Consider the following 72089-nt stretch of genomic DNA (forward strand, 5'->3'; position numbering starts at 1 on the left):
GGGCTCTGGGGCAGTTTGGACTCCAGAACCAGGGTCGTGGGCTTGACCTGAGCCCACTGAGGGCTTAAGGAGCGGAACTTGAGGTGATGAGAGAATTCTACTCTTTATACCCTCCTGTCTCCCTCCCCGACTGGACCGTTTCCCCTTCCTGCAATGCATTTTGGTCTGTCTTCCCCACTAGACTGTCAACTCCTTGAGGGAAGGGATCGTGTCCTATCTACTCTTGTATTGTACTCTAACAAGCACCCAGCATAGTGCTCTGCACAGACTGTGCTCAATAAATTTCCCCAATTGATTGACATCCCTGGGTAGCCTAGGACCCTAAACTGGTAGCCCTAATTCTGACCAAAAGCAATTCAGTGAGCTGTGGGTAAAATAATTTCTTTTTTAAGTTAGACTCTCAATCCAGCTGTTCCAAACTAAGCAGGCCACCTTAAGAATGCTCCAAATCAAACAGCATTTTAAAATGCCTTACAAGTAAGTCATTGATCAAGCACACAATTAATTGTCACCAGTTCTAATTAATTCACACGACTCTTTTTTTTCTTTAACCTTCAGCTTGAAAGAGAGGTTATCTGCTCGAATCCAGACCCTTACAGGATCCCGTTTGGGTTTGGAAAATGAGGCAGAATGATTATCATAATAAGGAAACACGCGCCGCTGAAATACTTAGATATAGAGACTATTAAGGAAGTAAAATGTCCTTATGATCACATGTGTCCCTTAGCCTTCCTGGTATTCATTCATTCAGTCGTATTTATAGAGCACTTACTGTGTGCAGAGCACTATACTAAGTGCTTGGGAAGTACAAGTTGGCAACATATAGAGATGGTCCCTACCCAACAACGGGCTCACAGTCTAGAAGGGGGAGACAGACAACAAAACAAAACAGGTGGACAGGTGTGCCACCCAGGGACTCCAATCTCTCCCCACTCCAGGCCTTAGTGTTTAACATAGTGTGAAGCACATAGTAAATGCTAAAAAAATACTATGGTTCACTAACTGAATGGATGTGAGAGATGAGAGTGAGGAATCAAGGATAGCCCCAATGTTGCAGACTTCAGAAAGTGGGGGGATAGTGGTATTGTCGGTTGTAATGGGAAAGTTGGGTGGAGTAGAGGATTTAGAAGGAAAGATAAGTACTTCCGTCAAAAGAGAACTTGTCAAAATCTCACAGCTGTTTTTGCAGTGGTTTGCTAGAATGGGCAAAGACTGATATTTTTGGCAGCATTTTGGGAAACTGAAATAGGTGAGGACTGCAGAGTAAATCCATTTCACAGATAAGGAGACTGAGGACCATGGTTAAATCAATAATTGAAAGTCATGTAGTGAGATAGCAGAATTGGGCTGAGATTTCAACTCTTGAATTTCCAAGTTGTGAATTGGAACCTCTGACTTCTAAAAGCTTGCAATTAGATGCTCCAACCTGACATCTGAGGCAGAGCTAGAGCCCGGCCCCAGGACACAAACCTGGGCGTGAAGCCAAGTGGGATTAGGTCTCTCCTGTCTCTCCCTACTTCAGTCTATACTTCACGCTGCTGCCCGAATCATCTTTGTGCAGAAATGCTCTGGGCATGTTACTCCCCTCCTCAAAAATCTCCAGTGGCTACCAGTCAACCTACGCATCAGGCAGAAACTCCCCCTGGCCTGGAATGCCCTTCCTCTGCACATCCACCAAGCTAGCTCTCTTCCTCCCTTCAAAGCCCTACTGAGAGCTCACCTCCTCCAGGAGGCCTTCCCACACTGAGCCCCCACCTTCCTCTCCCCCTTATCCCCCCACCCTACCTCCTTCCCTTCCCCACAGCACCTGTATATGTTTGTACAGATTTATTACCCTATTTATTTTACTTTACATATTTACTATTCTATTTATTTTGTTTATGATGTGCATCTAGCTCTACTTCTATTTATTCTGATGACTTGACACCTGTTCACATGTTTTGTTTTGTTGTCTGTCTCCCCCTTATAGACTGTGAGCCCGTTGTTGGGTAGGGACCGTCTCAATATGTTGCCAACTTGTACTTCCCAAGTGCTTAGTACATTGCTCTGCACACAGTCAGTAAGCGCTCAATAAATACGATTGAATGAATGAATGAATGAGGTAACCCCTGAAGGCTCCTTACAGCTGCCTGTCCTGCTGCCTAACCCGCTCTACAGAGTTGGGGAGCCAGGGGAGGAGGGCAGCCAGTGGAGAAAGGCAAACTGCATCTTAAAAGGAGCTGAAGAGGGAAGTAGAAAGGGATAAAACCCAACCACAGGCATGCAGTGCTTTTGACCTTAAGTTATTGGGTGCTGATGAGGGAGGTGGGAAGGGATAAAACCCAAGGGCAGGCATATAAATGCTACTTACCTATAGTTCTTCAACTCCTCCTTAAACCAAACCTGCTGGAGGTATCTGCTGATGGCCATTTAAAGCTATTGCCCCCTTTTCAGTGCTGTTCCAGCCACAGTGGCTAATTTTTCCGGGCCTGGGTAGGCTGGGCTGGGCAGACCCCTGATTGGGGTGGGTCCCCAGAATGTGGTTAATGCAAAGCTTTAGGGCAAGACCCTTTCTACCTCAGAATGACCTTGTCTCCAGATTACCAAAAATGAAAGATTCGACTGCAGCCAGGAGGGTAGCTCAGAGTTCATTTTTCTTCCTTAAAAGACTTTGTGGCACATCTCTTGGGATCAGAGCTCAAGTTGGACTTAAACTTGCTGGTAGCAGCTTTTCAAGTTTGGGCATGTTAGAAGCATTCTATCCATCATATTTGTTGTTGTATGTATTACTGTATTGCTAGTATTGCATGCCTACTGTGTGTAGAGTACTGTACTAGGAGTACAAGAGTTATAAGATGCAGTAACTGCTCTCAGGGTGTCTACAGTTTAGTGGGGTAGACAGACACTAAAATAATTTTCAGAAATCAGAAGTAAAGGGGAAAAAGGAGCGGGGTAAGGGCTTACCTAGATGGTAGGTAAGTCAACAGATGAACAAGTGTTATGGATGCATGAGTGTTTATTGGCACAGGAGTGCTGAGGTGAGAGAAAAAGGATATGATCTGTGGAGAAAAAATAACAATTGGGGAAGGCTGCCTGGAGAAGCGTGATTTCAGAAGGGTTTTGAATATGGGAGAGTTGTGGACTGGCAGGCCAAGAGTTTAGTACAGTGCATTGCATTAGCCAGTGCTCAATAGTCAGCCAGTTAATCATATTTATGGAGCGCTTACTGTGTGCAGAGCACTCTACTAAGTGCTTGGGAGAGTACAATACAACAGAATTGGTAGGGCCATGGGTTATAGCTCTAATTGGGATTTCTGGGTTAGCTACGTGTATGGGTGTAAAAAAAAAAAGTAAGAAATTCAATTTGAATATTTAGTGCCCTCATGACGATTCTGGAAAGCAGCTAACAAAGGGTCCAGTTGGCAGAGTAAAGTACCATAGAACCTGTTCACTTTCATGAGAACAGATTTCTCTTACGGCAGTGTGAGTCAGGAACTAGAGAAGGAAATTCACATCCTCTGAAGAAATAGCTGCTGTAGTCTGACTTACTGTACCTCCTCTTACTGTACCTCATCTGTAGAATGGGGATTAAGACTGTGAGCCCCAGGTGGGACAACCTGATCACCTTGTATCCTCCCCAGCGCTTAGAACAGTGCTTTGCAAATAGTAAGTGCTTAATAAATGCCATCATTATTATTATTATTATTATTATTATTATTACTGAGGGAAGACATGTTATTTCCAATCCCCAACTTACTCTCTTGCTTCTTCCTCCCACAGAAAGGTCAGCTCTCTAAGAATACAAAAGAAATGGCCCTGAGCATCTAATTTCTCAGTCCAAGGAGGGTAAGTCTGGATTCCCATCATTTTATTCTACATATGACTTTGAAATCCCTGGGGGCTTTCCCCACCACTGAAGAGATAATAGGTTTTCTTCCAAAAACTACCTGGGAAAGGCAGGTACCAGTTGCTTAGCTTGCTGTCTTCTTTCTGCCTGGTTTATTCTGCTATAGCTTTGCTCTAGCCCCAAGGTGGAAAAAGACTAGAGAGATCGGATACTACCTCATCAGTGACCAGGCAAGTCACTGAATAATTACTCCATTTTTACAGATTGAAATTTTAAATGTTCACGTTGTAGCTACATCTTAGGCATTCCAAACCATAACACCATGAACCTATTCCAAAGAAAAGAACCAGTGCATGCTTTGTTTTGTAACTTTGTTTGTTGAAGGTGATTTGGGTGATAGAGGCTGCACAGCTCAGAGAATCTCTGGGGCCCAAGATCGCCTGCTGTTCCCCCCCCCCATAAAAATACCCAGGAAATACTGTAGTTTTCAAAGGGTGCAGACGCATGTGCTTTTGTCCAGAGGGTTACTGACCTAAAAAAAAAATTGAAGGTGGGACATTTTCCCAGTAATTGTCATAGCAGAAATCCCCCGGAAAAGAGGTTTAGAATAGATGGAAGAGGAAGGTTAACAATTAATATCAAAAAAGCACTTTATTTGCCTTAAAAATGGAGGTATACAGTTACCAGGTACATTTTTTTTTTGCATAGCTCAGGCTAAATACAATTCGGTTTTGAAAAGGCACCACTTGTAAGATCAGACTTCCTAAAATCTTCATTTTATTCATAAGAAAAGTTCACTGTACAAATGGGAAGGAATAAATATTTTTATTGTCTTGTTGGCTAGGCCTAGGGCATCCCTGAGGCCCATCTTGCACATAAAATAGGAGGCAGAAGAAGATAATCCTTGTAAAACATTTTGGAAGGAAAGGACAAAGCAACAGTCTAAAGTATTGCACTAGGACATTATGGAAAGTACTCAACAATGAGACTTAGCGTTAATAGCTAGATTCCAGCCACTTATCCGAAAAGGTCAATATGTTCTCTTCTCCTACCAGCTGCCAGGGACTCTGACCTTTTTCCATCCTTTTCCCTGCCCGGCTCACTGCAGGTGGAGAATGGCATTTCAGTGCCAGCGACAGACAGGGCCTTCCTGATGTAAAACTCTCCAACCTCAAAAATGACAAGGGGGCACAGAATCCATCTTTCAGGCAGGTGGGCTGCTTCATCTGCTTTTTTTCTCCATCAAATTTTAATCTATTCCGGGAATCTGTCCATTTTAACCCTCGTTTCTTCAGCTGGTTAGAGTCTCTCTTTGGTAGACGTATTCAGTGGAGGCAATGTTTAACACATCCAGGGCAAGGATTTTCTTAAAAGAGATGCTGAAAGGTAAAATCAAGTCAAAGCACAGACTAGGGTTCCTGCTCCTCCTTCCAACTGGCAGCATGTGAATAAAAATAGGGACATTTTTCATTTTAATCATTTAAAAAATGCTGATCACTTTCCCAATGTTATTATAGCCAAGCTGAAGCCAATACACCATTTGACTGAACTCTAGCTGACTGCTAACCATCTACATTGAAATCAACGTGGCAGTAAACGGGGGGAAAAAAATGGACATTGATCCTTCCAAACACACTGTGTACTGATTTATTTAAAAGAACTCAGGTACTGTTCAAAACTATAAGAACACACGGTGGATTGTCTTCTTTCTCCCTTAATCTCTTCAAGCCAAATTATCTGCCCTACATAGCATTTTGTATGCAAAACCCAATTTAGGATGATCGAGTTTATAGATTGGCAAAACAGAAGTTAAAAATGTACAAGCAAGTAACTTACCCTGAGCACATGAATATCTAGGAGTTAACTTGCATTTTAAGGTACAATTACTCGAGATGGACAAAGAGAATCTAAAACTGAGGCTGTCAGATGTATTGTCATGAATAATTCAATTTAAAAGTGAACTGGAGAGGGCAGAACGATCCAGTACTAAACTAAGCATTTGAAAGATAAAGATTTTGGCTGACACAGTACCACAAAATATGCTTTTGTGACCTCAAAGCAGGTGATCTGGAGGGATTTAATTTGAACTTGTTTTAGAAGACAGAGGTACATCTTTCACATCACTGTAGGGCTTGTCCATAATTTCAATGCAGTTACTGAAAAGCCAGAAACAAATTTCTCCCTCTGCCACGTAGTACAGAAATGCAATGAACGAAATACAAAGCTGACAACCAGCTAGATACAAAATATCCTGAGAACAGGATTAAATTGACATGTTTAGTACGTACAATTCAATTAAAAACCACTCAATTTTGTTGCACCTCAAAATGATGCTTTACTTCTACAATTCAGCCTTAAAAACCTGTTAGGGACCGTATCCCACCAGTCGCACCAAAACTGAATCAAGAGGAAAATGTCATCCGTCATTATGACCACTTGCATTTCTGTCTTGAAAAAAGTGCATTATAGTTCTATTAGTATGTATAAAAAGGGTAAAGCCACGGAAAGGGCAAAAACTGGGTCTTGAGAAATTGCCTGCTCTGCCGGGAGTCCATGAGCTACGGGAAGGCGGGCTGGATCATCAATATGCTATTTTCCAGTGCGTGGGCTGCTCGCAGTTTTTCTCTTTGTCTCCACAAAACCTGTTGTATGTAGTTTTAGGATCCAATCCTAGTATTTCCCTTTCCTCATGAATCCGAAAGGAAAATGTTGAAACTGAGGTGCCTATAAAGTATCTGCAAGAAATATGCAAAATTAGTTACAAGACTTGTAATAGCACTAGGCCAAGGTCAGAATGTTTCTTTTCAAAAATACATACTATGAACAGGCAGTGTTCATCAACTCCTTCAAATTTACCTCTCAACCAAGAAAGCTACGTAAAGATGTGATTAAAACTCAGGTAACCAAAACCTGGGGCAGGAGACGTCAGAATCAATTCTGAACAAGTAGATGGCTTGTTTGGGACAATATGCAAATTATCTTTTTGGAAACAGGAGCTTTTTGCTTCAGGTAGAAATTAAGCAGGCACCTGGCATGTGCACAGATCCACTGATCGATGATTGCTATTCCTCCGTCTTTGTAGAGTTCAAGGTCCTCCCAAGTAGGTTCAAACCTCACCATTTCAGGCAGCAATTTTTTTAATTCTTCAAATTCTGGAAAATAGAAGTACCAGTAGTAATAATAACGACAATGGCATCTATTAAGCACTTATGAGCCAAGCGCTGATAGGTATAATATAAGCAGACAGTTTGTAAGTAGAAATCCATTGGAAAGAGATAATATTTAATCTATTGTAGCCCCCATTAAATTGATAAATTTGGTCCAATGAAAGCAAATGGAGCAGGAACTACTGAGCTTCACATCACATTTACTTACGGAGGTGAAGAACTAATGGGAAAACAACCATCACAAATAAAACTGCTTTTGGCAGGGCTGGTGATTCCCTCTTCCAAGCTTCAAGGTGTTAAAAGCCCAGTTCTGAAGTAAAGGATGAGAAAGGGACAAACGGCAGATTCTAGAGCCACTTACCCTCTACGACGGCATCTGTTGCTAGAAAAACTCTCTCCAGTTTGTGAATTTTCATGAGACTCCGGATTTTCTTCACTGCTCCTTTCAGGCTGGGTACATCCTCCCTATGCCCCCAGACAAAGTCTTTTCTCCGGAGGTGCACTCCGAGGTAAGGCCCACCTAGGGCAGTGCCCAGCTTTACCTGGCAAAGAACAACCACAACAGGCTTCAGTTGAAATAACCCCAATACTCCTAATTCACACGTCTTCACTTCTTGGTTTGGATATACCACGATCTCAGAATTAGAGAACCTTCTTCCCACAGTATTTGTTTATGAAAGGAAGACAGAAGAAAGGACTGTGTGCATGTCAGAGGTGCCTCTGCCCCAGTCTTTGAGAACTGTACCCACAGAGCATTTTGCACCTGTGTCCTTTCACTGTATGAAATTACAGACAGTGTGCTGGGAGTAATTGGACAGTCCCTTGAAGCAGCGTGGCTCAGTGGAAAGAGCAAGGGCTTGGGAGTCAGAGGTCATGGGTTCTAATCGCGGCTCCGCCACTTGTCAGCTGTGTGACTTTGGGCAAGTCACTTAACTTCTCTGGGCCTCAGTTCCCTCATCTGTAAAATGGGGATTGAGGCTGTGAGCCCCACGTGGGACAACCTTAATTACCTTGTATCCCCTTCCAGCGCTTAGAACAGTGCTTGGCACATAGTAAGCACTTGACAAATACCAAAATTATTATTATTATTATTACCGATAACAAAGAATTTCATATTGAAAATTTGCCTCTCGTGATGCTATCTTGCACCTTACCCCCTGAGCATCTTATTAATTCCCATTAATGCAATGGTCACTGCTCTGCCTCAACTTCCCTGTAACAGGATGTTCCTCAAGACTGACAAATGAGCTTCAGCCCTTAGATCTTGGGCCTGAGAACTTGGATGAAGGAATTGACTGTGCTGATGGAAATAGGTGGGCAGATGTGCAGCACACTGCCATGAGCATTCAGAGGGTTGTTTTTTTTCTCCATGTGCCGGATCCATTTATGGCCTAAGTGACCTCGGTATAAGTCAATACTGTGATTTAGTACCATAACCCTGCAGGGAGCTACCTTGGCAGTAAGAGGAACGGTATTTATTAAACATACTACGTGCTGAGAACGAAGTTGTGGGAGAAAATTAAAGGGGATCCCTGACCTTTGGGGTAGCTGCTGTAGACTTGAGCACCTGTCACTGCCAGCTCTTTTCCAAGGTTGCAGCTGGGTAGGGCAGCTTCACAGTATGCTCTGAGGTGGTTCTTTGGTCAGAAACCATTCCCCCCGGCCCGATGGCACAGCTCCAGCAAGCAGAATTGGGACTACAGACCTGTTCTTTCCACTGGCCCATGAGCAAGGCTAGTATATAAAAATGTGGCATGCTCCATCAAATGAGTTGCGATGAAATAAAAATTAGAGTTGAAATAGGCTGTTCTTTTCTTGTACTCTACAACCCCAAACCACCTGCTCTAAGACCAAGCAAATCTCTTAAAGCCTGAAGCTTCCAAATAGAAAAATAATTCACCCTCCATTCACCCTTACTTTATCTTTGTATCACTTCTTGCTTCTACTCCCAGTGCTCTGCTCTTTCAGCAAAACTGCTTTTGGGAAAAAAGTAGGGAGTAGAAGCAAGGAAGGAAACAATAAGGCAACCTCTGCCTGTTTATCCACACCCCATTTAGACTGAAACACCTCACCTATAAAATCGGAATTATATTACCTGCCCTTCCCTATCTCACAGGGATGTGATGAGGAGAAGCAGTGTGGCTCAGAGGAAAAGAGCCCGGGCTTTGGAGTCAGAGGTCATGGGTTCGAATCCCGGCTCGGCCAATTGTCAGCTGTGTGACTTTGGGCAAGTCACTTAAATACAACTGAATGAACTTAGCTTCTCTGTGCCTCAGTTACCTCATCTGAAAAATGGGGGTTAAGACTGTGAGCCCCCCGTGGGACAACCTGATCACCTTGTAACCTCCCCAGTGCTTAGAACAGTGCTGTGCACATAGTAAGCGCTTAATAAATGATGCCATCATCATTATTATTATTATTATAAACTAAGTGATATGAAAGAAAGAACTCTGGAAAAATAAAAGCATTCTACAAAAAACACAGTATTAGTATTCTCCCTAGTAACCTCAATTACATTCTCCCAAGTGTTTAGTACAGTACTTTATACACAGTAGATGCTCAAATACTATTGGTAAATGTTTAAACGGGCATTTACGTAACATCAAATTAATCTGCCAGTTTCCTCTTCAATTTAAAAATTACAGTAAAATATGCAGGTTTTTCTATAAATTGAAAAAGCAAAATCACAAGTGATTTACCTTCATCTTTGTCCAGTCTTCATGGTAGCTGGTCTTGTCACTTCCATCTGTGGAGTTAAGGTATTTGATCCTAAACTCATCCCCCACCACACGCAGATGCTTAGCAAACACCATACTCCGACGGGTCTGTGGAATAAAGAGATCTCACAGGCCAAAGTCTCTTTGTCCAGCACCCAAGCGTGCTTATTACAAACAGTTGCCAAATCTCTAAAGAATCATTTGCTACTTAATCCAACATCTGAATTACTAAGTATTATTTACTCAACTCCTTTCATCTGCCTCTACTCCCCCTTCCACCTGTGCTCTTCTTTCTGAATTGGTTTCTTTTCACTTCTAAGCTCGTTACAGGCAGGGAACGTGTCTGCTAATTCTGTTGTACTGTGTACTCTTCTAAGCCCTTAGAACAGGGCTCTGCACACAGTAAGCGCTCAATAAACGTGACTGCTTGATTGATATCTCCTCTAGAAACCTTCCCTGTCCCTTATCAGTCCTCCCTATGAGGAAAAACAAGTAAGACAGTTGTAAGAAAAGAAAGAGCATGGAACCATCCACATTTTAAAGACTTATTAACAGACTTTAGTAGGAAGAGCAAGATATTGGAAAATTCCAAATCCAATCTCAGTCCACATAGTTATGAGTCCTGGGATAAATTCCTTATTGTTTCTGTACCTCAGTTTCATCCTCTATGAAAAGGAGGACCTAGCAGGCCATTTAGAAGAATGATACAGATTATAAAACTCTTCACAAAGCGGTACAGAAGAAGTCATCCTGGGAATGACCCATAGTCCATCCGGTTTTCAGTCTTTAACAGTGGCAGTTGGGAGGACTAGTGTGATGGCTGTTTCTTTGCATTTATCTTCATGTACGGGGCTACAGATATCGTAACCTCTACCTGACACTGGTGATCCTAGTCCCATACTCTCTCAGGAAAGGCTGCAGCCCCTAATAGTCTCCAGGAGAGTGGCAGGGGGCTGTATTTATGTGACACCTGAGTCTTTAGAGCAGACGAGGAAGGAGTGGAGGTAGGGGTAATGTTTGGTATTCTCAGATAGGGATCGGGAGACTGAGGTACTTTTTTTTGAATTCGCAGCAGCAGTAATTCAGGAGTGCAGTTGGCTTCAGCAAGCCAGAGCGGTTACCCCGAGACCCTGAATAGGCAGGACTGTTTCATTTGTTTGAATTGTTTCTGAAATGTCTCATTCTCTATCACTCCCCCACGTATCTGCCAATGGCTAGCGTTTATCACAGTTCTCCGGACACGTGTACTCTCCCAAGTGCTTAGTAGAGTGCTCTGTACATAGTAAGCACTCTATAATACGATTGAATGAATGAACCCATGTCTTCCATGCTCAGGTCCCCAAAGCAGTTAGTTACCTGAGCTACTTGACCCCTAAATCTGACATGCAAGAACCAGTTACCTCAATCAGTGAATCAGTGGTATTTATTGAGCACATACTGGGTGCAGGTTAATGTACTACGTGCTTGGGAGAGTACAATCCAATTAGAGTGGGCAGACATGATCCCTATGCCATATTGCTGCAGTATGACATTTTTACAGCTGACACTTAACTGTTGGGGATGTCAAAAGGCTAAATTCCATATTTCTCCATTGTGTTTAAAGCTTGACCATAAAAGAAAATAAAAAGTACTTTTCAAAGTAAATAACTTTTGGCTTAAAGTACGTACTGTTTTCTACCAACAAAAAAAGAAATACAAGCTTTAACACCCCAAATGTAAAATGTACAGCTTGTAAAATGTGTTTGTCAATAAAGCAGGTCAAGAAGTATATCTCAGAATCAACATGAGCCTGGCTCTTAGTAAAATGTTCACTGACATCAGGAAAGCTGAAATTTAGGGCACTAAGATGTTATATGAAGTTCCTGCACCTCAACCAGTAGAAAAGAAAACCATTATCCCAAAAATGAATTCACGCTACAACAGTTTTTGCCCAACTTTTGTAATATTAAAACATTTCAGTTTTATATAAGTATTCTGTATCTGGGGATCACAGGATTCAAAACCCCTCTTTTTGGCACAAAAATATTTCTATGCTAGGATAAAATCTACTCAATAACAGTGCATATAATTGGATCAGAAGTCTCCCTGAATTTATATATATACACAAGATAAGAAATAAAACAAATCATTATTTAACCAGTTTTTGTTAATTTGCATTGCTTTGAGTTTAAGTTTTTCTCAGGAAAGGGTTAGAATTTTAGGAAATGACTATTAATAACAAAACTATGCATCGTAAAGGATTCTTAGAACTTGGAAAAACACTGTTGGGAGCCGTCAGGGGATAAGAAGCACTTTCATCTGCTACTGCTTCAGTGACAATACAGCTGGGAGACTGCCACCTGCTCTCCTGCTAATCAGTTAGTGATATTTATTGAGCGCTTACTGTGTCAGAGCACTGTACTAAGCACTTGGGAGAGTACAACAGAACTGGTAGACATGTTCTCTGCCCACATGACATTACTGCCATGCTGTTTTAAAGTGCCTTTTTGGAGAGCTCTTATGGTAACGATTCCCACACAAGAGCAATGCCCTTTTGGATGAAAAATGTGCCCTTTTCATAATGCGTTTTCTGATTTTAAAATGTGCCCTCTAGAAAATACTTGGCACATACACAATATTAACACAAAAAAACAAGACAAAAGCCGTTAGAGCTTTTTCTGACCAGATGTCTGCAGTCACATTATCATGAGGCCAACACCCACACTGACATGATCTGGAGGTCAACAAGTTAGGTCAAAGAAAAGCCCAAATTAGTGCTAAAGAGAAGGGCCCTAGGCTTCTGAATATGAGAGAGGGTAGCAAGAACGGCTTCAACAATTTCCACAGCTGAAACAGTGGAGAGAAACAGGAAAAGGCTTAGGTCCTCTTGTCATTGTATTTTGTCACATTTCAAGACATGGCAACTAGGCGTTTATCTTCTTTGTGGATAGGATTGCCTTTTCCTCCAGCCTAAATACCATGGCATTAAAGGGACCCCCTTTAAAGGCATTAAATACCGTTAAATACCATGGCATTAAAGGGACCCTGAAGGGACCCTCTCTTGTCCCTCTGGAGATGGGGAGGGGGCAGAAAAGAGAAGGAGTTGGCACCACCTAAAGTGTAAGCCACAGGAACTTCCTGCTCCTGGCTGCAGCAGCAGTTCTGGGAAGCTTCATTTTCACCTTGGAGTCAAGGGACTTCCTTGCCCAGAAATAGGTGAGTGGCTCTTAAACCCGATCAAGCTAATCCTGACTAGCAAATAATTATCCTCTGTGACCAAGAACTTAATGCATGTGTGGCTGCGAAGGGTGATGTGTGAACCACAACCCCTTTGACACGGGCATGCAGCTGCGTGACTGCTTGCACTTGCTAGCTGCAATGCCTACTGCTCCTTTACAATTTTCCTCTGCCTCACAATCTTTCTGATGGCCCTGCTTTAAGAGCAAGCTCATTACTGAATGCCATGTTCCAGCTGATTGGTCTGCCCAAAAATGTCCTGAAAACCCACTGCTCTGATGTACTGTTGGAGGTTGTGCTTTATTATATCTTTAAATTCTTGCATTTGCCTTACCTTCTTGGGTTGGGGGTGAGGTCTCATCATTTCACACTGAATGGTAAATGATTATCAACTACTGCTTTCACATGTCCTCTCCAACAAGGTTGTGTTGTCAGAGTTAAAGGAACCTCACCTTCAACAAAGTTGTGTTGCTTTGATGTGGACTGACTAATTGCATTGACAGGGGTGGTTCTTCCCTTATGAAGTTACGTATGGCATTAAAAGAGATGGATAAAAGATGTCTCATCCATCTGTAATAACTCCAGGTCTCCCAACTCTATAGATGGTTGGATGCTAACAATTTGGGATATTAATGTTACGTGCTATATCAATCTTACAGTTCCTGCTAACCTTCATTCATCCTTCACTTTAAATCTCTCAGTAGAGTCATATGACTTTGGCCAGTGTGGCAAAGGAGCAGAATTCAGTAGCATTCTTTAACTGTGTTTCTTATGGTAAATCATTGGTTGTATGACGTTCCCTCTGTCGCTGAAATCTCTCAAATGTTCTTCAGGTTTACGGTCAGTTCAGAGGGCTGTGTTGATTCTGCAAAACAGTTCATACTCATTTGGATGTCATGTTGTGTGCTTTCAGAGTGTCGCAGTGCTGTTTGGAAGCACTTCTCTGGAGGGTGTTCTAGCGACTGCTTCCAAATACCTTGAAGCATTCTCACCCATGGGATGTGTGGGATAGGTTGAAGAAGGTTGGAACTCTTAGCCAAGCTTTTAGAGCTGGCCATGGAGTCCTGGATCTTTTGGACTTTGGAAACCTTGATCGATTCACCCAACTCTCCCAATCAGAGCTGGCCATGGAGTCCTGGATCTTTTGGACTTTGGAAACCTTGATCAGTTCACCCAACTCTCCCAATCATCTCAGGAAAGACTGTGCTCCCAGAAGTCTGGGAGAGAATGACAAGGGGCTGAAAATATGCACCATCTAAGGATAGTAGGCAATCATGACGCCCTGACTTGTTTTTTAACGGTTTGAGCTATGTTTTCTTCATTTATACTCCGGGACTGTTTTGGACTTTTTTGGAGTTAGAGAGTTATACTTTTCCTATGGATATTTCCCTTCCTAGTAGTAGATTGTAAGTTCTTGGTTTGCTCCACTGCCTAATCTCATTTGGCACAATGTAGGGCTTTTGCTCTTAAGTAACTGTGGTGAGGAGGATGGTGGAAGACGTCAGGTGAGGTACCTTCAACTGTGACAATCAACTACACATCAAGGAACTCTAGGGTGCTGTGAATTTCTCGGGACCAGCAAATTTGCTTAGAGTTTTCCAGACCCCAGATCTTAAGAAGGGCATTACCGTTTGCGATCGGCTGCAAATTCAATATGGTTGTCAAAGTTTTCCCCTAAACACACCTTTGATTCAGTTTGGATAGGTTAATGGATTTGCAGCAGGAGAATGCCTACTGAGGCTATATCTCTCGACTGGTGGAAGAGATATAACTACTAACTACTGTTTCATCCTTTCTTAATAGCTAAGAATGTTCTCCCAGGAATGACTACAGAAGTTTGAATGTGGGTAGTCAATAGCTTGGGAACTAGAGGATCAGCAAGACAACTCACGAGCCTTCCGAAACAGACTGATTTTTTAAAAAAAGACAACTACTTAATCTGTTCACAAGGCAGTGAGCCAGAAAAACCACCCAGTGAGAGAGACTAGTCTAATTTTTGAATGCATTAAACAGAATTTTCAATCTCAGGTGATGTCTGACACCAAACATAAGTGCAGGAAATTATTTTGTTCTCCAGAAAAAAGGCTTGGGTGTATGTGTATGCATAGATGCCGTTTGTTTTCCGTATGAGGGGAGCCTTGGAATGACACCTTTACTCATTAGGTCTCTGGGAAAATCCTGGTTTGCTAAAAATTGTGTTGCTTTAAGTAACACTTTCCAAGAACACATCTCCAACTTCTAGAAAGGTAATCCTGTAGAGAGGTCTCAAGTGCTTTACTTGTACTTCTCCTACATCCAAACCTATAGAGAACAAAATTCCTATCTGCTGTGCTGTGCTCTAAATCACATTGAGACCTATTAATGAATTTCTTCATCACTGTTTCATAAGGACTCTACAGAATCATTAGAAGTGGAAAGCAGTGAGGGGCCACGATCATTTTGGTAATCTGTTTTGTTGCCCCTTGCCACTTTCCTGAAAGTACTGAAGATGATGGCAACTCTGAAACCAAAGGACATTTTTTCAGTATTCTGTATGGTAGATTAATGCCTGGGCTGATGTCTTGGAGGTATTTCCCCAATTCTCTCCTGCTCGGACTATAGTTACTTTCTCAAGTTACAATAAAGGCCATGTCTTTGCAGGTAAACAAGTTTCCATCTTTTAGGGCTTCCTGGTGGAATCTCCCCCTTTAGACTATAAGCTAATTGTGGGCAAGGACTGAGTTTGTTTATTGTTATACTGTACTCTCTCAAGCACCAATACAGTACTTTGCAAACAGTAAATACTCAATAAATAAGATAGAATGAATGAATGAGAGAATGAAATAGGCATTGAGGCCTGCAGAAAGTAATTTTATCATGTCTTTACAATTCACTTCTAGCTTGTGACCGACCACTTGAGAATTCCAATTAAAGGACTTTCTCTCTTGGCAATAAGCTCCAGAAACAATAAGCTTCAGAAAGGACTGTGGGATCACCTTCTCTCTGCAGCATCATATATTGGATGCTCAAATCTTCCACGAGCCCTATGGCAGTTAATAAAATGATACTGTCACTGATCTAGGCCCTTGTCATATCCCAGTTTGACTACTGCATCATTCTCCTCATGAGCCCACTGTTGGGTAGGGACTGTCTCTATATGTTGCCAACTTGTACTTCCCAAGCGCTTAGTACAGTGCTCTGCACACAGTAAGCGCTCAATAAGTACGATTGATTGATTGATTGATTGATTGATTGATCACCAGGGTTCCAGTCTCTACTTCACTATGCTGCCTGGTTTGCTTTTTTAAAACATCCCACTTTCCAAACCTCAAGAATCTCTAATGGCCATCCATTTGTCTCCACTTCAACCAAAAATTCCTGATCACTGGTTTTATGGCACTCAATCAGCTCTGTCCCTCCTGCTTACTCATTTTCCCTGCCCCTTACACCATGGTTCATAATCCTTGGTTGTCTCGGGCTAACGTGCTCACTGGACATCGTTCTTGTTTCTTCCTCCGCTGACTAATCGCTCACTCCTGGCCTCTGGTCTGGAACTTTCTCCCACTTTGGATGACAGACCAATGCTCTCCCATTCTTATCTGTTCTAAGATCCAGGAGGCCTTTCCCAAATCATCTCTATCTTCCCACCAAGAATCCCCCAAACGCCACCTTGACCCTTTCATGCCATTGAAGCCCTTGCTACTGAAGGCCCAGTAGCACTTTTGGGCATAGTTTATATGCCTTCTTAGTATCACCTAGTTAAGTATCGGTCTCCCCCACTAGCCTTCAATCTCTTTAAGGGCAGTGATCACGCCTTGTCATTTGTTGCCTTCCGAGTTTTCAGTTAATGCTCCATAGAGAGCAGACGCTCAATAAATGCTATTAATGATGATGGTGATGATAGACACCACCTAAAAATGCCTTAATAAGGATGTTTTTAAGCGCTCACTAGCACTTTGTTAAGCACTGGACATTAACAGAAAAAGTCCCTGTTCCCCAGGGACTCACAGTCTAAGAGGGCGAAAGAGCAGGCATTTTTTCTCCTTTTCATGCCTTCTCTAACAATTGCCATCAGATATAGTCACTTTTACCCATTATCTTTTCTGGTCCCTCCTATTCAAATGTGATGAACAGCTACTGTGACAAAGACCTATATCTCAATAGGAGCACAAACAAAGCAGTTATCAGACTGAAATTTACATTGCATAGTCAGCACAGGAACTGTGGCTGGTGTTAAAACAAATGACTTTGGGGCCGTTTTTAAAATACACAACTGTTTTCTGAAATTCTAGTTAGAGAAAAGATAACCAGAAAATACTCACATCCCAGTAATCTTTCCCTCCATAGTGGTCATGAAGTAGGTTTTCAGCTCTGTCTAACATCACTGACCTATTAAAAATGTTAAAAAGGGGAATTATTTTTTTTTACAAAAAATCAGTAAAATTCATATTTTTGCCTTTTTCTTCACAGAAAAATAAAAGTGGCCTACATCATACAAAGCAAACATTAGTAAGCTACCTCCCAAATGAAAAATCATACATTTGGTATGGATACTAACTCTTTCTTGGAGCCAGGTACCGCTCATTAATTATTGCTTCTTCAACACACAAAATCCTCTCATCCCCTGAAATGCCTGCCTCACGGCCAAGAAAAAGCTTTCTTATCCAGTAGGTCTGACTTCCTAAGCCAGATTCTCTTGGGGTCGAAAATATTTGCGGGCATTGGTTTTAAGTGTGGCACCTTTAGAAACTATATTAACTCCTTCAGGCCACTGGGGTTCTATTTCATGGTCACTATCTGGTCAAATTATTTAACAACTAACAGGCAGTGCATAGTTTTGGAGCATTAGTAAATTTTCTGTTCCACTGCCCATTAGGTTAAACAACTATTAAATGATACAGATAGCTGGGAACATATTTCTTGCTCCAAAAACTGATATGACAATTGCAATACTACTGTTTATGAATTTGAGAACTTACAAATTGTCCCAGCTACAAAGAGCTGCAAATCCCTACGTTTTCAATAGAATTATGCCACTAAGACAGTGAATCTACATGAAAAATGCCCAAGCAACTAATGAAACGTGTGAACATATTTCTCTTAATAGCATTTAGATGGAGACATTTTCCATTTTTCAAAGATGCACAGCTTTGGCAAAAATACGATGAACTTTGTTTAGAATATTGATTTGGAGCAATGAGGCCTTTGCTTTATAACCTACCAAGGTACGGCACAAATGGTTTCTCATTTTCTGGCTGCAGGATGAGATGGAAGGGATTTCTGTATTGTTATCTCACCCTCAGGAGGATTCCCCATTGGTGAACTTATTCTGAAGATGCTTAAGGATGCTCTCTTGTAATTAATTTTTTTCCACTGTCTATGGTGTTGACATTAATAATAATCCAACAGCTTGACCCTCATGGAATGCAGTATTGTAAAATAAGACTGAACTATGAACATAACTTTCCTCTGTTACAAAAAAAGTTATTAGTTTGGTCTAATAAGCAGAGCTAATTATAAGTATCAAAACTCAAAGATAGTAAGTCAGTGTTTTGAACCTCAAATGCTAAAGTCAAAGAAACAATTTTATGGGTATGATATTCAGGTCCTGCTGAGATGCACAACCTAGTGGAAAGAGCACAGACCTGGAAGTGAAAGGATCTGAGTTCTAATATTGGCTGCGCCACTTGTCTGCTGTGTGACCTTGGGCAAGTCACTTCATTTCTCTGTGCCTCAGTTCCCTCATCTGTAAAATGAGGAATAAGACTGTGAGCCTCATGTGGGACAGGAACTGTGTCCAACCTGATTAGCTTATATCGACTCCAGTGTTTAGTACAGTACCTGGCACGAAATAAGCACTTACCAAATATTGAAAAAGTCCACTGAAATTCATTTTAACACTTGTATAAGCAAATCCAGGAATCAATCAATCATATGTAATGAGTGCTAATTGCGTGCAAAGCACTATACTAAGCGCTTGGGAGAGTACAACAGAGCAGAGTTAGTAGATATGTTCCCTGCCCAGAATGGGTACACTGTCTAGAGGGGGGAGACAGACATTACTACAAAAAAACCCAAAATACACCAATATATGTTTCTGAGGAGTAGGGAGACATGGACGGAACAGTTTTGTAGGAAAATGATCTGAGCAGGAGAATGAAGTATGCGGTGAAATGGGGAGAGGCAGGAGGCAAAGCGGTCAGTAAGGAGGCTAATGCAGCATCCAAGGGCAGGATAGGATAAGGGCTTGGATTAATGGGGTATTAGTCTGGATGGAGAAAAAAGGGTGGATTTTAAGAATGTGGTGAAGGATGAACTGATAGGATTTGGTGATAGAGTGAATAAGTGGATTGTATCAGAGAGCTGAGCAGAGGCTAACGCTACAGTTATGGGCTTGTGGTGCTTTCCGGTGGAAATACCCTGGACTTCCAAGGATAGCTAAAAAGAATGCTTAGGCAGCAATAAAATGATCAATGGAGAGCTTGATTGATTCTTAACACAAAGTGTGCTATTTTAGACTCATCCTCATTAAAGGAGCACGGCCTATTGGATAGCGCGTACTTATCTGCCATGTGACCTTGGGCAAGTCACCTAACTTCTCTGAACCTCTGTTGCCTCATCTGTAAAACGGGGATTAAGACTGTGAGCCCCGTGTGGGACATGGATTGTGTCCAAACTGGTTAGGTTGTCCCTACCCCAGTGCATGGTACAGTGCTTAGCACATAGTAAGAGCTTACATACTATTTTTTTAAAAGAGCACCTCTTGGATGTAGGGTTGGGTTTAAGCTAGTGTTCTCCTCCAGAGAGGTTAGGGTTGATTAAAATTTTATAAGCTGGTGGGTTGTTTTTTCCCCAGAAACTACGTGGTAGGCTGATTAGTTAAAGGCAATGAGAAATCTTGCTTTTGGTTGAGCTTTGACTTTCACACAATGATCCTGGTTTGGTAGAGCTAGAAATGTTAAACTCTGCTAATATCTCTATTCAGCAGACGTTAACACCCTTAACCAAAGCCTGCCCAAACGATAGCAGCATTATCCCTCAAATCAAGTTAGTCCTTTCTTCACTGGCGAAGAAACCTGTCTTATTTATTATGTAATACAGAAAAAAAAACTTTAGTTTTATAATCTTTGCAAATTGAAAAATATTAAAGTTGAGATTTGCGGCGAACTTATCCAGAACTGTATTCTTCAATAACCCTAACAACCTTTTAGTGTTTGAGCATTATGTCTGTCCAACTAGGCCATATGGCATACTGATCAGGAAATATACAATTGCTTATTATTGTAGCTGCTGCATCTGCAATTCCCTCACGCATTAATTGAAACATTTAAGGATACAGAAATGGCAAGTTCTTATATTAGCACTGTGCTGAACACAGAAGCAAAGTGTGCCACTAAGTGATTCATTTATTGGCTTTCCTATTACAGCTCCCCTGTCTTGGGCCTTCATAGTTAATAATAAACTGGTAAAGCTTTGACATTTAATGGTGAACATTACGCCCAATTCAGCACACAGGTAATTTGCAAAAAGAATTCAGGCTACTCCATTAACTTTAGGAATAGAAATGAACGTTTCAAGTAGAATGGGCAAGAAGCCTAACTACACATTTTATATTCTTAAAGGGGCCTCTACCACTTTCTGATCCAAAATCACGGAACATCCTTCTTGGATCTCTTAATATTTAGTACATATTTGAGCATGTGCTACTAACTGGGAACCTTTGCTGGGTCAGTCAGCTCAGAGTTTTACAGATGAATCCTACAAATTAGTATAGTGGTGGGATATATAGGAAAGTGACTGAATAAACTAATGAAAGGATTCACTGTTAAAATAACTTTTGAATATATTGCATTAGCTGATGTCTAGTAAGCATGTTCTGTCAAATCTCATGCTATTGATGTGGTTAAAAAGGGGTGCAATCAGGGCACGTAAATCCTGCAATCTAACCAGGTATCTACAAGTGTGGCAATAATCTCATACAATTAGAGATTTCTTCCATTATGGGTTCCTTTTATTATTGCTTTCCTTGATCCAAGCCAGTGGAATGTGTAGAAATATGCTCATGTTATGACGCTCTGGAAGCTCGGCGTGCCTTTCTGATGCTTCCAATGCAAACATCATGGGGCTCTCAGAGGCACACCTTTAGCAATAGAGCTCTAGCCTTTTTCGGTTAAATAGTATACACCAAGGCCAGAAACTAAGTAAGCCAGAAGGAGCTTCCAGGGCCAGCAGAAGGGTCACCTAAGTAAGGTGATGAATTTAGGGGGAGTTCAAAGCAGGATAGGAAAGGAAGGCGGAAAGAGGGGGCACAAAGAGAGAGAAGCAAACTGGGAGCAGAGAAGAAAGGGAGAGAAATAGCGGGGCTTGGGGGAAAAAAAGAAAGGGAGAGTGAGTCATCTGCTTATCTACTTGTGGGTTACATGTTAGTGCCGCCGCACTCCATTTCTTGAAGCCTCCGTCGTAGCTAGAACCATCAATTTACTTATTCATTTATGTGGTTATATTAATGCCTGTCTACCCCTCTAGGCGGTAAGCTCACTGTGGGCAGGGACTGTGTCTGTTACACTGTTGTACTGTCCTCTCCCAAGTGTTTGGTACAGTGCACAGAGTAAATGCTCAACAAATACAACTGACTGACTGACTGACTGACATCGCACTGGCCTGTCAGAAACAGCCCAGGTAGGGCTAGTGGTAGTAATGCCAGCAGTAGTAGTGATAAGAGCTGTGTGACTTTGGGCAAGTCACTTAACTTCTCTGTGCCTCAGATGCCTCGTCTGTAAAATGGGGATTAAGACTGTGAGTCCTTCTTGGGACAACCTGATTACCTTGAATCTCCCCCAGTGCTTAGAACAGTGCTTGGCACATAGTAAGCGCTTGACAAATACCATCATTATTATTATTATTATTATTAATAGCAGCAGCACATATTTAGCGTGCACTCTCCAGCCATGATGGGGAGGGTTGCCGCTGCTGGCTATATCCATCCCTCTCAACCCTCGTCTCGGGGGGTCAGATACCTTCCTGCCACCAGAACTAAGAGCAAGACTCTAAAGGGCAGGGCCAAATACCCCAAAACTGTGACCATCCGGCTTGATGTGGGATGCCTGGGCACCCAGTCCGAAAGAAAGCAGTGAGCTGAATTATGAGATGACAAAGCGCGCAGAGAGAATGACAAACAAGGTTTCAAAGACGAGCTGTTCTTCCCCCTCCATATAACGCGAGATCCACTGTTTACCCTAGCTAACCGGGAGTAATGGCTACACATCTGAACAGGGCAAAGGCAAAAATCTAGTAAGTGTATCTTTCAACTTCAGTATATTTCACTTTGGTGTAAAAGTTAATCAAGGATGTGTAAACGTTAATCACAAAAAGCAAATCTTACTTAAAACTGTTCTGGCATTATATTTGAACTGGAGGCATATATTTAACTGCTACTTAAAGGATGACTGATTTGAAAGGGTGAGGTTTCTTATGGAAACTTTATGGCTTGCTTTTAAATTTGCATATTATTCACCTTACACTAAAAGTTTTAATAGCTAATTTTTAATTTAGAAAAAAAAACAAGACCTGAAGCATTCTTGCTATCTTTGCTGAGAGTTTTTTATTCACCACATTGATATTTCAAAGATGTCCATTTGTGTAATTCAGAGAGGGAACAGGAAACCCACTCTTCATTCTTAGTGCTCTTGATGAACAATGAACCATCATAAATGAGTCCCTCATTTTTTTCTGATGCATTTTGAGTATTTAAGTACTTAATCCATTTTAGAATTTTAAAAATACAGCCAGTTCTTCAATAATGCAAGGGATCTGTTCTTGAAAAACCCTGTTTACATGAAAATTCATGGTGCGGTATGAATGATATCACCTTCATAGCCAATTCTTCAGAAAGAAATCAATGGCCTTCTCTCCAAACACAAATCGCTGGAAGAACATCCCTTATTCCCTCAACAGTGTTCTATCCAAAATGCACAGGCTAAAACATGTGTCATGGGAAAACTGACTAATAATTCTTATGTTCATTTTTTTAATGGTACTTGTTAAGCACTTCCTATGTGCCAAGCACTGTTCTAAGCACTGTTCATGAGAAAATAGGATCTGATTTCATAACTTTCCCAACAATTTCACTTTTCAACAACACAAATTCTGACTTGCAGCTCACATGTTTATAGTGTATACATATTTTGACAGAAAAAAAAAACCAGGGATTCTGGGGACACAATTCAATAGCTTTTACGCCAGCTTCCAAACCCGATACATGTTCTGATAATCAAAGCAAACACATATGGATGCATTTTACCGTGCTGAAGTATTTTTCAAAAGGACTGGAGCCATGACGGAAGCTGATCCTTGGACTGAGAGACAAGAGACCTTTAAGCCCCGCGTTTCCTCATAACCCCAGAACCATCCTCTGCAAAAATACAAAGAATACTTCCTGTTGGTTTGAGGTGTTTATTAGCAGGGACAATGTGTAATAAAAATCACCCAGATTTACACAGTCATCCCTCAATCTTGAAATGCAGCTGCATGCCACTACAAAATCTGACCTCTCAATTCACTTTAATCATTACACTTTATTGAAATGACAATCAGAAATTTCACCTCATTTCCCAGTCATAAACATAAAAACGAGGTTTCATTGAAAACTGTCCCATTAATCCGGCATTTAAATAAAATGTGAGCAGGACAGGACACCACTACTGAAAGGACACAAGAGAGGAAGGTAGCGTTCACCAAGACACAAAAACTATTCCAAGAATCCTCCCCCACTGTGAGCTGTATTCAGTAGTTTTGACATTTACAGCATGAGCGAAAATATGCACCACCCAGAGCTATCTAAATAATGGGGCATTTTTGAGGAATCAAACTGCCACCTTTTGGGGATATTAAAATGCACATTCTGTTCTGTTTGTAGTACAACTGAAAACTTGTGGGAAATTGCTTAAATTTTATTTTATCCCAGGAAATTTCCTAGATGCTTGTTAAAAATTTGATAAAAAATGCCTTTATCACTGGGATGCTTTTTAAAGCCTGGTTTTGACCGGAGCTACATCGGTAGTGATGTTCCTTTGGGTAAATATTGGGTACAAGAAAAATCACTTCAAAACCTGTTGGGAAAATCAAGAATACTGACTTACAGAGCCAATATAATTTTTGCTCCTCCAGCACGTTTTAAAAGACTATCTGAAAACAAATGAGTATGTAAATATCTTCCTAGTACACATTTGGAAGAGTTGGTTATCTGGGAGAGACGAGGTCACTTCCCGCCTACCCACAGATACTGAGATTTGGATGCCGAATCCTGACACTAGGAGATGCCCAATGTCCTACTTTAAACCTGTATATACGTTTGTCCATATTTATTACTCTATTTATTTATTTTACTTGTACATATCTATTCTATTTATTTTATTTTGTTAGTATGTTTGGTTTCATTCTCTGTCTCCCCCTTCTAGACTGTGAGCCCACTGTTGGGTAGGGACTGGCTCTATATGTTGCCAACTTGTACTTCCCAAGCGTTTAGTACAGTGCTCTGCACACAGTAAGTGCTCAATAAATACGATTGATTGATTAATTGATTGACTGAAAGGGTCTAATAATTACAGAGGCTCCGTGTGCGAAGCTTGTGGGTTGAGGCGAAGGCTGGCCGGAGGAGGGGGTTACACCCGCCCCTATGGGTACCTGCTCTCCTCCTCTATCCACCAGGTTCTTTTTCGGGGATACTGGGGGTGCTTCCCCATCTCTGGAAGTGAGTTGGAGGGAGAGTGAGAGGGTGGGAGGGAAGGAGGGAGAACAGGGATGCCGCTGAGGACTGAGGGATAAGTGCGCCAGAACCAGTACATTCCCCATTGAGAAGACTTCCAGTCTGAGGTCCGCCATATGCAGTTCCAAGACAGCGAGTCCGGACTTGCCTTGCCCCGTGGGGACTCCAGACTGTAAGATTCATTCACTTATTCATTCAATCGTATTTATTGAGCGTTTACTGTGTGCAGAGCACTGTACTAAGCACTTGGGAATCAATCAATCGCATTTATTGAGCGCTTACTGTGTGCAGAGCACTGTACTAAGCGCTTGGGAAGTCCAAGTTGGCAACATATAGAGACGGTCCCTACCCAACAGTGGGCTCACAGTCTAGAAGGGGGAGACAGAGAACAAAACAAAACATATTACCAAAATAAAATAAATGTTTTATTATTTTTAATTATATAGTATTACAACCTGCTAACTGTGCCTCTTTCACCGATGACCTTTTTGCTCATGCTCTCTCTCCTGCCTCCGTGGGTAGGGAATGTGTTTCTTTTTTGTTGCACTGTACTCTTCCAGATGCTTAATACAGTGCTCTGCGCACAGTAAGCGCTCGATAAATACGAATGACTGACTGATTGGGCCATTCTGCCCTGCTCCCCTGCAGGGCCATTCCCAAAGTGTGTCTGGCCCAGCATGGGAAGTTTCTCTCTCCGAACGGGGTGGGTGGAGACAAGGACCTAGGTCCCGGGCTGGTGACTGGGAATGACATTTCACTTCTGAGCTGGGCTACACTCAAAACCCATTTCCCTGAGCCCTCTCAGGGAACCCCAGGAACTTTTATTCATTCATTCATTCATTCAATCGTATTTATTGAGTGCTTACTGTGTGCAGAGCACTGTACTAAGCACTTGGGAAGTAGAAGTTGGCAACATATAGAGATAGAAAGACAACAAAACAATTAACAAAATGAATAGAATAGCAAATATGCACAAGTAAAATAGAGTACTAAATCTGTACAAACATATACACAGGTGCTGTGGGGAGGGGAAGGCGGTAGGACGAGGGATGGGGAAGGGGGGATATGAGACTTGAAGAGCAAAGTGTTACACAAACTAATGATAGAGCAGCAGAAGCTTTTGACTAAAGGAGCACTAGAAATGATGAACTGCATTCTTTGAAAAAAATGACTTTTCTGGTCAACGGGTCTTGCTGTTTCATGTCGTGCTATGCATATTTTAAGGCAACCTTTCCCAGACAGTGTCACATAGCTCTGCTAGGAGTCTAAAGAGAAGTTAAGAGTCTGTGTTCATTTTACAAGACTTAAGAAGAAATTCTAAGTATCCAAAGATATTGCAGAATTACCTATAATACTCATGTTTATCTTTTGAGTATAACAACTGATCAGTGCATGGTCTCTCATCTATTTTCTCCTCCCAAGTTCCTTCTTTCCATCCTTCCGCATAACTTTGTAGGACATAAACTTGTTCAATAAAGGGTCCACCTGACTCTGTAAAAGAAACCAACTAGCATTCAAAACTGTTTTCCTGAAAATGTACACGCTCGTTAGAATGCCATCTTTATTGCCATAGTTTAACTTACCTTAGAAGTTGGCTTCACATTTTAATGTGGTACATATGGTACTAAATCAAGGAAGTGCTTTTAATAAAAAAAGTGGAACGGATTGGGCTTAATGAACAGTAAGAGAAAATGAAAGCTAATCTCTCCAAAGCCTTCTGCACTTACATAATTAAAAAATGACTTGCATCTTGGAATCAAATTTTGTTCAAGCTACACTGAAGTAATTGCTTTGGTACAGTGGGGTAGAAAATATATTCTAAACTAGTCATGATAAAATGAACCAAGAAGGTGTGGCATCATTTCTCAGATATTGGGTGTTTTCTTAATAATGGCATTTTACATGTAGATATGGCATTTCATTTAAGAATCTCCAAGTACTATAGAAAGTAACTCCTTAAGCATCAATACCACTGCAGAACCCAAATCTACCTTTGCCAGTTTCAAAATAAAATAGGTCAGTGGAAAGTTTATTGGTTTATAACTGCATCTATTAAACGTAAAACCACTGATAAAGCCTTTCAAAAGTTTAATTTGCAATCTTACCTCCATCACGGGAATAATATCCTGGCTTACCCTATTTCAATCAAGGCCAGCATTATTTATGTTTTTCCATAGCTCTGATGGCACTGCTCACCTACCTTCCTCTGGGTGAGGAAAAAGAATTAAGTTGAGGGCTGTTCCCTGATGAAAATATGGGTAAGAAGTCGATCACCTGGGCCAAGAGTAGCTTGGTGTCCCACATACTACTCTGTACTCCAATACAGCCAACCAGTGGTATTTATTGAGCGCTTACCGTATGCAGAGCACTGTACTAAATACTTAGGAGCGTGCAGCTCTACAGAGTTTGCAGACACATTCCCTGGACATAATGAGCTTACAGTCTACAGAGGGAGAAAGACAATAAGCAGCATGGCCTAGTAAATAGATCATAAGCCTGAGAGTCAGAAGGACCTGGGTTCTAGTCCCAGCTCTGCCACATGTCTGCTGTGACCTCACTTCACTTCTCTGGGCCTCAGTTTCCTCATCTGGAAAATGGGGATTAAGACCGTGAGCCCCACGTGGAACACGGACTGTGTCCAACCTGATTAGCTTGTGTCAACCCCAAGGCTAAGTACTATACTTGACACATCGTAAGCATTTAACAAATGCTATTTTTTTAAAAAAGACAAATATACAAAAGGTCAAAGAACATGCACCCTTCTCAGAAGTTAACTGAGGATGAACGGTCATGAAAAAAGGATCTAAAATAAATCTTTTCATTCCTATCCCTTTGCAAGTGTCAGTAAACTGGCCCCCTCACATTTGAGCCTGATTTTCCCACACTGTAAAAGGAAATGGGTCTGCCTATTGGATCCTATATTAAATATGTGCATTTACTGAGTACCGCTGTGGTGCACGTTAAGGACAGAACTGGACAATGACATTCCCCCAGAAATGTGTTTGCAACAGAGTTTTTTACTGAAAATTAACTAAAGTTTTTCTTCTGCTTTTATCCAAAACGTACCTAGTCAAAGAAAAAACAACTTTGAAACTCTCTTAACATTCAGAGTACTAATGTATACTTGGGTATCATGCATACCAAGAGTCCTCTGCCGATTAAGTCCTCTTTTCCGTGACTCGCTCTCCCTTCTGTGTCATCTATGCACTTGGATCTGTGACCTATTCAAGCGCTTAGTACAGTGCTCTGCACACAGTAAGAGCTCAATAAATACGACTGATTGATTGATACCCGCCCCATCCCAAGCCCAACAGCACTTGTGTTTGTATCTTTGAATTCTATATTATAAGCTACTTATTTATTTATATTAATATACATCTCCCCCATCTAGACTGGAAGTGTGTTATGGGCAGGGAACACGTCTGCTAATTCTGTTATGTTGTACTCTCCCAAACACTTAGTACAGTACTCTGCACACAGTGAGCGCTCAATTCATACCATTGATTCATTGATCTTGGGTGAGAAAATCCATGCTACAGGAAAGTGAAACAAACTTGCAAAGCACTATACTTTACCTGCGATAAACTGCTCATACTCGATGGCCGGAATGTTTCTGTTGAGGCTCGGTAGATCAAAAAATTCCGACCACGGGATTCGGACCTGATGAATATCAGGACTCTGCCAATGATAAAGGCGGCCCCACGGAGGCAGAACCAGCACCCAATCTTCAGTTTTCAACAAGGTCTTTAGAAGTGAGGCAACGCGAATATACACGTCTCTGCGGAGATTGAAACCCTCGGGGGGATTTACGTCATACAAAAGATACCTGGGGGGCGGGGATGGCAGGGGGGAATAAGAAAACAATTTTTCTTAGAGATGTTTGCTCACCAAATGTTGGAATAGAAGACTGAACCTGGGCCTCTGTTTTCTCAACTCTTCTCTTATTTTTTGCTAAACGTATGCGACACGCAGCTTCACTGGAACAGCACATTACTTGCATAAATGGGGCAACTGCCTATTCTGGGGACCCCATTTGGTGGCAAACTGTTGGGGGGAGAAGCTGGATGTGTGGTTTCCTGTATTTGCTTATTCAATTATTTATTGAATCGAAATGTTTTAAATGTTTTAAAGCTACTTGCGGGCAGAGAACATGTCGTGAAGCGGCTACGGAGTGGTATGCTACGACTGAATGAATGAATGGATGAATCTTACAGTCTGGACCCCCCACGGGGCAAGGCAAGTCCGGACTCGCTTGGGAGTAGGAGGACGTGGGTTCTAATCCTTGCTCCACCGCTTGTCAGCTGTATGACCCTGGGCAAGCCGCTTCACTTCTCTGGGCCTCAGTTACCTCATCTGTAAAATGGGGGTTAAGCCCTGTGGGTAGCCCACAAAAAGCTGCCTTTTTTAGTGACTATTTGTGATCCCACTGTTGGGTAGGGACTGTCTCTATATGTTGCCAACTTGTACTTCCCAAGCGCTTAGTACAGTGCTCTGCACAAAGTAAGTGCTCAACAAATACGATTGATTGATCTCACAAAGGAAAGACACAAAGGAAGAGAATGGCCAAGGTGTTAATGGGCTTTAATTGAGGTGGCCTGTGTGGGAGGAACTGTGGACGGAGGTGGGACTTTCTCTCCTTGGTCTCCCCAGTAATGGGCCTGGGCCAATCAATGAATGCCCCGGAGAGCCACAGCTGTGACACCTATGGTGGTTAAAAAGGAGGTCATTTTGAATCATGAGGGGGCACGCAGAGAAGGAGGAAATAAGCTGAGAGCAGTACTAGGAAGCAGAAAGAAAATGCATTGGCAGAACGGGCTCCTCTGATCAGATTGGTACTGGACCCTTGGTGGTGAGAGTGTATGTATGCGTCATTCCCTTGCATGCTGATAAAACCCTCTAAAAAACCTTCCACGGTAACCTTGGTGATCACAGGGGTGATGATGATGGCATTTATTAAGCGCTTACTATGTGCAAAGCACTGTTCCAAGCACTGGGGAGGTTACAAGGTAGGTTGTCCCACGGGGGGCTCACACCCTTCATTTTACAGATGAGGGACCTGAGGTTTCAAACCTTTGTCACTGTAGGATACTAATAGGATTCTTGCATTATGTTATAATTATGTCTTCTGATGAGTTTACTATTAAGTGAACTTTCCCACCACTGTAGAAGGCACTACCATTCTTTCTGTTTCACGGACCTGTAACCTTGGTGTTATCTTTGATTCGCCGCTCCCCCTCCATCCCCCCGTCTTACCTCCTTCCCTTCCCCACAGCACCTGTATATATGTTTGTACGTATTTATTACTCTATTTATTTACTTATTTTACTTGTACATATCTATTCTATTTATTTTATTTTGTTAATATGTTTGGTTTTGTTCTCTGTCTCCCCCTTCTAGACTGTGAGTCCACTGTTGGGTAGGGACTGTCTCTCTATGTTGCCAACTTGGACTTCCCAAGAGCTTAGTCCAGTGCTCTGCACACAGTAAGCGCTCAATAAATACGACTGATTGACACACAGCTGACAATTGGCGGAGCCGGGATTTGAACCCATGACCTCTGACTCCAAAGCCCGGGCTCTTCCCACTGAGCCACGCTGCTTCTCTAGCCACGCTGAACTCAAGTACTATGGCACTGAGGCTTCCCCATCCAGGAAGGTCCTGGTTGGGATGAGCAAGGGTGGGGGGAGGGTTGTGACAAGCCCTTGATCACCTTAATTACCTTGATCTACCCCAGTGCTTGGCACATTAAGTGCTTAATAAATACCATAAATTATTATTGCCACCTGTGTCGAATCCAACTTCTCCAGCCCCAACTGCTCTCCTCCTCTATAGTCTCACAATTCTGCCTGCCTCAGGGCATCTCTTTTTGGGGCCCCACATTCTCTTTTAGACTGTGAGCCCACTGTTGGGTAGGGACTGTCTCTACATGTTGCCAGTTTGTACTTCCCAAGCGCTTAGTACAGTGCTCTGCACATAGTAAGCGCTCAATAAATACGATTGATGATGATCAGACGAAGCATTAGAGAAGCAGCGTGGCTCAGTGGGAAGAGCACGGGCTTTGGGGTCAGAGGTCGTGGGTTCGAATCCCGGCTCCGCCACTTAGCTGTGTGACTTTGGGCAAGTCACTTCTCTGTGCCTCAGTTCCCTCATCTGTAAAATGGGGATGAAGACTGTGAGCCCCCTGTGGGGCAACCTGATCGCCTTGTAACCTCCCCAGCGCTTAGAACAGTGCTTTGCACATAGTAAGCGCTTAATAAATGCTATCATTATTATTATTATTATCAGTACTTTTGGATCCCACCGGAGGGATAATTGGGATAAGGAGTTTTAGGGTTCTACTCCCACTTTTATGTAACTGATTCCCAAACCTACCTCTCCAGCCCCAAGGTCTCTGCAAATTCACATTTCCCCCTGCTTCAGGACATCGCTACTTGAATGTCGTGCTAACATCTCTCTCAGTGAAAGCTCACAGGCCTGGGAATCAGCGGTCATGGGTTCTAATCCCGCTCCGCTACTTGTCTGCTGTAACACACTGAGTCACTTCCCTTCTCTGTGCCTCGCTGACCTCATCTGTAAAATGGGGATGAAGACTGTGAGCCCCACGTGGGACAACCTGGCTACCTTGTATCTACCCCAGTGCTTAGAAAAGTGCTTGGCACATAGTATGTGCTTAACAAATACCATCATTATTATTACTATGTAATAATAATGTAGTAATGTACTACTATATAGTAATAATTACTATTATTACTATGATTATTATTACTACAACATCCGCCAAGCTAGCTCTTCCTCCCTTCAAGGCCCTACTGAGAGCTCACCTCCTCCAGGAGGCCTTCCCAGACTGAGCCCCTTCCTTCCTCTCCCCCTCATCCCCCTCTCCATCCCCCCATCTTACCTCCTTCCCTTCCCCACAGCACCTGTATATATGTATATGTTTGTACATATTTGTTACACTATTTTTATTTATTTATTTTACTTGTACATATCTATTCTATTTATTTTATTTTGTTAGTATGTTTGGTTTTGATCTCTGTCTCCCCCTTTTTAGACTGTGAGCCCACTGTTGGATAGGGACTGTCTCTATATGTTGCCAACTTGTACTTCCCAAGCTCTTAGTACAGTGCTCTGCACACAGTAAGCGCTCAATAAATACGATTGATGATGATGATTACTACCATGTGGAAACCATGGCCTAGTAGCAACAGCACGGGCTTGGGAGTTAGAGGTCATGGATTCCCACTGTTGGGTAGGGACCGTCTCTATATGTTGCCAACTTGTACTTCCCAAGCGCTTAGTACAGTGCTCTGCACACAGTAAGCGCTCAATAAATACGACTGATTGATTCTAATCCTGACTCCATTTGTCTGCTGTGTGACCTTAGGCAAGTCACTTCACTTCCCTGTGCGTCAGTTCCCTCATCTGTAAAATGGGGATGAAGACTGTGAGCCCCTCTTGGGACAACCTGATTACCTTCTATGTACCCCAGCGCTTAGAACAGTGCTCGGCACGTAGTAAGCACTTAACAAATACCATGATACAGCGCTTAAAACAGTGCTCGGCACATAGCAAGCGCTTAACAAATACCATCATACAGGCTTGGCACGTAGTAAGCACTTAACAAATACCATTATTATTATTATTAGGACTCCTCCCCTTCCCACCCAAACCAAATCGGGTTGGCCCCAGTCCTTGTCCCAAGTGGCGCTCCGTCGTCTTAATCCCCATTTGACAGATGAGATGACTGAGGCATGGGGGAAGTGAAGTGACTCGGCCAAGGCCACCCGGCAGAGAGGAGGCAGAGCCACGATTAGAACCCACATCCTCCAACTCATTCATTCCTTCATGAATGAATTACTGAATGAATTTATTTACTGAACCCCCCCGCATCTTCTGCTCCTCCTGCCCTACCCCCTTCCCCTCCCTATAGCGCTTGTATATATTTGTACAGATTTATTACTCTTATTTTATTAATGATGTGTATAGATCTATAATTCTATTTATCAATTTTGATAGTATTGATGCCTGTCTACTTGTTGTGTTGTCTGTCGCCCCGCTTCTAGACTGTGAGCCTGTTGTTAGGTTGGGATTGTTGTTAGGTTGGGATTGTTTCTATCTGTTGCCAAATTGTACTGTTGCCAAGCACTTAGTACAGTACTCTGCACGCAGTAAGAGCTCAATAAATAGGTTGTCTGTCTCCCCCTTCTAGGCTGTGACCCCTTTGTGGGCAGGGATTACCTGTATCTGTTGCTGAATTGCACTCTTCCAAGCGCTTAGTACAGTGCTCTGCACCCAGTGAGCGCTCCATAAATACGACTGAATGAACGGATGAATCCAGCACTTAGAACGGTGCTTGCCACATAGTAAGCTCTTAATACCATAATAATAGGTAGGGACTGTATATGTTGCTGAATTGTACTCTCCCAAACGCTTAGTCCAGTGCTCTGCACAGTGAACGCTCAATAAATACGACTGAATGGATGAATCCAGCGCTTAGTACAGTGCTTGCCACATAGTAAGCACTTAATACCATAATAATGGGTAAGGACCGTCTCTATCCGTTGTTGAATTGTCCTCTCCCAAGCGCATACTGTGCGCAGAGCACTGTGCTGAGTGCTCCATAAAGATGATAGAATGGGTGAATCCAGCGCTTAGCACAGTGCTTGGCCCATAATAAGCGCTTAAATACCATAATAATGGGTAGGGACTGTCTCTATCTGTTGCCGAATTGTACTTCCCAAGCGCATAGCGGCACGGCTCAGTGAAAAGAGCCTGGGCTTGCGAGTCGGAGGTCGTGGGTTCGAATCCCGGCTCTGCCACTTGTCAGCTGTGTGACGTTGGGCCAGTCACTTCCCTGAGCCTCAGTTCCCTCATCTGTAAAATGGGGATTAAGGCTGTAAGCCCCACGTGGGACAACCTGATCACCTTGTATTCCCCCCACCCAGCACTTAGAACAGTACTTCGCACATGGTAAGCGCTTAATAAATACGACTGAATGGATGAATCCAGCGCTTAGAACAGTGCTTGCCACATAGTAAGCACTTAATACCATAATAATGGGTAAGGACCGTCTCTATCCGTTGTTGAATTGTCCTCTCCCAAGCGCATACTGTGTGCAGAACACTGTGCTAAGTGAGTGCTCCATAAAGACAAGTGCTCCATAAAGATGATGGAATGGGTGAATCCAGTGCTTAGAACAGTGCTTGGCACCTAATAAGCACTTAAATACCATAATAATAGGTAGGGACTGTCTCTATCTGTTGCCGAATTGTACTTCCCAAGCGCACAGCGGCACGGCTCAGTGAAAAGAGCCTGGGCTTGGGAGTCGGAGGTCGTGGGTTCGAATCCCGGCTCTGCCACTTGTCAGCTGTGTGACGTTGGGCCGGTCACTTCTCTGAGCCTCAGTTCCCTCATCTGTAAAATGGGGATTAAGGCTGTAAGCCCCACGTGGGACAACCTGATCACCTTGTATCCCCCCCCACCCAGCACTTAGAACAGTACTTCACACATGGTAAGCGCTTAATAAATACCATCATTATTATTATTATAAGACAGTGCTCTGGACGCAGTGAGCGCTCCATAAATACGGTTGAATGAGTCTGTTGCCGCCGTGTCCTCTCCCAACCGCATAGCACAGTGCTCTGCACACAGTAAGCGCTCCATAAACAGGGCTGAATGACTGACTCCGTTGCCGACTTGTCCTCTCCCAGCGCTTAGTCCAGTGCTCTGCACGGTGAGTGCTCCATAAAAACATTTGAATGACCCTGTTGCCGACGTGTTCTCTCCCAAGCAACTAGCACAGTGCTCTGCACACAGTAAGCGCTCCATAAATACGACTGAATGAACGAATGCCAACTTGCTCCATAAACAGGGCTGAATGAATGAATCTGTTCCCGACGTGTCCTCTCCCAAGCGCCTAGCACAGTGCTCTGCGCACAGTAAGCGCTCCATAAATACGACTGAATGAATGAACGCCAACTTGCTCCATTAATAGGGTTGAATGAATGAATCTGTTCCTGACTCCTCTCCCGTATAGCGTACAGCATAGTGCTCTGCACCCGGTGAATGAGCGCTCCATAAACAGGGTTGAATGACTGATTCTGTTGTCGACGTGTCCTCCCCCAGCACCTAGCACAGTGCTCTGCACACAGTAAGTGCTCCATAAATAGGGTTGAATGAATGACTCTCTTGCCGACTTGTTCTCTCCCAAGTGCCTAGCACAGTGCTCCGCACACAGTGAGCTCTCTTCCTCCCTTCAAAGCCCTACTGAGAGCTCACCTCCTCCAGAAGGCCTTCCCACACTGAGCCCCATCCTTCCTCTCCCAATACCCCCCAGCCCTACCTCCTTCTCCTCCCCACAGCACCTGTATATATGTTTGTACAGATTTATTACTCTATTTTACTTGTACACATTGACTATTCTATGTATTTTATTTTGTTAATGATGTGCACCTAGCTTTACTTCTATTTGTTCTGACGACTTGACACCTGTCCACATGTTTCATTTTGTTGCCTGTCTCCCCCTTCTAGACTGGGAGCCTGTTGTTGGGTAGGGACCATCTCTATTTGTTGCCAACTTGTCCTTCCCAAGCGCTTAGTCCAGTGCTCTGCACACAGTAAGCGCTCAAGCAGCGTGGCTCAATGGAAAGGACCACTATTGGGTAGGGACTGTCTCTATATGTTGCCAACTTGTACTTCCCAGTGCTCTGCACACAGAAAGCGCTCAATAAATACGATTGATGATGATGAAAGAGCCCGGGCTTTGGAATCAGAGGTCAGGGGTTCAAATCTCTGCTCCGCCAATTGTCAGCTGGGTGACTTTAGGCAAGTCACTTCACTTCTCGGGTCTCAGTTACGTCATCTGTCAAATGGGGATTAAGACTGTGAACCCCCCGTGGGACAACCTGATCACCTTGTAACCTCCCCAGCGCTTAGAGCAGTGCTTGGCACATAGTAAGCGCTTAATAAATGCCATTATTATTATCCTGGCTCCGCCACTTGTCAGCTGTGTGACTTTGGGCAAGTCACTTCATTTTTCTGGGCCTCAGTTCCCTCATTTGTAACATGGAGATGAAGACTGTGAGCCCCCCTTGGGTCAACCTGATTACCTTGTAACCTCTCCAGCACTTAGAACAGTGCTTTGCACATAGTAAGCGCCTAATAAATGCCATTATTATTATTATCCCAGCTCTGCCAATTGTCAGCTGTGTGACTTTGGGCAAGTGACAACTTCTCTGGGCCTCAGTTCCCTCATCTGTCAAATGGGGATGAAGACTGTGAGTCCCCTGTGGGACAACCTGATCACCTTGTAACCTTCCCAGCGCTCAGAGCAGTGCTTTCCACACAGTAAGCACTTAATAAATGCCATTATTATTATTATTATTATCCTGGCTCCGCCACTTGTCAGGTGTGTGACTTTGGGCAAGTCACTTCACTTCTCTGGGCCTCAGTGACCTCATCTGTCAAATGGGGATTAAGACTGTGACCCCCCGTGGGACAATCTGTTCACCTTGCAACCTCCCCAGAGCTTAGAACAGTGCTTTGCACATAGTAGGCGCTTAATAAATGCCCTCATTATTATTATTATTATGATGATGATAAATACAATGGAATGAATGAGTAAGCACTCCCTAAATAGGGTTGATGAATGAATGCCGGCTTGCTCCATGAATAGGGTTGAAGGAGTGACTGACTGGTCAAAAAGGAACTTTAGTGTAAATTTCCATAGGAAATTTACTTTTTAATCACCATAAACATCAAATAGGATTTTCATAGTATAAACGCTGTGATTTTCGAGAGTTCTTTCCCCTGACCCATTGGTTTGGGTAACCGTTGTGAGGATTTTGACAAACATAAGGGAGAGAAATGAAAATTCTATCCGAGGCAATCCTGTAATAACGCTAATCTAGAATGGATTTGGAAAAGGTTCCCCACCTGCTCTTGGCTAGGAAAGCGAAGGTGTGGCTTTGGTCTAGCTCTCTTCCTCCAAAGCCCTACTGAGAGCTCACCTCCTCCAGGAGGCCTTCCCATTCAATCGTATTTATTGAGCGCTTACTGTGTGCAGAGCACTGTACTAAGCGCTTGGGAAGTCCAAGTTGGCAACATAGAGAGACGGTCCCTACCCAACAGCGGGCTCACAGTCTAGAAGGGGGAGACAGACAACAAAACATATTAACAAAATAAAATAAACAGACCAGATTTTAGGGGTGCTGTGAAACTTGAACTTACAGGATTTTAGTGACAGTTTGAATATTCATTCATTCAATCGTATTTATTGAGCGCTTACTGTGTGCAGAGCACTGTACTAAGCGCTTGGGAAGTCCAAGTTGGCAACATATACAGTCCCTACCCAACAATGGGCTCACAGTCTAGAAGGGGGAGACAGACAACAAAACATATTAACAAAATGAAATAGATCAGATTTTAGTGATGCTGTGAAACTTGAACTTACAGGATTTAGTGACAGTTTGAATAGTCATTCATTCAATCGTATTTATTGAGTGCTTACTGTGTGCAGACCGTACTAAGCGCTTGGGGAAGTACAAGTTGGCAACATCTAGAGACACTCCCTACCCAACAATGGGCTCACAGTCTAGAAATATGTGGGTTGGCAGAGCAATGAGAGTCGAGGATAACACCAAAGTTAAAGGCTGCAGCGTGGCTCAGTGGAAGGGAGTCAGCGGTCATGGGTTCAAATCCCGGCTCCGCCACTTGTCAGCTGGGTGACTTTGGGCAAGTCACTTAACTTCTCTGTGCCTCAGTTCCCTCATCTGTAAAATGGGGATTGACTGTGAGCCCCCCGTGGGACAACCTGATCACCTTGTAACCTCCCCAGCGCTTAGAGCAGTGCTTTGCACATAGTAAGCACTTAATAAATGCCATCATTATTATTGTTGTGAGACAGAAAGGTTGGTGGTGCTGTCTACAACGACAGAAAAATCTGGAGGGTTTAAGTGGGAAGATGAGGAGCTCTGTTTTGGATATGTTAAGTTTGAGGCGTCAGAGGGACATCCAAGTAGAGATGTCCTGAAAGCGGGAAGGAATGCAAGACTGTAGAGAGCCCCCTTCTTCCTCTCCCTCTTTTTCCCCTCCCCTTACCTCCTTCCCCTCCCCACAGCACCTGTATATACGTACATATGTTTGTATGTATTTATTATTCTATTTTATTTGTACATATTCTATTTTGTTAATATGTTTTGTTGTCTGTCTCCCCCATTCTAGACTGTAAGCCCACTGTTGGGTAGGGACCGTCTCTAGATGTTGCCAATGTGTCCATCCCAAGCAATTACTCCAGTGTTCTGCACACAGTAAGCGCTCACTAAATACGAATGAATGAATGAATGTTGGGTAGGGACCGTCTCTAGATGTTGCCAACGTGTCCTTCCCAAGCGCTTAGTCCAGAGCTCTGCACACAGTAAGTGCTCAATAAATACAACTGAATGAATGTTAGGTAGGGACTGTCTCTAGATGTTGCCAACTTGTACTTCCCAAGCACTCAGTACAGTGCTCTGCATACAGTAAGCGCTCACTAAATACGATTGAATGAATGAATGTTGGGTAGGGACCGTCTCTAGATGTTGACAACTTGTGCTTCCCAAGCACCTAGTCCAGTGCTCTGCACAGTAAGTGCTCACTAGATACGACTGAATGAATGAACGAATGTTGGGTAGGGATCGTCTCTAGATGTTGCCAACTTGTCCTTTCCAAGTGCTCAGCACACACTAAGCGCTCACTAAAAACGATTGAATGAATGAATGTTGGGTAGAGACCGTCTCTAGATGTTGCCAACGTGTCCTTCCCAAGTGCTTAGTCCAATGCTCTGCACACAGTAAGCGCTCACTAAATATGAATGCATGAATGAATGTTGGGTAGGGACCGTCTCTAGATGTTCCCAACTTGTACTTCCCAAAAGCTCAGCCCAGTGCTCTGCACACAGTAAGCGCTTGCTAAATACAATTGAATGAGTGAATGAATCAATCAATCGTATTTACTGAGCGCTTACTGTGTGCAGAGCACTGTACTAAGTGCTTGGGAAGTACAAATCAGTCTGTTGCCACGTGTCCTTCCCAAGCATTTAGTCCAGTGCTCTGCACACAGTAAGTGCTTACTAAATACGACTGAATGAATGTTGGGTAGGGACTGTCTCTATATGTTGCCAACTTGTCCTTCCCAGGTGCTCAGTCCAGTGCTCTGCACACAGTAAGCGCTCAGTAAATACGATTGAATGAATGAATGAATGTTGGGTAAGGACCGTCTCTAGATGTTGCCAACTTGTCCTTCCCAAAGGTTAGTCCGGTGCTCTGCACACAGTAAGCGCTCCATAAACACAACTGAATGAATGTTGGGTAGGGACCTTCTCTAGATGTTGCCAACTTGTCCTTCCCAGGCGCCTAGTACAGTGCACTGCACACAGTAAGTGCTCTCCAGATGTTGCCAACTTGTGCTCTGCATACAGTAAGCGCTTGCTAAATACAACTGAATGAATGCATGTTGGGTAGGGCCCGTCTCTAGATGTTACCAACTTGTCCTTCCCAGGCACTTAGTACAGTGCACTGCACACAGTAAGTGCTCACTAGATGTTGCCAACTTGTGCTGTGCGCACAGTAAGCGCTCAGTAAATACGACTGAATGAATGAATGAATGAATGAATGCTGGGTAGGGACCGTCCCTAGATGTAGCCAACTTGTCCTTCCCAAATGCTTAGTCCAGTGCTCCGCACACAGTAAGCGCTCACTAAATACGAATGAATGAATGTTGGGTAGGGACCGTCTCTAGATGTTGCCAACTTGTACTTCCCAAGCGCTCAGTACAGTGCTCTGCATACAGTAAGCGCTCACTAAATACGATTGAATGAATGTTGGGTAGGGACCATCTCTAGATGTTGACAACTTGTGCTTCCCAAGCGCTTAGTCCAGTGTTCCGCACACAGTAAGCGCTCACTAAATACGAATGAATGAATGTTGGGTAGGGACCGTCTCTAGATGCTGCCAACTTGTCCTTCCCAAGTGCTCAGCCCAGTGCTCTGCACACAGTAAGTGCTCAATAAATACAATTGAATGAATGAATGTTGGGTAGGGACTATCTCTAGATGTTGCCAGTGTGTCCTTCCCAAACGCTTAGTCCAGTGCTCTGCACACAGTGAGCGCTCAGTAAATACGACTGAATGAATAAATGAATGTTGGGTAGGGACTGTCTCTAGATGCTGCCAACTTGTCCTTCCCAAGCGCTCAGTCCAGTGCTCTGCACACAGTAAGCGCTCACTAGATACGACTGAATGAATGAACGAATGTTGGGTAGGGCCCGTCTCTAGATGTAGCCAACTTGTCCTTCCCAAGCGCTCAGTCCAGTGCTCTGCACACAGTAAGCGCTCAATAAATACGATTGAATGAATGAATGTTGGGTAGGGGCCGTCTCTAGATGTTGCCAACGTGTCCTTCCCAAGCGCTTAGCCCAGTGCTCTGCACCCAGGAAGCGCTCAATAAATACGACTGAATGAATGGATATTGGGTAGGGCCCGTCTCTAGATGTAGCCGAGCTGTCCTTCCCAGGCGCTCAGCCCAGTGCCCTGCCCGCAGTAAGCGCTCAGTCGATGCGATGGAATGACTCCCCATCTTACCTCCTTCCCTTCCCCACAGCACCTGTATATATGTCTATATGTTTGTACCTATCTATTACTCTATTTATTTTACTTGTACCTATCTATTCTATTTATTTTATTGTGTTAGGATGTTTGGTTTTGTTCTCTGTCTCCCCCTTTTAGACTGTGAGCCCACTGTTGGGTAGGGACCGTCTCTATGTGTTGCCAATTTGTACCTCCCAAGCGCTTAGTACAGTGCTCTGCGCATAGTAAGCGCTCAATAAATACAATTGATGATGATGATATACATGTATATATGGTTGTACATATTTATTACTCTATTCATTTATTTTACTTGTACATTTCTATCCTATTTATTTTATTTTGTTGGTATGTTTGGTTCTGTTCTCTGTCTCCCCCTTCCCTCTGCCCACCCGCCAAGCTAGCTCTCTTCCTCCCTTCAAGGCCCTGCTGAGAGCTCACCTCCTCCAGGAGGCCTTCCCAGACTGAGCCCCTTCTTTCCTCTCCCCCTCGTCCCCCTCTCCATCCCCCCGTCTTACCTCCTTCCCTTCCCCACAGCACCTGTATATATGTATATATGGTTGTACATATTTATTACTCTATTTATTTATTTATTCATTTATTTTACTTGTACATTTCTATCCTACTTATTTTATTTTGTTGGTATGTTTGGTTCTGTTCTCTGTCTCCCCCTTTTAGACTGTGAGCCCACTGTTGGGTAGGGACTGTCTCTATGTGATGCCAATTTGTACTTCCCAAGCGCTTAGTACAGTGCTCTGCACATAGTAAGCGCTCAATAAATACGATTGATTGATTGATTGATTGATTTTATTTTGTTGGTATGTTTGGTTCTGTTCTCTGTCTCCCCCTTTTAGACTGTGAGCCCACTGTTGGGTAGGGACTGTCTCTATGTGATGCCAATTTGTACTTCCCAAGCGCTTAGTACAGTGCTCTGCACATAGTAAGCGCTCAATAAATACGATTGATTGATTGATTGATTGATTGATTTTAGACTGTGAGCCCACTGTTGGGTAGGGACCGTCTCTAGACGTTGCCAATTTGTACTTCCCAAGCGCTTAGTACAGTGCTCTGCACATAGTAAGCGCTCAATAAATACGATTGATGATGATGATATATATTATATATGGTTGTACATATTTATTACTCTATTTATTTATTTTACTTGTACATTTCTATCCTATTTATTTTATTTTGTCGGTATGTTTGGTTCTGTTCTCTGTCTCCCCCTTTTAGACTGCGAGCCCACTGTTGGGTAGGGACTGTCTCTATGTTTCCAATTTGTCCTTCCCAAGCGCTTAGTCCGGTGCTCTGCACATAGTAAGCGCTCAATAAATACGATTGATTGATTGATTGATTGATTGATGATGACTGTGGACTGGATGACGGACGGACTGCTGCCGGCCTTACCGTGCGGTGCGGGCTGGGCTGGCTGGGGCGGTGTGGGGGGGGCGGGGGCGCGGGCGCCCCCCAGTGGCCGGGGCAGGACTCCCGCCCGCCCGCCGGGGCCCGGACCCCCAAGGCCGCCCCGGACAGCAGCCACACCCACGGCCACAGCCGCCCACTTCTCCTCGCCGCCGCCGCCGCGGGGCCCATGGCGGCCGTTGCCGCCGCCGCGCGCAGGCGCCGGGAGCATGCGCACTGGGCCCCGGCGCCTCCGGCCGCGCAGACTCCGTCCGAGCTGGCTGGGTTCACTCACTCACTCATTCATTCATTCATTCATTCATTCATTCATTCATTCATTCAATCGTACTTATTGAGCGCTTCCTGTGTGCAGAGCACTGTACTAAGCGCTGGGGAAGTCCAAGTTGGCAACATCTAGAGACGGTCCCTACCCAACAGTGGGCTCACAGTCAGTCACACACACACACACACACACACACACACACACACACACACACACAGTGTCATTCATTCATTTCTCTCTTTTCTCTCTCTTATTTCCTCTCTGTCTCTTTCTCTCTCTCTCCCCTTTCCCTCTCCTTCTCTTTCCCTGTCTCTCTCTGTCTGTCTCTATCTCTTTCTCTTCTCTGTTTCTCTCCCTCTTTCTCTGCTCTCTCTCTCTCGCTCTCTCCTTTTCGCTCTCTCCTTTTCACTCCCTCCATCAATCGTATTTATTGAGCGCTTACCGTGTGCAGAGCACTGGACTAAGCGCTTGGGAAGGACAAGTTGGCAACATAGAGAGACGGTCCCTACCCAACAGCGGGCTCACCGTCTAGAAGGGGGAGACAGAGAACAAAACCAAACATATTAACAAAATTAAATAGGATAGATATGTACAAGTAAAATAAATAATGTATCCTCCCCAGCTCTTAGAACAGTGCTTTGCACATAGTAAGCGCTTAACAAATGCCATTATTATTATTATTATTAATAAAGTATGCAGGCTGGGTTGTAGTAGGAAAGTAGCGGGCGCAAGGTGATTGCTTTAAGGCTGAGGGTGAGGAATTTCTGTTTGATGTGGAGGTGGATGGACAACCACTGGAGGTTCTTGAGGAGTCAGGCAACATGGGCTGAATGTTTTTGTAGAAAAATGATCGAGGCAGCAGAGCAAAATATGGACTGGAGTGGGAAGAGACAGGAGGCTGGGAGGTCAGCAAGGAGGCTGATACAGTAAACAGGGCAGGATAGGATAAGTGTTTGAATTAATGTAGTAACAGTTTGGACGGAGAGGAAAGGACAGATTTTAGTGATGATGTGGAGGTTGAACTGACAGGATTTAGTGATACGCTTAATATCTACAATATCTAAATACTACAACCCCTCCTCAGAAACCTGCTAAAGCTCTTGGGCTTAATAATAATAATAATGGCATTTGTTAAGCGCTTACTATGTGCAAAGCACTGTTCTAAGCGCTGGGGGGGGATACAAGGTGATCAGGATGTCCCACGTGGGGCTCACAGTCTTAATCCCCATTTAACAGATAAGGGAACTGAGGGTCCGAGAAGTTAAGTGACTTGCCCAAGGTCACACAGCGGACATGTGGCGGAGCTGGGATTCGAATCCATGACCTCTGGCTCCAAAGCCCATGCTCTTTTCCACTGAGCCACGCAAAGGAGTTCTCTTGAAATAGGGCAAAAAATAGCTAGGCCAAATTTCCATGTGGAGCTTTTAATTAATGATGGCATTTGTTAAGCGCTCACTGTGTGCCAAGCACTGTTTTAAGCGCTGGAGCACTCCGTTCCTAACCAAACAAGTCTCACTTTTTTGTTTTACTATTTGTGTCCCGGTGAGATGTCTCCCGACCCTGCCTCGTGTGTAGTCATGAACCCCTGTCAAAAAGTCTTTTCTTATCTGTCCCGCGGAGTTTTTTTTAGGTTTGAGGAATTGGGAAAGCATAGTCTAGGAGGAAGTTTCTCTGCCATTAATCTGAATTTTTTGGATTTCCTATGTGAGGCTAAAAGTGAATAACAGTTTATCTCCAAGTCACTAGAGGACCTAAGAATGCCTTTTCTTCAAATTAATTCATTCATTCAATCGTACCTATTGAGCGCTTACTGTGTGCAGAGCACTGTACTAAGCGCTTGGGAAGTACAAGTTGGCAACAGATAGAGACGGTCCCTACCCAACAACGGGCTCAGAGTCTAGAAGCGGGGGACAGACAACAAAACAAGCGGACAGGTGTCGAGACGTCAGAACAAATAGAATTAAAGCTAAAGGCACATGATTAACAAAATGAATAGAATAGTAAATATGGACAAGTAAAATAAATAGAATAATAAATCTGTACAAACATCTATACAGGTGCTGTGGGGAGGGGAAGGAGGTAGGGCGGGGAGGATGGGGAGGAGGAGAGGAAAAAGGGGGTTCAGTTTGGGAAGGCCTCTTGGAGAAGGTAGGACCTTCAGCAGTCAGCCTTTCAGAGTGTGAGTTTCCCTACTAGGTGTGGTGTATTTCTGCATCCAACTTGAGTCCCCTCCTTCCTCTCCCCCTCCTCCCCCTCCCCATCCCCCCCGCCTTACCTCCTTCCCCTCCCTACAGCACCTGTATATATGTATATATGTTTGTACAGATTTATTACTCTATTTAATTTATTTGTACATATTCTATTTTATCTTGCTAATATGTTTTGTTTTGTTGTCTGTCTCCCCCTTCTAGACTGTGAGCCCGCTGTTGGGTAGGGACCGTTTCTATATGTTTCCAACTTGTACTTCCCAAGCGCTTAGTACAGTGCCCTACACACAGTAAGCGCTCAATAAATACGAATGAATGAACGAACCTGATGGGCTTGTGCCTACCGCAGCGCTTAATACGGTGCCTGGCAGGTAGTAGGCGCTTAACAAATAAACTGTTCGGAAAAGATGGATCATTTGGGTCATTTTGGCAGCCAGAGAGCTGCTGGAACATCCCCCCAGGGAATGATCCCCTGGTCATTAATGAGCTGGTCTCTTTTCTCGAAGCCTTCCCCATCCCCCTGGCACCTGAGGAAACCATGCATTTTTTTTTAGCCTGTTCAAACCAATCAATCAGTTAGTTGTATTTATTGATCATTTACTATATGCCGAGTACTGTACTAAGCGCTTGGGAGAGTATGATGTAACAAAGTTGGTAGAATCGTTCCCTGTGCGCATCCAGTAAACCAGAAAGGAATGAAAATGGTTCCGGCTGCTCTGGGTTACCATTAATGATGATGATAATAATAATAATAATAATAGCATTTTTAAGTGCTTACTATGTGTCCGGCACTGTTCTAAGAGCTGGGGGAGATACAAGGTAATCAGGTTGGACACAGTCCATGTCCCACATGGGGCTCACAGCCTTAATCCCCATTGTACAATTGAGGTAACTGAGGTACAGAGAGGTGAAGTGACTTGCTCAAGGTTGCACAGCCAACAAGTGGCAGAGCTGGGATTAGAACCAGGTCCTTTTGACTCCCGGGCCCTTGCTCTATCCACTAGGCCATGCTGCCTTGACCCAACTATGCACACAGTGTGGAGGGGAAAGTGGGGCTTGCATTGGTCTGGCATTGGTCTTCTAGACTGTGAGCCCACTGTTGGGTAGAGACTGTCTCTATATGTTGCCAACTTGTACTTCCCAAGTGCTTAGTACAGTGCTCTGCACACAGTAAGCGCTCAATAAATACAATTGATTGGCAGGTTCTCTTACATTCAAAGGTCTAGGCCCAGCTCTCTCTCTCTCTATATATATATATATATGTGTGTGTGTGTGATTATGTGTGTGTGTGTGTGTATATATCTATATATATTAATTAATGATGGCATTTGTTAAGTGCTTACTATGTGCAAAGCACTGTTCTAAGCGCTGGGGAGGATACAAGGTGATCAGGTTGTCCCACGTGGGGCTCACAGTCTTCATCCCCATTTTACAGATGAGGTAACTGAGGCCCAGAGAAGTGAAGTGACTTGCCCAAAGTCACGCAGCTGACAAGCGGCGCAGCCGGGATTCGAACCCATGACTTCTGACTCCCAAGCCCATGCTCTTTCCACTGAGCCATGCTGCTTCCCTATATATATATATATATATATATATAGGGAATATATATATATATATATATTCCTCTATATGAACATAGCTGTGGGGTTAGAGTTGGTGTGAGTATCAGATTGCTTTAAGGGCTACATTCCCAAGTAAATAGGCAATGCATAAGGTGGGGTGAATTGGGTAAGGAAATGAGCGGTTAATTCGGGAAGGCCTCTTAGAGGAAATATGATTTTAGTAGGGCAGGGAATGTGTCTATTTATTATGTGGTATTCTCCCAAGTGCTCAGTACAGTACTCTGCACCCAGAAAACGCTCAATATGGTTGACCAACTTTCAGCCTCTAAATTTCCTTTTCCATTTTTGTTGTTTTAACTTCCATCCTTTTAGACGCAGTTCTGTACCCCATCCTCCTCTCTACAGAGTTTCGTCGAACATTCCCCCACTCCTTCACCAACCCTGTTCCTAACTATGCTAGACCATGGCAGTTTGATCATTTCCCTCCGACCCCGTGGCACTCAGTGGCTTCCATACACGTAAATTGTTACAAAATATGTTTTACATTTGCAGCACATATGCAAGCAGTGCCACTGACTCTGGAATTATAGGCCTTTTGCAATCATTGCTCAATGGCTGCAGTTGCATGTACACTATTACACTTTGGCTGCCCCCAAAAGACTTTAGCTCAATATAGGCTGTCGTTCCATATGGAAAAGTGCCTCATCCTCATTTGAGAGCGCTTTTACTAGGAAATCCATGAGAGAAGTTACTGGCAGAAAGGCAGGCTCTTTCATATTCCCCTTTTACACATAAAAAAGGAACCTGAGAAGGAGAATTGGGAGAGTTCAGTAATGGAAGTTAACAGCAGTTCTCTCCTTTGATACTTCCAGGGCAGTAATGCCCCAACTTGTTTTGGGTTTTGTTTTTGTTTGTTTTTTATGTACTTGTTCATTCATTCAATCGTATTTATTGAGCGCTTACTGTGTGCAGAGCACTGTACTAAGCGCTTGGGAAGTACAAGTTGGCAACATATAGAGACGGTCCCTACCCAACCAAGTGCTTACTTTGTGACATGAATTGTACCAAGCTCTAGGGTAAATACAAGATAATCAGGTTAGACAAAATCCCTGTCCACATGGAGCTAACAGGTAAAGAGGGCATAGGATTTAATTTCCATTTTTACAGGAAACTGAGGCATGCAGGAATTAAGTGACTTTCCTAAGGTCACACAGCACACAAGAGATGGACTCTGGATTTGAACTCAGGTCTTCTGACATCCAGGCCTGGGCTTTTTCCACAAGGCCATGCTGCTTTTGGGCAGAGAACGTCCTTGCTATGTTGGCTATTTTACTCTCCAGACCACTCTGGTGCCCAGGTTCATGAGGTAAATGCCAGTGCTTAGAGAGCCATCTGTGGCTCAGTAGAAAGAGCCTGGGCTTTGGAGTCAGAGGTCATGGGTTCAAATTCCTGCTCCGCCAATCGTCAGCTGTGTGACTTTGGGCAAGTCACTTAACTTTTCTGGGCCTGTTACCTCATCTGTAAAATGGGGATTAAGACTGTGAGCCCTCCGTGGGACAACCTGATCACCTTGTAACCTCCCCAGCGCTTCGAACAGTGCTTTGCACATAGTAAGCACTTAATAAATGCCATTATTATTATTATAAATGCCATTATTATTATTATTATTATTATTATTATTATTATGCTGGATCTTCTCCAACCCAGGCAGAGAATAAAAGCATGTTCAGAGAGCTGGCCTGTGGTGAAAGAACTAGCTGTTCCCATGGTGACCCTTAATGTGAAGTGACCACCCATCCAACTTGTACTACCCAAGCGCTTAGTACAGTGCTCTGCACACAGTAAGTGCTCAATAAATACGATATGAATGAATGAATGAGTACAATGTGGCAGTGGTTCTCTCAAGGAGCATAAAATAATAATAATGATAGTATTTGTTAAGCTCTTACATTTACAATGCTCTGACCTTAGGGGCTCAATATATACAATTGATTCGATCAGAGTTACTAAATAGATTGTACTCTCCCAAACACTTATTGTAGGGTTTTACACAGAGTAGTTGCTCAATAAACGCTATCGATTGATGCTGCAACCTCATGCTTTGCTTTGGGGATCCTTTGAAAGAAAGGTCTGTCTTCTGTTGCTGAGAACTACCAGATTTGGTTTAAAACAACAACAACAAAAATCCACCTTCTTGCACTATCATTTCCTAACATCTTAAACAAAGGTTATATTTTCAAAGACTAGAGTTGTGAAACTGCATTCACTTTGTGATACAGACTTAAAAGAAAAACGTTTCTACTGTAAAAAAAACAAACTAAAAAGCCTTTTCTCCCAGAATACCATTTATCTGCATCCAAGGCAGGTCACCAGGTCTGTTTTTATGGGATTTATTAGGGACAGTAAACAAACACATCTGTCTGGACTGGTTCAGTGCAGGCTGCTTGGAGAAGAGGATTTATACCATCAATTAAGTAATAGTAGGTATTGATTACCTAATGTCAGAGCATTGTAAATGACTTAAGGGCAAGAATCATGCAATCTAGAGGAGGGGAAACAGACACCGAGTAATTGTCGAGGAGGAGGGAAAAGAATGGAGAATGGATATTAGGAAGAGTAAGTGCTTAAATAGTAGAAGAGATGAGCTCTTGAGTTTCTTTCTATTTCTATTCAGCTTCTGCTTCTCTTTTTATTAAAGTGGAATGAATTATTATCCTTGCTTTTTATGGTATTTAAGTGGTTACAATGTGCCAAGCACTGTTCTAAGCACTTGCATAGATACGAGTTTATCAGGTTGGACACAGTCCCTGTCCCACATGGGGCTCACAGTCTAGGGAGTAAGATTTAAAACTCATTTTACAGATTTTTGGATAGGGTTTTGCGGTTATAATATTTGTTACCGAATTGTATTTTCCAAGCACTTAGTGCAGTGCTCTGCACACAGTAAGCACTCAATAAATATGATTAAATGAATGAATGGTTTCCTTAGAAAAGAAAGAAGAGTTCTCTCCACACACAGGCTCCCACAGAATTGTCCTTGGATTTGCAATTGGTTCCATGAAAACTGTGTCAAGTTTAAATGTCCTAAATTGGAACCAATTTTCACATAAAAAGAAAGTTTTAAATGGGGGGATTGGTTTCTGAACCACGGTTAGATGACTTATTTTGAAAAAAGATTGCTCAGAATTGTGTAGTCAATCAATTACAGATAAGCAATTATACCTATAGATTTTCTGCGGTTATTTAATAATAATGGCATTTACTTAAGCACTTATTATTCATTTAATCGTATTTATTGAGTGCTTACTGTGTGCAGAGCACCGTACTAAGGGCTTAGCGCTTCTTATGTGCTGTACTGTATTAAGCAATGGGGCAGGTACAAGCTAGTCAGGGTGGACAAAGCCCATGTCCCACATGGAGTTCACAGTCTTAATCCCCATTTTACAAATGAGGTAACTAAAGCACGGAGAGAAGTTAAGTGACTTACCCCAGGCAACACAGCAGGCAAGCATCTAAGTCAGGATTAGAACCCGGCGCCTTCTGACTCTTGGTCCCGTGCTCTATCCACTAGGCTATGCTGTTTCTCATGTTCTTGTTACCATTTGTTGTATTCATTTTGTATATATTACCACTGAGAATGATGATGATTTGCAAGTAGCAAGAAAAGTTACACAATATGTCAACTTTTCTTTCACAGGAAGTTAAAGGAATGTTTCAAGTTTTTTTTTAATGGTATTTAAGCCCTTACTATATACATTCATGCATTTGTTCATTCGGTCATATTTATTGAGCACTTGTATGCAGAACACTATCCTAGGCACCTAGGAAGTACAATACTACAATAAACAGATACATTTCCTACCCTAATATTGAGTTTATAATCTAATGGTGCCGTTCTAAGCACTGGGGATAGATACAAGTTAATCAGGTTGGACACAATCCCTGTCCCATATCAACCAATTGTATTTATTGAACTCTTACTATGTGCATAGCACGGCACTAAGCGATTGGGCAAGCACAATACAACAGAATTAGCAGACAAGTCCTTTGCCCACAACGAGCTTACAGTTTAGAAGGGGGAACAGACGTTCATACGAATAAAGGAACTCACAATCTAAGTATTGAATCTCCATCTTAGAGTTGAGGAAACTGAGGCTCAGAGAAGTGAAGTGACTTCCCCAAGTGGACCCAGCAAGGAATCGACAGAGCCAGGATTAAAACACAGGTTACAGCAATAATAATTACGGGACCTGTTAAGCGTTCACTATTTGCCAACTACGGTTCTAAGCACTGGGGTAGTACAAATTAACGAGGTTGGACACAGTCCCTGTCCCATATTGGGCTCACACTCTCAATCCCTGTTTTTTTACAGATGAGGTAACTGAGGCCCAGAGAAGTGAAGTGACTTGCCCAGGGCCACACAGCAGACATGTGGCAGAGCTGGGATTAGAGCCCATGACCTTCTGACTAGTCTTCTAGACTGTAAGCCCACTGTTGGGTAGGGACTGTCTCTATATGTTGCCAACTTGTACTTCCCAAGCGCTTAGTACAGTGCTCTGCACACAGTAAGCGCTCAATAAATGTGATTGATTGATACTCTTAGGCCTGTGCTCTTTCCACAAAGCCATGCTGCTTCTCAATTAATAATCAGTCACTCGGTCAATCATATTTATTGAGCATTTTACATAGCAGTTAATATCTCACTGAGCATGTGCCAGTGGACTGAACAATGCACAAAATACCCCCTCCCCTCAACCCCACTATTTACCCCAGACCCTGCCATAGCACTTGGGCCTCGTCGCTTGTGGAATCAGTGCATTTCTTAGCCTAGGATTATTGTGTTTTGTGACCCCAAATGTCCAGTACTTCGGCCAAGAATGTAATTTTCCTCGTGGATCGGGGGTTGAGGGGGAGAGAGATTGGCAAGAGAAAGAGTTTTCAGTGAATAGTTTAGCCTGCAAATGGGTTCCAAAGGCTGTATTGCCCAAGTCAGATTGGAGAGAGGGAGAGTGTGTGAGAAAGAGAGGAAATAATAAAAAAAGACTCTTAAATTGATTTCTCAATTTAATTGGGTAAGAGGTTGGAGGTTACATGGGCTCTCCTTTTCTTGTGAGAATGACACTCTTTCCCCATTCATTCAATCATTCATTCATTCATTCAATCGTATTTATTGAGTGCTTACTGTGTGCAGAGCACTGTTCTAAGCGCTTGGGAGGATACAAAGTGATCAGGTTGTCCCCCCGGGGGCTCACAGTCTTAATCCCCATTTTACAGATGAGGTAACTGAGGCTCAGAGAAGTGAAGTGATTTGCCCAAGGTCACACAGCAGATATGTGGCAGAGCTGGGATTCGAACCCATGACCTCTGACTCCAAAGCCCGTGCTCTTTCCACTGAGCCACGCTGCTTCTCTAAATAAATAAATCATATTTATTGAGCACTTACTGTGTGTATAGCACTGTGCTTCCAGGTATTTTATTCGGCCACCTCCCCTATGCTACTGACCCTCAGCCATGCGCTCTAGGTATCTGCAGTCTAAGACCCCCAATGTACATCCTGCTCACAGATCACTTTTTTACTGTATTATAGTATTTAAGTACTTACTATGTGTCACGCACTGTACTAAGCACTGGAGTAGACACAAACTAAGCAGGTTGGACGCAGTGCATGTCCCATGTGTAGTTCACATTCTTAACCCCCATTTTCCAGATGAGGTGACTGAGGCACAGACAAGTGAAGTGACTTGTCTAAGGTCACACAACAGACAAGTGGCAGTGCTGGGATTATAATTTAGTCCTCTGATTTGTAGCAGATTGCCTTCCACTCACTAGGAATGGATAGGCCTCTGCTTGACTCTCCCTCACGTAGTTGTGACTGGTAGGGGACTGGAAACTCTCCAGGTGCGATGTGGCTCAGTGGAAAGAGCCCGGGCTTTGGAGTCAGAGGTCATGGGTTCAAATCCCGGCTCCGCCACGTGTCAGCTGTGTGACTTCGGGCAAGTCACTTCCCTGTGCCTCAGTTACCTCATCTGTAAAATGTGTATTAAGACTGTGAGCCCTCCGTGGGACAACCTGATCACCTTGTAACCTCCCCAGTGCTTAGAACAGTGCTTTGCACATAGTAAGTGCTTAATAAATGCTATTATTATTATTATTATTATTATTATTATTATTATTATTATTATTAGGCAATGAAAAAACAAAAAGATTACCAAATCACATCCTGAGCACTAGAGGGCAATGTGAAAACACCGTCATCAGTTCCCCAATCTGAAACTGTTTAGTTAAAACAGTATTCAATGGTTTTTTATTTAGTTTCCCTTCCTTTTTATGAGGGTACGGTTTTGTTACGTCAGTTAGGAATCTAGGTCAGTGGTATTTCATAAGTCAGTCTCATATTAAAAATCGATGAAGCCGATGTAATTCCAGAATAAAAGGGATGCAGTGAAACCCAAGGGAGCCCAATTATTATTTTTTTCTTAAAGCCTATAAACCCAACAAGGGATTGGCTTCCTTCTCTGTTCCAAAGAACCATTTGAAGTCTGCTAAGTCAAAGATGGGTAGTCTTTTTTATGGTACTTGTTAAGTGCTTATTATGTGCCAAGCACTGAATTAAGCTCCAGGGTAGATATAAGATAATCAGGTTGGACTCAATCTCTGTCCCAAAATGGGGCTCACAATCAGGAGAGAGTAGGATTTAATCCCCATTTTACAAGTGAGAGAACTGAGGTGCAGAGAAGTGAAGTGACTTGTCCAAGGTCACACAGCAGACAAGCGGTGCAGCTGGGATTCCCAGACCCATGCTCTTCCAACTAAACCCTGCTGCTCCTCAGTAAAATAAACTTACTTAGTATATTTTACTTGTTAAATCAGCTTCCAGGGATATATTTTACTAAGGCATAGTGATATATTTTATATTTTACATAGGGATATATTTTACTAAGGCATTCCCAAGCACAGGCTTGGGAATCAGAAGTTCATGGGTTCTAATTCTGGCTCTGCCATTTGTCGGCTGTATGGCCTTGGACAAGTCACTTCACTTCTCTGTGCTGCCGTTACCTCATCAGTAAAATGGGGATTGAGACTGTGAGCTTCATGTGGGACGGAGTCAGTGTCCAACCCAATTTGCTCGTATCCACCCAGGGTTTAGTACAGTGCCTGGAACATAGTAAGTGCTGTACGAATACCACTATTATTATTACCATTTCTCAAACATTGAACAAGAATTTGCCTACACCCAGAAGTACACATGACGGACGGACTCCTAGAGATCAACCCCATAAAGAAATGAAAGGATATAAAGTAGAAGCACCTCTACTATGTGTGCATAGATTTGCCTTTAGTGTTTGAGTAAATTGTGGATCTAGTCTAGAATATCACCATCTAATACGTTTAAGTTTCCAAGCTCACCAGTTGTAGCTCTGGAGTTTGTACTAAGCAGATTGAATGAATACAGTTTCTGCCAGCTTGGTTTACTGGCTAGAGCCTGGGCCTAGGAATCAGAAGGCCCTGGGTTCTAATCCCAGCTCTGCCATATGTCTGCTCTGTGACCTTGGGCAAGTCACTTCTGCTTACGGAGAAGCAGCGTGGCTCAGTGGTGAGAGCACGGGCTTTGGAATCAGAGGTCAGGGGTTCGAATGCCAGCTCCACCAATTTTCAGCTGTGTGACTTTGGGCAAGTCACTTAACTTCTCTGGGCCCCAGTTACCTCATCTGTAAAATGGGGATTGACTGTGAGCCCCCCGTGGGACAACCTGATTACCTTGTAACCTCCCTAGTGCTTAGAACAGTGCTTTGCACATTGTAAGCGCTTAATGAATGCTATCATTATTATTATTATTATTATTATTATTATTATTATTTTTATTACTTCTCTTTTCTGGGCCTCAGGTAACTCATCTGTAAAATAGGGATTAAAAGTGTTAGCCCTCTGTGGGACAGGGACTGTGTCCAACCAGATTAACTTGTATCTAGAACAGGGCTTGGTACATTGTGAGCACTTAAAAGAACCATAATAATAACAATAATAATAATAATGTCAGGGTTATCAGCCTTCTTTTCAACCCTGTCCTCCCCACTGCTGTAGATGACAACAGCACTAGCCTATCTTAGAAGCCCATAGCCTTGGCATTATTCTTGACTCATTTCTCTCATTCAACCCACATTTTCAATCCGTCACCAAACCCTATTGGTTTTTACCTTCATGACATCATTAAAAGCTGACTCTTCCTCTCCAGCCAAACCGCTACCATGCTGATCCAAGTACTTATCATATCCTGCCTTGATTACAACATCAGCCTCCTCTCTTATCTCCCTGCATCCTGTCTCTCCCCACTCCAGTCCATACTTCACTCTGTTTCCTGGATCATTTGTCCAAAAAACTGTTCAGCCTGCATCTCCCCACCCTTCAACCTGTAGTGATTGCCCTTCCACCTCTGCAGCAAAATGAAACTCCTTACCATCGGCTTTAAAGCACTCAATCAGATAACGCCCTCACTGATTTCCTATTCTAACCCAGTCCCCACACCTCACTCCTCTAATGCTAACGTACTCACTGTACCTCCATCTCACTGATCTCACCTCCGAGCCCTTGCCCTCATCCTCCCTCTGGCCTGAAACTCTCTGTTCATATATGACAGACCATTACTCTCCCCGCCTTCAAGGTCTTATTAAAATCACATCTTCTCCAAGAGGCCTTCCATTTCCCCTACTCTCTTCTGCATCCCCTATGCACATAGATCTGTGTCCTTTAAGCACTTGATATATACCCTTCCCTCCGTCCCGTAGCATTTATGGGTATATCCCTAATTTATTTTGATGACTGTCTTCCCCCTCTAGAGTGTAAGCTTGTGGACAGGGAATTTGGCTGTATTTGACTCTCTCAAGTGCCTGGCACATAGTAAGAACTCGCTGAATACCACTGATCGATTCTTTAGATCAGCCAGCCTCAGGTTTTCCCCTGAAAAATACTCTCCACCGTGTTATCCCTGCCTTTGGATACACTCACCTCTCCTCAATGCTCCAGCCAATAAAGTGCTCAATGAATACCAATATTTGAATGAGTAGTCTACCTGCCAAGAGAAGAAAAAACTGTCTTTTTGGCAAGTTGGGAGGCAGGGAGGCTGGAGATAGGACGCTAATGAAAATCACTTAAAATTAAAGTTAAGAAATGCATTCCAAGAATGAATACAATCGATACATTTACCGAATGCAAATAAGAAAGAAATTCAATTAAATGTTACTCAGAACACAATTATGATTGACAAGGTTTTTTTAAAAAATAGCTACAAAGGTCACAGAGACATTTGCCGGTTCTTTATTTCTCCTTGCCTGTGTGGGCATCGTTCACAGGGAATCGGATATGATCCTTGTCTGGATTACTGGGGGTGCATGTCATGGGTGAGCCGTGGGTGAGGAATCCACAACAATGGAAAAGATTCATAAAATGAATTATTATTCATTTTATTCATATTAAGGGCAGTCACCGCCCGCCCCCCCACCCTCCCCCCCGCACCAGACTGTAGGTTTGTTGTGGGCAGGGAACGTGTCTGCTGATACTGTTGTACTGTGCTCTCCACATATTAAGTGCTCAATAAATAGAATCGATTGGTTGTAGCGCCAGAGGACCTACATTTTCTAGCCATTGCAAACCAACTTTCCCTGGATTTTAGAGGGATTTTAGAGGGAATCAATCCCACTTTCCAAGTAGAACAAGCTTACTGTGAAGATATCCAAGGCCAAATGCTAGTGCAGTAGGGGTGAGAACCCCTAATTTCAGAGTAGAGGGGGACTCATAGGGAGCTTGGAAGAGACAGGCAAGCCACTAAGGCAGCTGAGGGGATGAAAACAGAGCCAACTGATAGGGGTTTTCTGCATGGTGAAATGAGTTTTTGACTGTGAGAATTTGCCCTGTAGACCTTTTGAACAACCACAACATTGGCGAATGTAGGAAAGTGAGTGAGTAATCTGTTTAAATTCTACATGCTGCTTATTTGTGTTTGGAGAACTGATTTTAAGGGTCGGTTTTTATCCTCTCTTGAATGTTAGTACTTGCTTGAGAAAGTCACTGTAAACATAGACATGGTATGTGTCCATAATTTACTTCTTGGGAAGATGCATAAGAACAGTTAGTTTTGCTGACTCAGAAAAAAGAATGAATCAGGCAAACAAGAAATGGCAAGATTTGCGTAAATGTGGGGCTCTTTCCTATCCCAAGACTTTCAATCAGATATAAGAAGGTCATTTTTTTTTCTTTTACTAGGTCAGCATACACAGCTATACTGTGTATACAGCTACACATCTGTGCCTTTCTGGCACAAGGAACAGACGTAATTTTGGAGAAATAAAAAATTTGTTGTTTTAACTGTGATCCAGCTGGAGACAGAATCAGGGTTACCTCCAAGATGAGGCAAGCTTATTGGACTAGAGTCCCCTTAAATCCATTTTGTATGTTTTCACAGCATGCTTCCTTCTGAAATTGAACTCGGAGTCTAGTGGAAATAGACCAGGTCTGAGAGTCAGAGGACCTGGGTTCTAATCCTGCCTCCACCACATACCAGCTGTGAATTTAGGCAAGTCACAGAATCTCTGTGCCTTAGATTCCTCATATGAAAAATGGGAATCCAATATCTGTTCATTCATTCATTCAATTGTATTTATTGAGTGATTACTGTGTGCAGAGCACTGTACTAAGCCCTTGGGAAGAACAAGTTGGCAACATATGGAGACGGTCCCTACCCAACAGTGGGCTCACAGTCTAGAAGACTGTTCTCCCTCATACTTAGACTGTGAGCCCCCCGTGGGTCCTGATTATATACCCCAGTGCTTAGTACAGTGCTTGGCACATAATAAGCGCTGAACAAAGACCACAGTTATTAAATATATCTGGGCTGCTCTATACAACCAAATGTTGTTTTCACTTAACCATTTTGCTAAACATACTTCTAAAGATTCTGATTATTTCAGGGAAGGATAAAAGTGTAAATTCACAAATTCTAACTGTGCCCCTTGTTAAAAAGCATTGCCTCACAAACAGTTTTCCAAGCCACTGAATGTAAAGGAAGTTAATCTATCTATCCTAAGTTGGTTGTCCTTGGTTTGGGGTTTTTTTAAATGTTATTTATTACGCACTTACTCTAAGCCAGACACTGTACTAAGCATTGGGTAGTTACAAATTATTCTGGTTGGACACAGTCCTTGTAATGCATAGAGCTCACAGTTTTAATCCCCATTTTACCGATGAGGGATTCTTAAATGTTATTTATTAAGCACTTACTATAAGCCAGACACTGTACTAAGCATTGGGTAGTTACAAATTATTCTGGTTGGACACAGTCCTTGTAATGCATAGAGATCACAGTTTTAATCCCCATTTTACAGATGAGGGATTCTTAAATGTTATTTATTAAGCACTTACTATAAGCCAGACACTGTACTAAGCATTGGGTAGTTACAAATTATTCTGGTTGGACACAGTCCTTGTAATGCAAAGAGCTCAGTTTTAATCCAATTTTACAGATGAGGTAACTGCAGCCCAGAGAAGTGACCTGCCAAAGGACAAAAAGCAGACAAGTGGCAGAACGGGATTAGAATCCAGATCCTTCTGACTCCCAGGAGAGTGCTCCAGCCACTAGCCTACCTTGCTCTTCACAAAGATTAAACTTGTGAATCTGATCTTAGTCCTTGAAGACTCTATAATAAGAGGCATTCACCTATCAGTCACACCACACTCAGACTCGGTATACCTATACAAAAGTTACGCTGCTCCTCCTTGCTGCTTACTATGTGCAGAGCGCTGTATTTAGTCCTCGGGTGAGTACAATATAACAGTTGGTAGACACATTCCCTGCTCACAAGGAGCTTACGTGTCAGAGAGGGAGACACATATTTAAATTCGTTCATTCAATAGTATTTATTGGGTGTTTACTGTGTGCAGAACACTGTACTAAGCACTTGGAAAGTACAATTCAGTAACAGAGACAGTCCCAGCCCAACAACAGGCTCACAGTCTAGAAGGGGGGAGACAGACATCAAAACAAGTAAACAAGAATCAGTAGCATCAATATAAATAACTAGAATTATAGATATATACACATCATTAATGAATAGGATAATAAATATGTACATATATACACAAGTGCTGTGGGGTGGGGAGGGGGGCAGAGCAGAGGGAGTGAGTCGGGGTGATGAGGAGGAGGAGCAGAGGAAAAGGGCTTAGTCTGGGAAGGCCTCCTGGAGGAGGTGAGCTCTCAGTAGGGCTTTGAAGGGAAGAAATGTGCTAGTTTGGCAGATTTGAGGAGAGAGGGCATTCCGGGCCAGAGGGAGGAAATGGGTCAGGGGTCGATGGGCAGGACAGGTGAGAAGAGGCACAGTGAGAATATTAGCACCAGAGGAGTGGAGTGTGTGGGCTGGGATGTAAAAGGAGAGAAGGGAGGTGAGGTAAGAGGGGGCAAGGAGATGGAGAGCTTTGAAGCCAATAGTGAGGTGTATAACATAAGTTCTGTGGTGCTGAGGATGGGTGAATATCAAATGTTTAAAGAGTACAGATCTAAGCAAACCAGTCCTTCATCAGGGAGTCGCAGAAGAATCTTGCACAAAGTCCACATTCCTTTAGCCTCCTTTGAAAGCTCTTGTTTGCTCCTGTATTTGGCATTTTGACTGCATGCTTTAAAAAAAGAGGTGCAAAGGTGATATGTTGCTAAAATCTGGGCAGGCAATAGCATATCTGCGATAAATGTGGCACCTGATTTTTTTTTCCAGAAATGTGAAAGACAACTGTCAGTTGCTCTTTCAGTCCATCAATCAGGCAGGCTAGGGCAGGTACAGACATCTTGGTTTTGGAAAAATACGTCTTCCTGGGTTTAAGGTGGACTTCCCACCATTTTTCTGACAGAACTTGAGATCATTTACATACAAATTTTGATTTGAGAAAATAAAGATGTCACTTTCTAGTTGTTTATAGTGACAAAATTTAATCCTGGAAAGAAAAAAAACACCTTTGATTGAGAATAACTGTTTGGCATTAGCCAAATGGAAGCAATGTAACAGTGGAAAGAGCACGGGCCTGGAAATCAGAGGACCTGGGTTCTAATTCCAACTCTGCCAGTTATCTGCTGTGTAACTTTGGACTACTTACTGTGATCCCCATGTGGGTATCTATTCCAGCGTTTAGAACAGTACTTGACACATAGTCAGTGCTTAACAAATACCCTAAAGCAAACACAATGGAAGAACTTTTACTGCAAAAGTTCTGCTTTGCTTTTAAGCATTTCTGAAGTGAACCCTACATCTTTTTTACACACTTATCAGTTGAAAATTTTGACTTCCTGTCCTGGAATTGTAAAGTTCATCTAGGCAAACAGTGTAGTTGGGGCTTTAGGGATGGGGTGGAGATGCGGGGAGACAGAGAGAATTCTAGGGGAGGAGGTCTTTCTTGGTAATTTTCAGCCTCTTTGGCTCCTCTGTCACAAACAACTTGTCTACTAACTCTGTTGAATTGGAAGCAGCGTGGCTTATTGGAAAGAGCACGGGCTTGGGAATCAGAGGTCATGGGTTTTAATCCCGGACTCTGCCACTTGTCAGCTGTGTGACTTTGAGCAACTCACTTAACTTCTCTGTGCCTCAGTAATCTCATCTGTAAAATGGGGATTAAGACTGTGAGCCCCATGTGGGACAACCTGATTTCCTTGCATCTACCCCAGCGGTTAGAAGTTCTTGGCACATAGCAAGCACGTCACAAAATACCATCATTATCCCTTCTAGACTGTGAGCCTGTCTTTGGGTAGAGACCGTTTCTATATGTTGCTGATTTGTACTTCCCAAGCGCTTAGTACAGTGCTCTGAACACAGTAAGCGCTCAAACATGATTGAATGAATTAATGAACAACAGAGCAGCAACCTACTTAGAGGAAATGTCCTGACAAGGCGGCAGGACAGCTTGCCCAAGTTCTCGGCCTGGGGGCTAAAATGTTGCTAAGTTCTCCATTTACCGCCTCCAGACAAACTGAAACTTTTTTCAGTATTCAGAATCAGATCCTCGTGATATTTTTTCAGCCAAGGCAAAAACTGTTGCCGTTTTTTATGAACTAGGCTTTTTCGTTCCGGAATCAAAAATATTCTTGCACAATTCTACCAGGGCACGTCTGTGAAACGAGGTGCTTTTTCTTCTGTTCCTTATCAAACAAAGCATTGAGAATGGAATTTGCTAGAGTGTCTGTTTTTCGGTCTCTAGCACTTAAGTGAGATTTGAACACAAGGCAATGCATTAAATTTAATACTTTCAATTATGTAAAAAGTTCCCTGCCTTAGGAATTTTACAATGTAGATTAAAGACAAATCTATGAGCTAGTTTTTTGGGTTTTTTTATGGTATTCGTTAAGTGCTTACTTTGTGCCAGGAATTGTCCTAAGAGTTGGAGTAGGTACAGGTTTATCAGGTTGGACATAGTCCCTGTCCCACATGGGGCTCACAGTCTTAATGCCCATTTTATAGATGAAGTAACTGAGGCACGGAGAAGCTAAATGACTTGCTCAAGGTCACAGGGCAGATAAGTTCTCCAATTGCATAAAAGTAGTTGCAGAAAACTGAAACAGTGACATGATTTTTGTTTTGTCACTTGAGTTGTTTTCCCTTCGGTTTTAATCCCCTTTATCACTATAATCATTCTCAATATTTCTTGAGGGACTAATTGTGCAGAACACTGTTCCAGGCACTTAAAAGCATACAATAAAAGTAGAGACAGTCTTTTCCCTTGAGGAGTTCACATTGTCATGGTTTTCTCATTTTTTTTCTCCTTTCCCCAGCCATTTTCTAATTTATCTGCCCTCCCTCACTCTTTGCTTTTCCTATCTTCTCAGCTTTTTCTCTTTGTCCTTGATCCCCACCAAACTCTCCCCATCATCACAGTAAGCGCTCAATAAATAAGATTGAAGGAATGAATGACAGGGGGCGAAGTTCGGGATTAGAACCCACAACCTCTGACTCCCAAGCCCGTGTTCTTTCCACTAAGCCACACTGCTTCCAATTCAACAAATTCCCTGCCCAAATGACCTTGCAGTCTAGAGGGATATCGCAGTGTTCTGCAGAGGGAAGCTGAGGGGTTTGCAGGGATCCACAAGGTGAGGAGAATACATTAATCGACCAGTGTTTGTCAGAGTTCAGTATCCTAGTAGATCAGGAATAACTTTCAAACCTCACTACATGAACAAACTCGGTTGGAACGGTTTCTAAGTTATCTCCATTTACTTAAGAACTGGGGCAAGAGATTTCCTCAAATAAATCTCAAATATCCTTCCTCCACAGATACTTTATGCCATTCAAGCTAGATTTAAAAGAGGCTGACTGGATCTGGTATTGAGAGTAAGGGCATTAATATTGTATACATTTTTTCAGACCTCTATTTTGAATAAGGACAGAAAAAGCAGAGATCAGAGCTTCCCCCTTCATATCTGACAGTTCACCACTGTCCACACTTTCAAAATCCTTCTAAAGATCACATCACCTCCAAGAGGCCTTCCCAGACTAAGCCCTTAATTTCCCCAATCCCCTCCCCTCTGAATTAACTATGAACTGGTTATGTACCCCTTAAGCACTTTGATATTCAACCTGACCCCACAACATTTATTTAAATGTTCTTATACTCTACTATTTTCCCCTATCAATGATCTATTTTAATGTCTGTCTCCCCATGTAGACTGAAACGTTTAAAGCTTCTTGTGGAGAGGGATAATAATAATGATGGCATTTGTTAAGTGCATACTACGTGCAAAGCACTGTTCTAAGTGCTGGGGAGGATAAAAGGAGATCAGATTGTCCCATGTGGGGCTCACAGTCTTCATCCCCATTTTACAGATGAGGTAACTGAGACACAGAGAAATTAATTGACTTGTCCAAAGTCACACAGCTGACAACTGGCAGAGCTGGGATCACATCTACCAATTCTTGTGTGGTATTTTCTCAAGCTCTTCGTTCAATGCTCTGCATACAGTGAATGTTCAATAAATAGAATAAATAGAATAAATGTTCAATAAATCTTTTAGACTGTGAGCCCACTGTTGGGTAGGGACTGTCTCTATATGTTGCCAATTTGTACTTCCCAAGCGCTTAGTACAGTGCTCTGCACACAGTAAGCACTCAATAAATACGATTGATGATGATGATGATAAATACACTGACTGATGGAAGATAAGTACTCTGAAAGGGTTACCCCAATATAAAATATTGCAGAAAATGTAAGGATCTGAAGGACAAAAAAAAGAACCTGAGAAAATGAAGTTAATAAATGTCAAGAGCTCTGAATCAGAAATAGAAGGAAGAGCCCTTCAGGAAGGAACTTAAAGGGCAAGAGAAAATGAAATAATCCTGGGACGCTTGCTCCTTAAAATCAGTCTCTGGCAAGTAGATGATTAAATCAGAGGGATTAGGTATGTTTTCTTTGTCTCTCAGAAGTCTGTGACTTTCTGCATTTTACATTCAGTCCCTACTGATCATGGGACTTTCCAAGACCTTGTCTGCTAGTGATGTCAGGGTGGTCATAGTCCTGATGCCCACAACAAGTAGGAAGGGAGGAGCTGCCCAAAGAGCTGAAGCGCAGATGACAGTTTCACAGGACCTGGTGCTAGGGCCACTGTACACTAAAATCTTAAAGGCTAGGAGATAAATTCTCGGGCCATCTATTAAATTATGAACAACTCAAGGGAAAGGATGATGTCTTTCAACTGTACCGTTCTCTACCAAGCCCCTAGTAGGTGCTCAATAAATGCGGGAAGCAGCGTGGCTCAGTGGAAAGAGCATGGGCTTTGGAGTCAGAGGTCGTGGGTTCAAATCCCAGCTCTGCCAATTGTCAGCTGTGTGACTTTGGGCAAGTCACTTAACTTCTCTGGGCCACAGTTACCTCATCTGTAATATGTGGATTAAGACTGTGAGCTCCCCATCGGGCAACCTGATCACCTTGTAACCTCCCCAGAGCTTAGAACAGTGCTTTGCACATAGTAAGTGCTTAATAAATGCCATCATTATTATTATTTACTTTTGATCAATTGATTGCCCAACTCCATGCCTATCATTAGTCAGTCAGTCATATTTACAGAGCACTTACTGTGTGCAGAGCACTGTACTAAGCACATGGGAGAGTATAATTTAACAGTAAAACAGACACATTCCCTGCCCACAACGAGCTTACAGTCTAGTTTACAGCCTTTTAGCCTCTAAGAGGTTGGTGGTCTGCCCTTCTTGACCCCACCCTTTTTTAAAAATGGGTGTTTGTTCAGCATTTCTATTTGCCAAGCATTGTACTGGGTGTTGAGGTAGATTCAAGATAATCAAATTGGATATAAGGGCTCACAATCTTAATCCTCGTTTTTCAGATGAGGTAATTCAGGAACAGAGAAGTTAAGTGACTTGCCCAAGGTCCTACAGCAGACGAGAGGTGGAGCTGGGATTAGAACCCAGGTCCTCTGGCTCCCAGGCTTGTGATTTTTCCCACTAAGACATGCCAATACCTTTCCCAGGAATTGGAGCATAGTTGGGAAGACGTTACACAGTGCAAAGCTACTAAAGTAGAGGTTGTGCAATTAATATCTTTAAAAACAAGATCGATCCCCACCTTTTCAGGGCTTTCTAGGTGCTCTAGAGACAAGGACATTGTTGAAGTACAAATCAAAGTGCAGACATCAAAGATTGGACTTCAAAGTCCATTTTTTAAAGATTTTTTATGATTTTTATCTGCCCAAGGCAGGGGATACGGAGATAGAAGAATTTGAGGAGAAACAGGTACCATCTGGAATTCATGTCCATAATCAGCAAATCATTTTGGGAAGATTTAAGAAAGATTTCACGGTTTCATGCTGGGAAGCAGGGTGCCCTAGTGGAAAGAGCCTGGGTCTCGGTGTCTGAGGATTTAGATTCTAATCCCAGCTCTGCCACCGTCCTGCTGTGTGACCTTGGGCAAGGCACTTCACTTCTCTGTGCTTCAGTTCCTTCATCTGTAAAATCTACTTGTTTTATTTTTTTGCCTGTCTCCCCACCGTCTAGACTGTGAGCCTGTTGCTGGGTAGGGACCGTCTCTATATGTTGCCAAGCACTTAGTACAGTGCTCTGCACTCAGTAAGTGCTCAATAAATACGATTAAATGAATGAATAAATAAAAATGGGGTTTAAAAGTGTGAGCCCCATGTACGACATTCTGATTAACCTGTGTCTACCCCAGCGCTTAGAACAGTGCTTGGCACATAGTAAGTGCTTAACAAATACCATTATTATTATTATTTAAGACGTTGGGGAAGTCACTTAGCTGTGCCTCAGCTTCCTCATCTGTAAAATGGGGATTCAATACCTATTCTCCCCTGCTTAATAATAATGATGGCATTTATTAAGCACTTACTATATGCAAAGCACTGTTCTAAGCACTGGAGAGGTTACAAGGTGATCAGGTTGTCCCACGGGGGGCTCACATTCTTAATCCCCATTTTACAGATGAGGGAACTGAGGCACAGAGAAGTGAAGTGACTTGCCCAAGGTCACACAGCTGACAATTGGCGGATCCAGGATTTGAACCCATGACCTCTGACTCCAAAGCCCGGGCTCTTTCCACTGAACCACGCTGCTTCTCTAGAATTCCACTTAGAATGGGAGCCCCAGTTAAGGCAGGGACTTTTTCTGGCCTGATTATCTTGTATCTACAAAGCTTGGAAGGAAGAGTGCTTGACACATAGTAGTAAGCACTTAACAAGTACCATTAAAAAAAAAAAGATATGGTTAGGCCAGCTGCTTTCCCCTTTCTACCCATTTTTGCTGTGGTTAGAACCATTTTATCTTCTCAGTTGGCATTCAGAGTGTTAGGATAATTGTTATTGTTTCTTGCTGGTGTGAATTATTACCAATTGTATTGGGAACATTTTTGCATTATGTTTAGCATTCATAATCATTTCCCTCTGGTCCTGGCAAGGTTGCCAAGTAGAAGCAGTACCCTTTAGGAACAAAGCAAAGCATTTATGAAAAAACATTCTTTGGCTGAGAATAGTCTCACAATGAAAATGAAAACCCTTTTCTTATGGTTTCCTAAGGAGTCATAACCACTGACTATATGTCTGTCTCCCCCTTGTAGACTGTGAGCCCGTTGTTGGGTAGGGACCGTCTCTATATGTTGCCGACTTGTACTTCCCAAGCGCTTAGTACAGTGCTCTGCATATAGTAAACACTCAATAAATACAATTGAAGGAATGAATGAATATTCACCAGCCAGACTTAGAGCATTTGCAAAATTCCAATAAATAGTACTTCATTATGTTTGCTTTTTGTTGACATTCTATTGTTTATTTTGCTCCCTCCGAAACTTTACAACAATCTTTTTTCACTCCACTACTGGCTTGTTGAAATTTCATTTGTGGGAGAAATTTCTTGGCATTCAAAGGGAATTTACCATTGTTGGAGTATCCAGGCAAATGGGATAATGAACAAACATAAACATGTCAAAGCTCTCCCAGACCACTTTAGAAGGCAGGGCTTTGAAATCAACTCTGTCTTTAGGCACTTCCCTGTTTCAGTTCGCTTTTCCTAGATTTCCCATAGCAAAGAAATTATATGGTCACCTGAACTCAGCCATGAGGTTGGGGTGGGGAGGATATGTAAGGAGAATGAGCCACAGTAGGAGATCTGAAAAGCTGCTGTATGGAGCACTGAAATTGGAACACCGAAAGCGCAGGTGGCAGAGGAAGTGTTTTAAGGACCCTGTAAAATCCATCCTCAGACAATTCTGTATCCCAAATGAAACCTGGGAATCAGTTGTTGAGGATAGGCTGGCATGATGTCAAGCCATCTAGTAGGGAGGGGCAAAAACTTCACCTGGAAGGAAAGGCAAGGTTGCTAGACAAGAGATACCACCACCAGGTGCTGCAAATATTAAGTACAACAACACAACAAAGGACAACATTTTTTGTGTGCCCATTTTTCGTGTGCCGGGACTGTGAATCTCACAAATGGCCCTTTCAACCACTCAGGCACTCATAAGTGAAATTCAGTGTTAGTGGTGTCATCTTTGAATACGAAGATCAACTCTCTCTCTCTCTCTCTCTCTCTCTCTCTCTCTCTCTCTCTCTCTCTCTCTCTCTCTCTCCCTCTCTCCCTCTCTCCCTCTCTCCCTCTCTCCCTCCTCCTAAATATATATATATATATATATATATTATTCCATATATAATAGGGAATCTTAGATATATGTATATATATATAAAAGAAATTAAATCTCCCCAATTATATGCAAATGGAATATGTATATATTTATGAACAAATAAATGAAATCTCCCAGATTGTTTTGTTTTATTACTTTGTTTATATGCATAAACAAATGAATAATAAAACAAAATAATGAAATATAGATAAACAAAATCTCCCAGATTCCACAAATGTGCCTACTCAGATGGTCTTCCTCCTCCATATTTCAAAGAACTACAAGGGCAAACTATCTCTCCACAAACTCCTTAGTTTTCTCTCGTGATTAGTTTGGAGGTAAAGTAGGCCCTGTTTGCAACCCAAGCATCTCTAACTCTTCCACTAATTCAGAGTGTTCACTAGCTGCCTCTTCCACTGGATACTGTGCAGAAATCACTTCTGTCCATTTCTTACAAGACAGTGAACAAAGGAGTGTATGTTTGGACGACAATGTTTCTTTTGAGTCATTTAAATTGTCTTTCAGGGTCTTTTTAAACAATAATAATGATGGTGTTTATTAAGCATTTACTGTGTGCAAAGCCCTGAGCCAGATACAAGGGAATCAGTTCAGACACAGTTTCTATCCCACATGGGCTTGTTTCACCCTTTCAGGAGATATTTCATCCCTTTCTTAGAAGTGAGGAAACTGAGACTCAGAGAGTGAAGTGACTTGCCTAAGGTCACAGAGCAGACAGATGGGGAAGCTGGATTTGAACCCAGGTCCTTCTGACTCCTAGGCCTGGGTTCTGCTTCTCAGCTTCTCTTTTTGGTTAGCTTGGGTACCTAGCTGGCTCAAGACTCAATGGGGGAGTGTCCCCAGAAGGGTGCAAAGAGGTTAAAAGAAAATAGTGGAAGGGAAGGAACTCACCAAAGTGGGGAAGTAGTAGCAGAAATAGTAGTAGTTGTAGTAGTAATGGTATTTTTTTAAGTGCCAGCTGTGGGCAAAAGACATTACCAAGTAAGGTAAACATAGTCATTTTACATATATGGCCCAGGTTCCTAATGGAGACCAAAGACAGCGCAAGTAATCTAATATCTCAGCTTGGTGTCTCAGCTAATTTTCAAGGAGTGTCTGAAAGGACTAATAATAACAATAACGATGGTATTTGTTAAGCAGTTACTATATGCCAAGCACTGTTCTAAGCACTGGGGTAGATACAAGGTAATCAGGTTGTCCCATGTGGTGCTCACACTTTAAAACCCCATTTTACAGACAAGGGGACTGAGGCACAGAGAAGTTAAGTGATTTGCCCAAAGTCACCCAGCTGACAGGTTTAGAACCCATGACCTCTGACTCAGGAATGCCTCCATCATCATCAGTATTAACCAAGTGTCTGTTGTGTACAGGACACTGGAGTAGGGGTTGGGAGTGTGCAGTAGAAGTAGAAGCCAAGGCCCCTGTCCTTGAAAAGTTTACGAGTGAGGCAGGAAGATGCACATATAATAAGAGAAGCAGCGTGGCTCAGTGGAAAGAGCAAGGGCTTTGGAGTCAGAGGTCATGGGTTCAAATCCCGGCTCTGCCAATTGTCAGCTGTGTGACTTTGGACAAGTCACTTCTCTGTGCCTCAGTTCCCTCATTTGTAAAATGGGGATTAAGACTGTGAGCCCCCTGTGGGACAAACTGTTCACCTTGTAACCTCTCCAGCACTTAGAACTGTGCTTTGCACATAGTAAGTGCTTAATAAATGCCATTATCATTATTATTATTATGTATAATTAGAGCAAAAGGGAAATCCAAGGTACAACTGGAAATAACCAAAAAAAAAGAAGTCAATAAAATGATATTTACATAAGAGCTAAAGTAGCTGAGATGGGAAGAGAAGGCCAGGGCTAGGAGCAGCATGGCTTTATGGAAAGAACACAGGCCTGAGAGTCAGGGGACATGGGTGCTCTTTCACCAGCCTGTTGTGTGACCCTGGACAAGTCACAACTTCTCTGTGCCTCAGATACCTCATCTGTAAAATGAGGATTAAATCCTACTCCCAGGGAATGACTCGAGAATTCATTCATTCAGTCATATTTATTGAGCGCTTACTGGGTGCAGAGCACTGTACTAAGCACTTGGGAAGTACAAGTTGGCAACATATAGAGATGGTCCGTACCCAACATCATCATCATCATCATCATCATCAATCGTATTTATTGAGCGCTTACTGTGTGCAGAACACTGTACTAAGCGCTTGGGAAGTACAAGTTGGCAACATATAGAGATGGTCCCTACACAACATCATCATCATCAATCGTATTTATTGAGTGCTTACTGTGTGCAGAACACTGTACTAAGCACTTGGGAAGTACAAGTTGGCAACACATAGAGACAGTCCCTACCCAACAGTGGGCTCACAGTCTAGAAATGAGCCTAGAGTACCATCACGCTCATAATAAAGATATTTATTAAGCGCTTACTATGTGCAAAGCAATGTTCTAAGCGTTCATCTTGCACCAGTCTGGGCCTGTTGCCGCTGAACCTTTCAAATCCTTAACGGTATAGCTAACAGGGTCAGCAAGCACAGCTATTCTTAATTTTTAATTCATATAGTTTTATGACACCATTAAGTACGTACTATGTGCACAGCATGGAATTAAGTGCTGGGGTACATACGAGAAGCAGCATGGCCCAGTAAAAGCAGTGCAGCCTAGTCGCTAGGACACAGGCCTGAAAGAAGGACTTGAGTTTTAATCCCTTCTCTGCACTGTCTGCTGGGGGACCTTAAGCAAGTCACTTAACTTCTCTGGTTCTCGGTTATGTCATCTGTCAAAAGAGTATTAAGACTGTGGGTCAGTAACTGTGTCCAACCCGATTTACTTGTATCCAGTCCAGCACTTAGTAATAATAATAATAATGGCATTTGTTAAGCGCTTACTATGTGCAAAGCACTGTTCTAACTGCTGGGGGGATACAAGGTGATCAGGTTGTCCCACGTGGGGCTCACATTCTTAATTCCCATTTTACAGATGAGTTAACTGAGGCACAGAGAAGTTAAGTGGCTTGCCCAAGGTCACAGAGCTGACAAGTGGTGGAGCTGGGATTCGAACCCATGACCTCTGACTCCCAAGCCCACGCTCTTTCCACTGAGCCACTCTGCTTCTCTGTGCCTCAGTTACAGTGCCTGGCACATAGTAAGTGCTTAACAAATGGAAGTAGCATGGTGTAGTGGGTACAGCATGGGCTTGGGAGACATAAGGCTGTGGGGCTCTAATCCTGGCTCTTCCACTTGCCTGCTGTGTGACCTTGGGCAATTCACTTCACTTCTCTGTGCCTCAGTTACCTCATCTGTAAAATGAGGATTGAGACTGTGAACTCCAAGTAGGACCGGGACTGTGTCCAACCCGATTTGCTTGTGTCCACCCCAGAGCTTATTACAATGCCTGGCATGCAGTAAGCTCTTAACAAATACCACAATTATTATTATTATTAATAAGTACCATTATTATGCGACCTTGGGCAAGTCACTTAACTTCTCTGTGCCTCGGTTTCTTCATCTATGAAATGGAGATTAAGACTCCGAGCCCCATGTGGGACATGGACTATATCCAACCTGATTACCTTGTATCTACCCCAGCACTTAGAACAGTGCTTGTGACATAGTGTTTAACAAATACCACATATTATTATTATTATTATTAAAATGGGGATTAAGACTTGAGCCCAGTTATCTTGTATCTGTGAAATGGAGATTAAGACTCTGAGCCCCATGTGGGACATGGACTATGTCCAACCTGATTACCTTGTATCCACCCCAGCACTTAGAACAGTGCTTGTGACATAGTGTTTAACAAATACCACATATTATTATTATTATTATTAAAATGGGGATTAAGACTTGAGTCCAGTTATCTTGTATCTACCCCAGCAATTAGAACGATGCCCAGCACATAGTAGGCGCTTAACAAATATCACTATTATTATTATTATTAAAAATTGTACTTCCCAAGCGCTTAGTACAGTGCTCTGCACACAGTAAGCGCTCAATAAATACGATTGATTGATTAAAAAGTAATCAGGTTGGACACAGTCCCTGTCACAGCTCACAGCTTTAATCCCCATTTTACAGATGAGGTAACTGAAGTACAAAGAAGTTAAGTGACTTGCCTGAAGTCACACAGCAAGCAAGTGGTAAAGCTGGGATTAGAACCCAGGTCCGTTGACGCCCAGCCCTGGGGCTCTTTCCATTAGGCCATACTGCCTCTTTCATTCATTTATTCATTTTTTACTAGCAGAAGTGTTGACATGCTGTAACCATCACTCTGCTGAACCCAGAATTTCTCCTGACAACCCTGTAGGTATCTGATGGGTAACAACACCCCCTGAGCTGCCAGTCTGCTCTTGAGGAAATGGGTCACTGCCAGTCTTTTTAAAATCCCATTTATTTCTTCTGTGGTAAATTAGTGAGGAGAACAAATATTCGATTTTACCTTCACTTTTCACAAAACTTATAAGCCCTAAAACCTTCATCGCCCATTTTATAAGAAAGCAAACAGCTGCATCTGGACTCTCTATCAGGGGATGATGTTTACTCTGTGTAAAATACTTTCCAGAGGCTCTCATACATGGCATAGTTAAGCACCCTGTTAAGTAGCACTAAAACACCTGGAAATCACTCCAAAATGTAAACTGCCTTTTCCGGAATCTGTGTGGGCACCTTCACTTAAATAGGTCTTTAGAGATGAAACAGGATGTAGCCGTGTCAGCCACAAGGAAGGGGTAGGTGGGACTGCCTTTTCCAAAGGGGAGATAATTACCTACTTTGGAAGGAACTTAATGAACGCTGTCTGCTTTTCGGTCTCTCAGGAGTTCATTTGAGAGCTTCTGAAACCCTTGAAGTTATTTGAAGAGACAGTAGTCATCTCCTAAGGGCACCCTTGAGAACACCAAACTTTGGATTCAACCGAGAAAGAAGAGGATCCCCTCTTCCTGTTTGTCGGTTTGTCCCGGGAATAATGGGGAGAATATGTGGCGCCTTGCTCTAAAGACCTAAACGTGGCTTCCGTACGTGATCTCATTAACCCTCACAATGGCTCAGGAAATGAGGGGCAGGATGGCTGGCCAGGAACACTTGACCCTCACAGACAATGTGGCTTCTGACTTACCCACTCATCTCTGTTGCTTCCTGGTTTGGCTGTGTGATCGGGGAAGTGGGGGTGGGATGTGAGCACATTGCCAACATGACATTTTGCCATTCTCACCGGTGTTGACCCGGACCCTGGTGGAGAAAGCAGTTCTTTCATTTCTAGTCTCTGGCATGATGCCCTCTTAGCTCCACCCCTATCAACCTTTAAAAAAAAAAAATCCCAGTTTCATACAGCAAAATGTAGAATCAAGTAGAATTCCTTCAATCGTATTTATTGAATGATTACTGTGTGCAGTATTTATTTTATTTTGTTAGTATGTTTGGTTTTGTTCTCTGTCTCCCCCATTTAGACTGTGAGCCCACTGTTGGGTAGGGACTGTCTCTATATGTTGCCAACTTGTACTTCCCAAGCGCTTAGTACAGTGCTCTGCACAAAGTAAGCGCTCAATAAATATGATTGATTGATTGATTGTGCAGAGCACTGTACTATGCACTTAGGAGAGTGCAATGTAACAATAAACAGACATATTCCCAGCCCACAAAGAGCCTAGTGGACAGGCTTACAATCCTTATCCCGTGAGGGCCACAGGCTTTGAGTCCAACCATTCATTCATTCATTCATTCAATCGTATTTATTGAGCATTTATTGTGTGCAGAGCACTGTACTAAGCATTTGGGAAGAATAAGTTGGTGATGTATAGAGGTGGTCCCTAACCGACAATGGGCTCACAGTCTGGAAGGGGGAGACAGACAACAAAACAAAGCATGAAGACAGGTGTCAAAATTGTCAGAACAAATAGAATTAAAGCTATACACACATCATTAACAAAATATATAGAATAGTAAATATGTACAAGTAAAATCAATAGAGTAATAAATCTGTATAAATATATACAAGTGCTGTGGGGAGGGGAAGGAGGTGGGGGGGTGGGGAGGAAGAGAGGAAAAGGGGGCTCAGTCTGAGAAGGCCTCCTGGAGGAGGTGAGCTCTCAGTAGGGCTTTGAAGGGAGGAAGAGAGCTAGCTTGGCCGTTGTGTGGAGGGAGGGCATTCCAGGCCAGGGGAAGGACGTGGGCCGGG

The 72089-nt window shown here is 42.9% G+C and overlaps 1 protein-coding gene across 1 annotated transcript; it reads right to left on the reverse strand.

Annotated features, from left to right (window-relative positions):
* Positions 1-4458: 4458 nt before the first annotated feature.
* Positions 4459-41881, reverse strand: POFUT2 (protein O-fucosyltransferase 2). Its single transcript, XM_038748798.1, has 9 exons — positions 41781-41881; positions 28245-28495; positions 26016-26160; positions 23206-23316; positions 17228-17294; positions 9693-9818; positions 7355-7535; positions 6855-6978; positions 4459-6561 (listed from the first exon to the last, which is right to left on the reverse strand). The coding sequence occupies exons 1-9, from the start codon at positions 41879-41881 to the stop codon at positions 6408-6410; spliced, it is 1260 nt and encodes a 419-aa protein (XP_038604726.1). The 3' UTR covers positions 4459-6407.
* Positions 41882-72089: the final 30208 nt, after the last annotated feature.

This window comes from Tachyglossus aculeatus, chromosome 7, assembly GCF_015852505.1.
Source record: "Tachyglossus aculeatus isolate mTacAcu1 chromosome 7, mTacAcu1.pri, whole genome shotgun sequence".
NCBI lineage: Eukaryota > Metazoa > Chordata > Mammalia > Monotremata > Tachyglossidae > Tachyglossus > Tachyglossus aculeatus.

Excerpts from the sequence above, each read along its gene's own strand:
- POFUT2 (XM_038748798.1), bottom strand. The coding sequence starts at position 41,881 with ATGGGCCCCGCGGCGGCGGCGGCGAGGAGAAGTGGGCGGCTGTGGCCG. Across the intron at positions 23,317-26,015 it reads GATAAACATGAGTATTATAG|AGGATGGTTCTGGGGTTATG; the intron begins GTAATTCTGCAA and ends GTATTTTTGCAG. Across the intron at positions 9,819-17,227 it reads GAGGGAAAGATTACTGGGAT|ACCCGTCGGAGTATGGTGTT; the intron begins GTGAGTATTTTC and ends TTTATTCCACAG.